Source organism: Lithobates pipiens, unplaced genomic scaffold, assembly GCF_037356315.1.
Source record: "Lithobates pipiens isolate NorthernLeopardFrog02 unplaced genomic scaffold, aLitPip1_a1.2 Scaffold_22, whole genome shotgun sequence".
Classification (NCBI taxonomy): Eukaryota; Metazoa; Chordata; class Amphibia; order Anura; family Ranidae; genus Lithobates; species Lithobates pipiens.
Genome location: NW_027507784.1, coordinates 36,824,133 through 36,885,316, shown reverse-complemented (window position 1 = coordinate 36,885,316; position 61,184 = coordinate 36,824,133). Strand labels below are relative to the sequence as shown.

General features: G+C 46.8%; 2 protein-coding genes across 2 annotated transcripts; both read right to left on the bottom strand.

The window, feature by feature from the left end:
* Positions 1–17,713: 17,713 nt before the first annotated feature.
* On the bottom strand, positions 17,714–47,705 carry TRIM72 (tripartite motif containing 72). Its single transcript, XM_077447337.1, has 8 exons — positions 47,568–47,705; positions 45,517–45,561; positions 41,324–41,721; positions 37,979–38,074; positions 34,094–34,324; positions 30,971–30,993; positions 26,409–26,527; positions 17,714–18,749 (listed from the first exon to the last, which is right to left on the bottom strand). The coding sequence occupies exons 3-8, from the start codon at positions 41,717–41,719 to the stop codon at positions 18,181–18,183; spliced, it is 1,434 nt and encodes a 477-aa protein (XP_077303463.1). The 5' UTR covers positions 41,720–41,721; positions 45,517–45,561; positions 47,568–47,705; the 3' UTR covers positions 17,714–18,180.
* On the bottom strand, positions 19,046–23,893 carry LOC143925172 (uncharacterized). Its single transcript, XM_077449785.1, has 3 exons — positions 23,827–23,893; positions 20,967–21,734; positions 19,046–20,917 (listed from the first exon to the last, which is right to left on the bottom strand). Exons 1-3 carry the CDS (start codon positions 23,891–23,893, stop codon positions 19,851–19,853), a joined length of 1,902 nt encoding a protein of 633 aa, XP_077305911.1. The 3' UTR covers positions 19,046–19,850.
* Positions 47,706–61,184: the final 13,479 nt, after the last annotated feature.

Sequence of the window (61,184 nt, the reverse complement as noted above, 5' to 3'; positions counted from 1 at the left end):
ATTGGGGAGATTTATGAGAAGCCCCCCCCCCCCCCTTCCAAAGTGAGAGAATACCTGGAACTAGTGTTCCGCATTGGGAGATTTCCTCTCTATTCCTGTTCTGGTGACATCCTAAAATGTGAGATTTTCTTTTACGTTCACTTTAATGCCCCATACACACGATGAGATTATCGGACGAATGATCGTCCGTTTTTTATTGCATGCTAATCTCAGATCGAATCTGATGAGTTTACTAAAGTCACGAAAACTCCCGCACGACAGAAAAAAAATTCGGAAGTGATGTCATGTGTTGTAATGCATTTGTATTGCATTTTCGAACGATAGCTGTACTGATTAAACGAAAATCGTACGATCTGGCATCGTACGAAAAATTTTTCCGTGCATGTCCGATAGAATAATATCGGATATACTGTCCTAATCGGCTCTCGAAAGCTCTGTACTAACGATCCGATTATCGTACGATCGATTCGAAAGCAGTATTTTCCGTACGATTTTCGGATCGTGTGTACGGGGCATTAGTAATAATGGTAATCAGAACAAAAATAGAGAAAATCTCCCTAAAAGGGGCACAGGCAGCAATAAAAACCTGACCGGGGATCTAATCCCTTCCCACTCTATACAGAGATGTATAGTTACACTTTAAACAGTGACAGTTGGTGTATATAATAATAATAATAATAATAATAATATTTTGGGGGGCAAACAAACGCCAACCATCCCCCCCCCCCTCCATGCGGGAGACAGAGGGGAATTCAGCGACCCCCCTTCCTAAGTGAAATGGATGGGAAGTGGCGATGGATGGGAAGTGGGTCCGGACTGAGACCCAATTCACCAGGAGTCCTAAGATTCCCTGGTCAATCAGGTTTCAGGAACTGCTTCCTGATTGGCCGAGAGAAGAATCAGAAAGACAATAGCGAATATTAATTCGCTATTGTCACACAACTGGGTAAGCTCAGGGCGTATTGCTCTGCACCCCGAGCCCACCCTTTTTTTAAGCCAATTAGAGTTGCAGGCTCTAATCATGTACTTCCAAAAAAACAAAACCCATTAAAATCCATGCGTCCGGTGCCCCGCATGTAGATTAGGGGGCCGGGCACATGCATAGGGGGGCAATGTCCATGCACCCTGTATGGACAGGCCGCCAGTGACATTAAATGAAAGATTCTGTGCCTGGGTCCCAACTATAAATCATAATGAAAAATATAAAATGCAGCACTATAAGAAGAAAAATAAATGTATGAAAATCCCAGGAGTGCTAAATTAGCAACTACCAGCAGTAAACAAGTGCACAGCAAATGGGCGCCGCCAAAAAATATGTTTTGTTTCGTTCCATTTGAAAATAAAAAATCATATTTCGTAATTCATGTATGAAATTAAATTCGGATTTGTACGAAATATGAGTTTTCATTAGATTTGTAAACTTTTTGTTAAGATAACAACAGTTCGTTATGATGAATTTATCATTATGAGGGGTTCCCACCGTCCCTGTGCTGTGCTGACTTCCTCTGATTGGTGAACAAAACATCAGTCATGTTTCTGTTAATTTGGATCTGAAATTCGTTAAAGAAATTTTGTATTTTGTATGAAATTCGTAAGCATAGAAATTCCCATAGGGTTCCCACCATCCCTGTGCTGAGTTCCCGGGTCTGCACACCCGCTGTGCCCATTATGAGGGGTTCCCACCATCCATGTGCTGAGTTCCCGGGTCTGTACACCCAATGTGTCCATTATGAGGGGTTCCCACCATCCCTGTGCTGAACTCTGAGTCTGTACATCTGCTGTGTCCATTATGAGGGGTTCCCACCATCTCTGTGCTAAGTTCCCGGGTCTGTACACCGGCTATGCCCATTATGAGGGGTTCTCACCATCCCTGTGCTGAGTTCCCAGGTCTGTACACCCAATGTGTCCATTATGAGGGGTTCCCACCATCCCTGTGCTGAATTCTGAGTCTGTACATCTGCTGTGCCCATTATGAGGGGTTCCCACCATCCCTGTGCTAAGTTTCCGGGTCTGTACACCTGCTATGCCCATTATGAGGGGTTCTCACCATCCCTGTGCTGAGTTCCCAGGTCTGTACACCCGCTGTGCCCATTATGAGGGGTTCCCACCATCCCTGTGCTGAGTTCCCGAGTCTGGACACCCGCTGTGCCCATTATGAGGGGTTCCCACCATCCCTGTGCTAAGTTTCAGGGTCTGTACACCTGCTGTGCCCATTATGAGGGGTTCTCACCATCCCTGTGCTGAGTTCCCAGGTCTGTACACCCGCTGTGCCCATTATGAGGGGTTCCCACCATCCCTGTGCTAAGTTCCCGAGTCTGGACACCCGCTGTGCCCATTATGAGGGGTTCTCACCATCCCTGTGCTGAGTTCCCGGGTCTGCACACCCGCTGTGCCCATTATGAGGGGTTCCCACCATCCCTGTGCTGAGTTCCCGGGTCTGCACACCCGCTGTGCCCATTATGAGGGGTTCTCACCATCCCTGTGCTGTGCCGACTTCCTGGGTTTTTAACTTTTAGGTTTGTTAACTTTTCGTTAATTACGAATTTTCTTTATGAATTTGGATCCGAAATTCGTAAACAAAATTTTGCATTTCGTACGGAATTCGCATGCATAAAAATTCGTATTTCAGATTCGTACGAATGTACGAATTTCCGGAAATTCGTACGTATTTTCGTTTCGGACAAAACGAATCGCACATGTCTAAATACTTCTAAAGGAAGTTCCTGGAGCAACACCCCAGGGATAAGGAATATACAGGTGTCTGCTGATTAATGTGAACCAGTAACATAGAAGTCTGCAACAAAGTGTATCAATATAAAACAAATAATGCTGTGATGTGACCAAATAATGCAATCTTTGTACACAAACCAGCCAAAAAAATGATCTGTGAGGATCAATAAGTGACAAATACTGCTACAATATAGCCAAGTAAAAAAAAAGTCTTTGTGAAAAGAAATCAAACAAGGACAGTCTGTGAAAAATGAATCACTGTAGCTGGAAGATCCTCCCTCAGATGTTATATGATCATATTATCGAATACGCTTACCACAGATGGTGGACACACACGCCGTATAGCGGTGGGTCAAACGAGCCTTTGAGTCATCCACTCTAGTGGATCTTAACTGGGAAATGATCATGTTAGTAGAAAGTTGGTGAGTGTTGATTTGCGCTTTTCAGTTTGTTTCTGAACGGCCAATTGTCAACTAGACATGTTGCGGAATCGGAGGAGAAAACGTATTATTTATAATTGGCCTTGGAGTTATTGCTTTGACCCAAGTCCAGTCCAGGAACAGGAGGAGGAGGATTTCTTGGACCAAAAATTGGTTGCTTTATTAATCGTGACCAATTATGTCATATGCCTTTGCTGCGGAAGCTCCAGGAGAATAATCCAGATGATTATTGGAATTATCTCCGGAAGACGGACCCCTGCTTTCACCAACTCTTGGCATTGCTGACCCCCTATAATAAGAAGCAGGACACATGCATGAGGCTTTTATTTTATTTTTTGGTTGAATAATACTGATTTGATTAGGTATATGTTCTATATTTTTGGATGCACTTTTTGGTTAAGTTCTATTGGCAGATAGCATGTCTAATTTTGTTTTCTTTTTTTAATGCACAATAAAAAAAATTGTGTAGAATAAAACTTGGCTATGTGTTTTACTTCAAATGACAGTTTGGGAGTCGGCAGTTACATTTAAAAAAATACAATGTAAAATTAACAAGGGACACCAACATAGTTGTATCTTTGAAATTAAAAACTACGGGATGATGGTGTTGTGGTAACTTGCACAAATAAAAAACAAAACAAAAACATAATAATATTATTCTTGATATCACTAGAAAAAAAAAGCCTTTGAAAATGTGTTTGCAATAATAACTCCATCAGTATGAGCAGCAAAGCAACTTCATTATTATCCCATTAAAGAAGAAGAGAATTGTGCGCTGCATTTCCAGATTTCACAATTTGCAGCGCCACAAATGTTAATTCTCCATTACGAACGCGAGTTTACAAGACCGACCGCTTCCGGCTCGTCCTTGCTTCCGAGCATGCGTGTTTGTACTTTGGACTTTTGTCCGACGGACTTGTGTACACGCGCTCGGAAAAGCTGACAACACACATTTGTCTGCGGAAAATTTTAAAGCCTGCCATCCAATATCTGTCCGCTGGAAAAACCGACAACAATTGTCCGATAGAGCGTACACACGGTCAGATTTTCTGCCAACAGCCTGTCATCACACATTTCCACCCCCCCCCCCCCCCCCCCCCCATCTTGGTCCCTTGGAAAATTGGCTGCTCCATCCAAAATGCCCGGGCCTATGTTCTGTCCCAGTCCATGCATGTCTCTAATTGGATCTGTTTAAATAGAAGTGTCATTGTATAGTGTATGTGCGTATCCTAGGCCTGCTCTTCCTATGACTCTGTAGATTTTGTTGCTTTCACTTTCCCTCTGGCTGGGTGTGACCGGCCGCCTTGCTGCAAAACAATACGTGGAAAGTCCCTCATATCTTCTAGAATAAGCTTCCTCAACTACAGAAGCTCCTGCAATAAAAACTGTCTGCATCGCCCTTAGCTGGTCTAAGGCACTCCTAAAAAAAAAAAAGAAACTATCAGATTCCTCCATCCGCACAAACAAGGTGGGTGAAGTTCAGGCATCGATTGAGAACACATTTCCAACAAGTCCCTCCAAGAGAAGTTAATCAGTCAGAATTTTTCAATCAGTGTGGCCAACTTAAGGCCTCATGCCCACCAGTGCCGGCTGGAACAAGGTCATCCAGTGCCCAGGGAAAAGATGCCAAACAGTGACACCCAGTGCTGGGACAAGGTCATCCAGTGCCCAGGGCAAAGATGCCAAACAGTGCCACCCAGTGCTGGGACAAGGTCATCCAGTGCCCAGGGCAAAGATGCCAAACAGTGCCACCCAGTGCTGGGACAAGGTCATCCAGTGCCCAGGGCAAAGATGCCAAACAGTGCCACCCAGTGCTGGGACAAGGTCATCCAGTGCCCAGGGCAGGGAAAAGATGCCAAACAGTGCCACCCAGTGCTGGGACAAGGTCATCCAGTGCCCAGGGCAGGGCAAACATGCGAAACAGTGCCGCATCTAAACAAATGGAATGGACAAATTAATAATAAATATTAATATTATTTATTATTATTATTGTTATTTATTATTATTAATTTGTTACATTCCATTAGTTGACATTCACATACAGTGAATGTAACAATTACAAATTTTTCCGAAGTTACAAATTATCCGAAATAACGAATGCTGTATCCAAACGAATGGAACGTAATGAAGTAATAATAATAAAACCTTTTTATTATTATTTATTAATAATTTGTTCTGTTCCATTTGTTTAGATGCGGCATTCGTTGATTCTGATAATTCATAACTTTGGATAAATTTGTATTCATTATGTTCACTAAATTTGAAAGGAAATTCCAATACCTAGAATTTAATAGATAGTAATAGTTAAAGCGGGAGTCCGCCGGGACTCCGCGTTTTTTTTTTTTTTTTTAAAGTCAGCAGCTACAAATACTGCAGCTGCTGACTTTTAAAATAGTGACACTTACCTGTCCAGCGCGCCCGCGATGTCGGCACCCGAAGCCGATCTCTAGATCGTCTCTCGGGTGCTGCCGCCGCCATCTTGGATATGGGAATCAGGAAGTGGAGCCTTTCGGCTTCATTTCCCGGTTCCCTACTGCGCATGCGCGAGCCGCGCTGCGCAATGAGGACGGTCCCCGCTGCCTCTGGGATCTGTGTGTTTCCCAGCAGGCAGCGGGGCACTTGCGGAAGGGGGCGGGCACTTGCGGAAAGGGGCGTAATGTACGCCCCTTTCCGCAGAGAGCTAGCCCGGAAGTGGGTGCAGTTACCTGGATTATCCAGGTAACTGCACCCCCCTCCCCCCTGAAAGGTGCCAATCGTGGCGCCGGAGGGGGGGAGGAATCCGATGAGCGGAAGGTTCATTTTAGGGTGGACCTCCGCTTTAAGTGATTATTACTTAGTTATTATTTTAGATTTTCTCATTTCCGAATTCACAAATTTCCAAATTTACAAACTTTTTAATTTATGAATTTTCAAATCTTCAAATTTACCACTATTTACAAATCTTTGAATTTCCAAATTTATGACACGCTGGCAGTGGATTGAGGGGTTCTGCCTCTAAACTCCTCTAAACGCCTATGTGTACATAGACACATTGGCAGGGCTTTCTTTAATATTGATTGGACCCCGGGCAAAACTTTTCTTGGGGCCCCTCCATGCAGTTTTGCTCTCCACCTGCTCCGAGACATACAATAAGACCCCTTTCACTGGGGCGTTTTTCAGGCACTTTAGCGTTAAAAAAGGGGCCTGTGAAGCGCTTGAAAGAAGCCTCATCTGCAGTCCCAATATGAAAGCCCAAGTGCTTTAATAGCCCTTTCACAATGTCAGCACCCAAAAAACGCTCGTAAAGCGCCGCTTAAACTAGCAGCGCTTTACCAGCGTTTTCGAGCGTTATTGGGGCACTTTTAACCCCTGCTAGTGGCCAAATAAAGGGGTAAAAGCGCCCACAAAAGGCTGCTGCCAATAGCGCTTTTCAGGCGCTTTTCAGGCATTTTACATGCGCTTCCCATTGATTTCAATGGGAAGGGGCGCTTTAGGAGCGTTCTATTCACCGCTCCAAAAGCGCTGCAAAGAAGCTGCTTGCAGGACTTTTTTTGACGCCCTGCCAGTGCAGCGCCTCAGTGTGAAAGCACTCGGGCTTTTACATTGGGATTGCAGTTGCGGCTTCTTTCAGGCGCTTTTTTTAACTCTAAAGTGCATGAAAAACGCCCCAGTGTGAAAGGGGTCTAAATAGCAGCTAGACTCAAAATCAGCTTACTGAATCAGATCAGGCAGCTATTGCGATTGGTTGCCAGAGGTTACAGTGTATCATTACCGCTCACTGACTGGTTGCTAGAGGTTACAGCACACATTACGGCTCACTGATTAGTTGCTAGAGTTTACAGCACATGATTTCTGCTTGTTGATTGGTTACTAGAGATTACTGGGGATATGACCTCAGGGGGGCATGATATACATATCAATGCCGCCGGCTGCCCCTATTTACATATGAATTGCACCGCTATTTACATATGAATGCCCGTAATTTGCATGTAAACACAGGGTCTGCAGGTGAGTCACCTTTCCACAACAATAGGGCAGAGCTGGGCATCATTAGTAGCAGCACTTCACACTGAGATATCGGGACACAGCACAGGACGCAGCTCAAGTGACGAGGGAATTTAAACCAGGATAGTTGGCAAGTATGAGGCAGCTGCTTTGGGCCCCACAAAAATGACAGGGCCCAGGGCACCTGCCCCTTTTGCCCTGCACATTGGCTAACATTGGGGGGCGTTTAGTGGCAGAAAGAAGAAAAAAACAGACACAAAAAACATCCAGTCTGCAGAAAGCCTAAAACTATATTCAGCCCTGGTTCACACTGAATGCGGCTTTGAAATTGTGCGACTTCGCTTGAAATCACACTATTTCAAAGCCGCAGGTCAGTGCGACTTCAGGTGCAACTTGGCTGACATCTGTGCGTCTTCATGCAGAGATGTCTATGGCTATGCAAGTCACGCCCCCCCCGGGATCTCCAAAAGTAGTGCGGGAACTCCTTTTTCGAATCAGTGCGGCACCAGAAAGTCAGCGCCAAAAGGGTGCGATTTGTCATGCGATTTGGCCTGTCCAATCGCATGACAAGTCGCACCGGTGTGAAAGAGGACTTTACTTGCTATCAAGGTATGTCCTGATGGTCAAGAAGATTAACCACTTGACCTGTGGGAGGTATTACCCCCTTTCATGACCAGGTAATTTTTTGCTATTCAGCACTGCGCTACTTAAACTGGTAATTGCGCGGTCATGCGACACTGCACACAAATTACATTTATATTATTTTTTTCACACAAATAGAGCTTTTTTTTAATTTTATTTATTTTTATTTATTTTTGGTAATATTTAATCACATCAACAGTTATAGTGAAAAAAAGACAGGGAAAGGACAATGAATGGAGGACCAAACCAAGCTATTCATATGCCATAGAAACTATATTAGAGCAAAAAATGTCTAAATTATTATATATTAGTAAATTAAAAAAATAATAAAATTTCAAAAATGTAAAACAAAACAGCGGTGATTAAATATTTTTTCATTAGAAAAAAATATTTAATCACCACTGGGTTTTTTTTAATTTTTTTATTATTTAACAAAAAAAGCATACTATACATTGTATACTATACACTGTCACTGTACTAATGACACTGGCTGGGAAAGGGTTAGCATCTTGGGGTGACTAAGGGGTTAAATGTGCTTCTTTTTACAACAGCTCCATCTGTACAGAGCACAGTGTTGTTTGACAATAATACTATAGACTGTCACTGTACTAAGGACACTGGCTGGATGACAGGAGTGATCGGGAGGGCAATCAAGGGGTTAACTTTATCCTCAACAAGCGTAACTTTATCCTCAACAAGCGTGTGCACATGTGTGCTGCTTTCCCTTACAGAATGGTCTGGAGTCCCTCCTTGATTTCAGTTCTGAACAGTAACTGATATCAGGGAGAAATCCACCCGCAGCAAACATACAGATCTGTGCTGTGATTGGACACAGCCAATCAGCAGGTATACAGCCAAAATGATTGTCAGTAACCTGCTGAGAAACTCATGCTGTGTCCAAGCACCGCACAGATCAGCAGGGGGCGCACGCGCACCTTTGAACCAGGACAGGATGGACAGAAATATGGCAGATAAAACTGGCAGAGCTGTGTAAATCCCAGGACTGGATTGACAGAAATATGGCAGATAAAACTGGCAGAGCTATGTAAACCCCAGGACTGGATTGACAGAAATATGGCAGATAAAACTGGCAGAGCTATGTAAACCCCAGGACTGGATTGACAGAAATATGGCAGATAAAAGGGGCAGAGCTGTGTAAATCCCAGGACTGGATGGACACAGATAAAACAGGCAGAGCTGTGTAAATCCCAGGACTGGATGGACACAGATAAAACGGGCAGACCTCTGTAAATCCCAGGACTAGATGGATACAGATAAAACAGGCAGAGCTGTGTAAATCCCAGGACTGGATTGACAGTAATATGACAGATAAAAGGGGCAGAGCTGAGTAAATCCCAGGACTGGATGGACAGAAATATGGCAGATAAAAGGGGCAGAGCTGTGTAAATCTCAGGACTGAATGGACAGACATATGTCAGATAAAAGGGGCAGAGCTGTGTAAATCCCAGGACTGGATGGACACAGATAAAACAGGCAGAGCTGTGTAAATCCCAGGACTGGATGGACACAGATAAAACAGGCAGAGCTGTGTAAATCCCAGGACTGGATGGACACAGATAAAACAGGCAGAGCTGTGTAAATCCCAGGACTGGATGGACACAGATAAAACAGGCAGAGCTGTGTAAATCCCAGGACTGGATGGACACAGATAAAACAGGCATAGTTGTGTAGATTCCAGGACTGGATGGACACAGATAAAACAGGCAGAGCTGTGTAAATCTCAGGACTGGATGGACACAGATAAAACAGGCAGAGCTGTGTAAATCCCAGGACTGGATGGACACAGATAAAACAGGCAGAGCTGTGTAAATCCCAGGACTGGATGGACACAGATAAAACAGGCAGAGCTGTGTAGATCTCAGGACTGGATGGACACAAATATGGCTGATAAAATACAATGATAAGATACAATGTATCGGATGTCACGTCTTTCTGCTCTCTGTCGCCATCTCTGGTCGGATGTGTAGCAGCAGCGTAGCCGGGAAGTCACGTGATTTTCTATAATCCGATACGGACGCCTCGCGCGCTTCAAGTTTCTTCCAGCGTCTAACAAGTCTCAGCAACCATTGTGAGAGAGCCAATCCCATTCCGGCATTCCCAGTCACATGACCTCTGTGATAATACCAGACTTTCAGTCTTGCACAGTTGTACCTGCTAAAATGGCCTCCTCTGATTTCACTGCACACTGTGAGCTTTGTAAATGCAGCTGTTGCCTGTACCGGCATTTGCCTTAGGCAGTTTTCCTTTAGATTGACCAAAATCCATGTAATATGGACACCTAAATATAATGATAGATTAGAATATAATTAACACCTAACTAACACCTGCAATGTGCATGCAATCAGACCGGTCCTTCTATTCAGGGCTGGCACAAGGGGTGGGCAGGAGGCGCGGCTGCCCTGGGCTCTGTGGTGTCATTTGAGGTGCAGGGGCACCACAGTGAGATTGGGGGGAGGGTATAGGTGCTGGTATGGGGAAATTTGGGGGGGGGGGGGTTGGCAGGAGAGGTAAGAATTGTTCTAGGAAGGGAAATTTAGGGAGGTGTGATTTGGTGGGAGATGGGGGAAAATGATTTATGCTAGGAGGGGGGATTTGGGGGGTGCTAGAAGTGGTGATGGGGGGGGGGGGTTTGTAGAGTGGGGGGATTGGGGAAAATAATTTGTGCTAGGCGGGGGATTTTGAAAGGTTTACTAAAAGTGGTGATTGGGGGAATCTTTGTAGAGTGGGGGATGGGGGAAAATGATTTGTGCTAGGCGGGGGGATTTGGGGGGTGCTAGAAGTGGTGATTTGGGGGGGCTTATAGAGTGGGGGGTGGGAGAGAATGATTTGTGCTAGGAGGGGGGATTTGGGGGGTGCTAGAAGTGGTGATGGGGGGGCTTATAGAGTGGGGGATGGGAGAGAATGATTTGTGCTAGGAGGGGGGATTTGGGGGGTGCTAGAAGTGGTGATGGGGGGGGGGTTTGGAGTGGAGGATGGGCAAAAATGATTTGTGCTAGGAGGGGAAATATGGAGAGGTGTGCTAGAAGTGGTGATTTGGGGGGGGGGGGGATTATAGAATGGGGGGATGGGGGAAATGATTTGTGCTCGGAGAGGGGATTTGGGGGGGTGTAGAGTGGGGGGTGGGGGAAATTATTTGTGCTCGGAGGGGGGATTTGGGGGGTTTTAGAGTGGGGGATGGGGGAGATGATTTGTGCTAGGAGGGGGGATTTGGGGGGTTGTAGAGTGGGGGGATGGGGGAGATGATTTGTGCTCGGAGGGGGGATTTGGAGGGTTGTAGAGTGGGGGATGCGGGAGATGATTTGTGCTTGGAGGGGGGATTGTGGGGGTTGTAGAGTAGGGGATGGGGGAATGATTTGTGCTAGGAGGAGGGATTTGGGGGGGTTGTAGAGTGGGGGGATGCGGGAGATGATTTGTGCTTGGAGGGGGGATTTGGGGGGTTGTAGAGTGGGGGGATGGGCGAGATGATTTGTGCTTGGAGGGGGGATTTGGGGGGTTGTAGAGTGGGGGGATGGGCGAGATGATTTGTGCTTGGAGGGGGGATTTGGGGGGGTTGCAGAGTGGGGAGTTGGGGGAGATAATTTGTGCTCAGAGGATAGATTGGGGGGGTTTGTGTAGTGGGGAGATGATTTGTGCTTGGAGGGGGGATTTGGGGGGTTGTAGAGTGGGGGGATGGGCGAGATGATTTGTGCTTAGAGGGGGGATTTGGGGGGGTTGTAGAGTGGGGAGTTGGGGGAGATAATTTGTGCTCAGAGGATGGATTGGGGGGTTTGTGTAGTGGGGAGATGGGGGAGAGAATTTGTGCTTGGAGGGGGGATTTGTGTAGTGGGGGGATGGGGGAAATGATTTGTGCTCGGAGGGGGGATTTGGGGGGGTTTGTGTAGTGGGGAGATGATTTGTGCTTGGAGGGGGGATTTGGGGGGGGTTGTAGAGTGGGGGGATGGGGGAGATGATTTGTGCTCGGAGGGGGGATTTGTGTAGTGGGGAGATGGAGATGATTTGTGCTTGGAGGGGGGATTTGGAGGGGTTGTAGAGTGGGGGGATGGGGGAGATTTGTGCTTGGAGGGGGGATTTGGGGGGGTTTGTGTAGTGGGGGGAGGGGGGAGATGATTTTTGCTTGGAGGGGGGATTTGGGGGGGTTGTAGAGTGGGGGGATGGGGGAGCTGATTTGTGCTCGGAGGGGGGATTGGGGGGGTTTGTGTAGTGGGGGAGATGATTTGTGCTTGGATGGGGGATTTGGGGGGGTTGTAGAGTGGGGGGATGGGGGGAATGATTTGTGCTGGGAGGGGGGATTTAGGGACAGTTGTGATAAGAATTATTCCCCTATAACACAGTAGCGCCTGCTGAACATGACCCGTGTCCATGAATGGCGGTGGCGGCACAGTGGGGTGGTTTTGTAGGGGTTAAATCAGGAGGTGTTATGTTGCCTGTCACACTGTGGATCGCTCTTCAGAGGGTCAATGATGGTATAAATTATCCCTCATCACAGAGCTCCAGTCCACAATAAGAGGAATGAAGTGAGGCGGTTTGTGATTGGATGAGGTTTGTGGAGGGATTATATCTGAAGAGAGCCCCATGGAATGCTCTGCCATCCGGTGGCTCCTTGTTATCTCCCGGTGACATCACCCAGCTGTATGAGGCTCCGCCCCTCTCCGCAGAGTCCGCCTGACATGGAGGACGGAGACTCGGTTGTCGAAGATTCGGCTGGTGGCTGTATTGTAGAGGGGGAGGGGGGGATCTGAGACCCGGGAGACCGCCCAGTGATAGGTGAAGGGTTGTCAGGCCCGGAATCTGATTATATTTTGCCTTCTTGGTTCCTCCACATTAATGTGATGTCATCACTGGGCCTCTGTGCTTCTCTATGCAATGCAGGCAGATCATGGCTGGTGGGAGGAGCCGGCAGGGTGATGTACATAGACTCCTGAAAACATCCCAGTACTCCTCTCAGGCTGCGAAGGAAAGGCCTAGATGATACTGGACGTCCTCCAGCCAGGAAATGAGGCGGCTCTATCTGACTTTCTGCAGCTTCTAATGCACATTGTGAGAAGCTCACAGTGTGCGGTTAAATCAGAGGAAGCCATTTCAGTCCAGGAGAGGAGCCGGGACAACTGTTCCAGACTGACAAAGACATAGATACCCCAATCAGTAGAGTATCATCTATGGGGACCGGGAGGGGGGTGGGTACTGTGTTCTCACACACTGCACGCAGGAAGGAGCTGCTGCCGCTCCACCTGTCTTCTAAAATGCCCCCCCCGCTCTTATGTGCCCCCCCACCTCCGTACCGATCACTCCTTTATTCATTTATCATTGAAGCATAGTGAACCATGTTTACTATGCTTCAGTTTGTGAATGAATAGGAACCTATGTACAGAGACTTCTATTCATATGGGTGCAATGTGTGTGCGGTGCATACAGACCCTGGGGGGAGAGGGTTTGGGGACTGCATCCTCACGCACTGAACAGAAGAAGGAGGTGCTGCTGCTCCACCTGTCCTATAAAATGCCCCCCCCCTCTGCTCTTATGTGCCCCCCCATCCCTGTACGGATCACCCCTTTGTTCATTGAAGCATAGTGAGTTGTGTTTACTACGCTTCAGTTGGTGAATAAATAGGAGCCTATGTACAGAGACTTCTATTCATTCATATGTAGTTTGTTTTTTTACACAGTAAGGCCTCATTTACATGGGGGGTATAGTACAGCATACACCCATGGGAGGCAGTATTCACCCGCACAGGGAGGCACAGGGGTTCCATACACCCCCCATGCAGGCAGTCCCATTCATGTCAATCAGGAAGCAGCGGCACACACGCACAGCTGGCATCCATGTGGGGCGGGGCGGGGCGGGAGTCTGGGTGACCACTGTCTGTGTTCGGGGCTGTGCACCCACAACCACACTGATTGGGAGCAGCAACTGTGTCTGTGCTGCCCCTGTGTCCTGAATGACATGAGTGGGACGGCCTGCATGGGGGATGAATGGGACGTCTGTGTATCCCAGTGCCTGCAGATAAGTGTATTTATAGTGAAAACAGGGATCTGATTATCATTTGCACAACTATTGTGGGGCCTAAAAGACCAACCATTGCGGATTGTACTGGGGGTCAGACTGACTTGGGAGGGGTTTATACTGGGGGACAGACTTACCTGGGGGAAGGATTATACTGGGGGACAGATTGACCTGGGGGGATTATACTGGGGGACAGATTGACTGGGGGGGGATTATACTGGGGGACAGATTGACGGGGGGAATTATACTGGGGGACAGATTGACTGGGGGGGATTATACTGGGGGACAGGTTGTCCTGGGGGGATTATACTGGGGGACAGATTGACTGGGGGGAAGAATTATACTGGGGGACAGATTGACTGGGGGGATCATACTGGGGGACAGATTGTCCTGGGGGGAATTATACTAGGGGACAGATTGACTGGGGGAATTATACTGGGGGACAGATTGTCCTGGGGGAATTATACTAGGGAACAGATTGACTGGGGGGGATTATACTGGGGGACAGATTGTCCTGGGGGGATTGTACTGGGGGTCAGACTGACTTGGGAGGGGTTTATACTGGGGGACAGACTTACCTGGGGGAAGGATCATACTGGGGGACAGATTGACCTGGGGGGGATTATACTGGGGGACAGATTGACTGGGGGGGGGATTATACTGGGGGACAGATTGACCTGGGGGGATTATACTGGGGGACAGATTGACCTGGGGGGATTATACTGGGGGACAGATTGTCCTGGGGGGATTGTACTGGAGGTCAGACTGACTTGGGAGGGGTTTATACTGGGGGACAGACTTACCTGGGGGAAGGATCATACTGGGGGACAGATTGACCTGGGGGGGATTATACTGGGGGACAGATTGACTGGGGGGGGGGATTATACTGGGGGACAGATTGACCTGGGGGGATTATACTGGGGGACAGATTGACCTGGGGGGATTATACTGGGGGACAGATTGACCTGGGGGGATTATACTGGGGGACAGATTGACGGGGGGATTATACTGGGGGACAGATTGTCCTGGGGGAATTATACTGGGGGACAGATTGTCCTGGGGGAATTATACTGGGGGACAGATTGTCCTGGGGGAATTATACTAGGGGACAGATTGACTGGGGGGGATTATACTGGGGGACAGATTGTCCTGGGGGGATTGTACTGGGGGTCAGACTGACTTGGGAGGGGTTTATACTGGGGGACAGACTTACCTGGGGGAAGGATCATACTGGGGGACAGATTGACCTGGGGGGGATTATACTGGGGGACAGATTGACTGGGGGGGGATTATACTGGGGGACAGATTGACCTGGGGGGATTATACTGGGGGACAGATTGACCTGGGGGGATTATACTGGGGGACAGATTGACGGGGGGGATTATACTGGGGGACAGATTGACGGGGGGGATTATACTGGGGGACAGATTGTCCTGGGGGAATTATACTAGGGAACAGATTGACTGGGGGGGATTATACTGGGGGACAGATTGTCCTGGGGGGATTGTACTGGGGGTCAGACTGACTTGGGAGGGGTTTATACTGGGGGACAGACTTACCTGGGGGAAGGATCATACTGGGGGACAGATTGACCTGGGGGGGATTATACTGGGGGACAGATTGACTGGGGGGGGGGATTATACTGGGGGACAGATTGACCTGGGGGGATTATACTGGGGGACAGATTGACCTGGGGGGATTATACTGGGGGACAGATTGTCCTGGGGGGATTGTACTGGAGGTCAGACTGACTTGGGAGGGGTTTATACTGGGGGACAGACTTACCTGGGGGAAGGATCATACTGGGGGACAGATTGACCTGGGGGGGATTATACTGGGGGACAGATTGACTGGGGGGGGGGGGATTATACTGGGGGACAGATTGACCTGGGGGGATTATACTGGGGGACAGATTGACCTGGGGGGATTATACTGGGGGACAGATTGACCTGGGGGGATTATACTGGGGGACAGATTGACGGGGGGGATTATACTGGGGGACAGATTGTCCTGGGGGAATTATACTGGGGGACAGATTGTCCTGGGGGAATTATACTGGGGGACAGATTGTCCTGGGGGAATTATACTAGGGGACAGATTGACTGGGGGGGATTATACTGGGGGACAGATTGTCCTGGGGGGATTGTACTGGGGGTCAGACTGACTTGGGAGGGGTTTATACTGGGGGACAGACTTACCTGGGGGAAGGATCATACTGGGGGACAGATTGACCTGGGGGGGATTATACTGGGGGACAGATTGACTGGGGGGGGATTATACTGGGGGACAGATTGACCTGGGGGGATTATACTGGGGGACAGATTGACCTGGGGGGATTATACTGGGGGACAGATTGACGGGGGGGATTATACTGGGGGACAGATTGACGGGGGGGGGATTATACTGGGGGACAGATTGTCCTGGGGGGATTATACTGGGGGACAGATTGACTGGGGGGAAGGATTATACTGGGGGACAGATTAACCGGGGGGATTATACTGGGGGACAGATTGTCCTGGGGGGAATTATACTGGGGGACAGATTGTCCTGGGGGGATTATACTGGGGGACAGATTGACTGGGGGGAAGGATTATACTGGGGGACAGACTGACTTGGAGGGAACACATTGACCTGGGGGGAAGCATTATACTTGGGGGGGGGTACTATACTTGGGGACAGACTGACCTTGGGGGAGGAATTTTACTGGAGGAAAGATTTACCTAAGGTGGGGATTATCCTGGGGGACAGACTGACCTGGGGGGATGGATTATAGTGGGGACAGATTTATCTGGGGGGGAAGGATTATACTGGGGTACACATTTACCTGGGGGAAGGATTATACTGGGGGACAGATTGACCTGGGGGGGTAATTATAGTGGGGGCAGTGGGGGACAGATTGACCTGAGAGAGGGGGCTTATACTGGGACACAAAATTACCAGGGGCGGGGATTTTACTGGGGACAGACTGACCCGTGGGGGGGGGGGGGTTAAACTGGGGGCAGTGGGGGACAGAGAGGCCTGATTATACTGAAGGAGGATTATACTGGGGAGACAGACTCACCTGGGGGGATTATACTGGAGGGCAGACTGACCTAGTGGGAGGGGAAAGGATTATACTGGGAAACAGACTGAGCTGGGGGATTATAATATTATGCTGGAGGACAGGCTGACTGGGGGGGGGGGTTATAAAGGGGGACAGATTGATTTGGGGGAAGGATTATACTGGGTGACAGACCAAACTTGAGGAGGGGGGATTTTACTGGGGGACAGACTGATCTTGGGGGGATTTTACTGGGGGCCAGACTGATCTTGGTGTGGATTATACAGATTGACCTGGAGATGGGGGGGGGGGGTTATACTGGGGGGCAGTCTGACATGAGGGGGGTTACACTGGAGGGGGTTGTTTTATTTAACCATGCCCCTTACGCCCACCCAATATAAAGCAATTAGGCCACACCCATGCTACACGTGCCACACTACTCTTCTACTTGTTGTGTAAAGGTGCCCCCATGTCTTTTACAATCCCAGCAATGTCCCTGGCACAATGAAAACCATGCCCACTCTTCTCTGTGACATACTGTGCACACCACTTTGTTTTTTTTTATTGGGGCAATGGTGCCCAACATATGATCTTGCCATGATTTTATAAAACTGCCCCGAAGCACCAGAGTACCGCCTGTAATGTGTTTGCATCTTCAGAGCAAAATGCACCAAACGAGCAAAGCACCAGTAAAACCACAACTCGGCCATCTGCTGAACCACCCCATCCCCCCCACTACCCACACGTTTATGCCCTTTTGCAGGTTTCCTTATAACAGGAAGTCAGTTTTATGCTCTGCGAGACACCTGAGTGATCTGAGATCTCTTTATATGTGAGAAGTGAAGGAACTCGAAGATCTTATAAACCAATTTATTCAGAAGCCCCTCACAATACATAGGTTGAAATGACACGTCCTTCAAGCTCAACCATCAGTGTTGTAACATGGTGTGGTCCTTCGAGCCGGGACCTCTTCATCTTCTGGTTGTTGGGTGTATTTCCATTCATCGTGTTTAGTAAAAAATGTGGGCTCTACTAATACTGAGTAAAAATAAATGCTCTTCACATTGTGGATATTGTGTAGATATTGGTTTTCGCCTGTGGATCTGGTGCTGGGTTGGAGGAACCCCTGGAACCAGCTAGTCATTGTGCCAAAATGACAGTTGGAGCCCTACATTTTCAGAGCCGTTGATGGCATTGGGCTAAGAGTTGTTAGTTTGGAGGTAGACTGACTGGTTCCTGAATTCTACACGCATTAACCTACTGCTCCTCGGTTTGGGTTCATGAAACATGCAGTTGTGTTGATGGCCAACGTCAGGACTGAATTTATAGCTGGGTACCGGGTGATGCATAGATCTTCAAGGGCTGGGCGTTCTTTCCCTTGTCATGCCAGCAGACATCGAAGAACGGGTGGAGGCGGCCTGAGAATCGCTCATGGAACGTGTACAGGAGCTTGACGTTGTCCTCGTCGTCCGAGTCGAAGAAGGAGATGACCCCATCAGAAAAGCTGAGGTAGATCCCGATCTTTTCCGGGCGACCGTCCACGCGGAGGGTTCGAGGTTCCTTCTGCTCTACATGGGCCTCGTAGGCCTTCCCGTCCTTGCATCCCAGGAGCCAGAAACCATTGGCGGGGGTGGCGTGCAGCTTGCCCTTGCGGTTGGCGGATTCAGAGATGACACCCAGGGCCCACCTTGGCTTGTCCTCCACAATAACCTCCCAGTAATGCTCTCCTTCCGTGAAGCTCTCTTTGGCGACTAGGCAGTTGCTCTTGTCGAAACGCGCTGGGTCATCAGACACCGACTGTTTGTGGTCAGAACATTCGACCGATTTGCCGTCGGAGGAGATGACCAGGTTCTGCTGGGCCGAGTTGGGGTCAAAGGTTAGGTTTTCCAGAGCTGTGAAGAAAATGTGAAAGAAAAGGGTGGCGGTCACATCAATTGTGGAAAACTCAAATCTCACAGGGCCACACCTCCTCATAAATATTTCTCTTATTGGGGGGAGAGATAGGGGGCGGGGATAGACACAGCTTCCCTCCCATACACTCTCAACTATTCCCAAGCAGGGAGAGCATAGGTATTCTGGGTGCAATTTAAGAGATAAGCTCATTTGCATGCTAGCACTTGCCCCCATTTCAAAAACTACATAGTAACTTACAAATGATAGGATGTGTTTAAGGGTGTATTTATAAAAAAAAAAAAAAAAAAAAAGAATCCTGTGAAAGCGCATGTACATTCATTCTGTATGAAATGTGCAAATGGATTGGGCTATTTCCTGTTCTGGAGGAATGCTTTTAATTGATTTAAAACAGAAAATACCATGTTTGGCCACTAGATGGTGCCAAGTATCATAAGCAATTCCTATAATACATAGCACCATCTAGTGGCCAAATGCAATATTTTTTCAGTTTATATCAATGAAAAACATTCATCCAGCGTAGAAAATAACCTAAAAATCTTTTTTTTTGTCACATTTGCACAGAACAAAGGTACACGCAATTTCACAGTGTTTTTTTCATAAATATACCCCTTACTGTTTTTTTTTTTTTTTTTTTTAATCCTCTGTTCTAATAATTTCGAATAACATTTACATAACTGTACATTAAAGTAACTGATACCCATTTTTTGGGGTAAATTGTGCCATTTTTCTACTTCGGATACACTTTCTATATTTGGCCACTACTTTGAAATCAATTTACAATATAATATGACTCAGTAGCGCCCTCCTATGTCTTGTCTTAATGTAGGACTTACAGCAATAAATAAACTAAACATGAATAACCCATTATGAGATTAAAGGGCTAAACCATATTTTGCTGCAATATTCACCTTCAATCAAGAGATTTCCCTGCAGTATTTTGTTCTGCCACTAGATGTCCTAATGGCCAGCATTATTCAACCCACTTCTGGGTCATCCCAGACCCACCCCCAGCTTGTGACTGGACAGTGAAAGGAGAAGCAAGCATGCTGATGAGCTCATCTCTCTGCTCTCTCCTCCTATCAGTATCCTCTTGTCAGCTCATGAACTAAAGCCAACTTCTCCTCGCTCTCCTTCCTCTCGCTCTCCTTCCTCTCGCTCTCCTTCCCCTCGCTCTCCTTCCTCTCGCTCTCCTTCCTCTCGCTCTCCTTCCCCTCGCTCTCCTTCTCCTCGCTCCCCTTCTCCTCGCTCTCCTTCCTCTCGCTCTCCTTCCTCTCGCTCTCCTTCCCCTCGCTTTCCTTCCCCTCGCTCTCCTTCCTCTCGCTCTCCTTCTCCTCGCTCTCCTTCCTCTCGCTCTCCTTCCTCTCGCTCTCCTTTTCCTCGCTCTCCTTCCTCTCGCTCTCCTTTTCCTCGCTCTCCTTCCTCTCGCTCTCCTTCCCCTCGCTCTCCTTCTCCTCGCTCTCCTTCCTCTCGCTCTCCTTCCTCTCGCTCTCCTTCCCCTCGCTTTCCTTCCCCTCGCTTTCCTTCCCCTCGCTCTCCTTCTCCTCGCTCTCCTTCCCCTCGCTTTCCTTCCTCTCGCTCTCCTTCCTCTCGCTCTCCTTCTCCTCGCTCTCCTTCCTCTCGCTCTCCTTCCCCTCGCTCTCCTTCCTCTCGCTCTCCTTCCTCTCGCTCTCCTTCCCCTCGCTCTCCTTCCTCTCGCTCTCCTTCCCCTCGCTCTCCTTCTCCTCGCTCTCCTTCCCCTCGCTCTCTTTCCTCTCGCTCTCCTTCCCCTCGCTCTCCTTCCTCTTGCTCTCTTTCCTCTCGCTCTCCTTCCCCTCGCTCTCCTTCCCCTCGCTCTCCTTCCCCTCGCTCTCCTTCCCCTCGCTCTCCTTCCTCTCGCTCTCCTTCCCCTCGCTCTCCTTCCCCTCGCTCTCCTTCCTCTCGCTCTCCTTCTCCTCGCTTTCCTTCCTCTCGCTCTCCTTCCACTCGCTCTCCTTCCCCTCGCTCTCCTTCCCCTCGCTCTCTTTCCTCTCGCTCTCCTTCCCCTCGCTCTCCTTCCCCTCGCTCTCCTTCCTCTCGCTCTCCTTCTCCTCGCTTTCCTTCCTCTCGCTCTCCTTCCACTCGCTCTCCTTCCCCTCCCTTCCCCTCGCTCTCCTTCCTCTCTTTCCTCTCGCTCTCTTTCCCCTCGCTCTCCTTCCCCTCGCTTTCCTTCCTCTCGCTCTCCTTCCACTCGCTCTCCTTCCCCTCGCTCTCTTTCCTCTCGCTCTCCTTCCCCTCGCTCTCCTTCCCCTCGCTCTCCTTCCCCTCGCTCTCCTTCCCCTCGCTCTCCTTCCCCTCGCTCTCCTTCCTCTCGCTCTCCTTCCCCTCGCTCTCCTTCCCCTCGCTCTCCTTCCCCTCGCTCTCCTTCCCCTCGCTCTCCTTCCCCTCGCTCTCCTTCCCCTCGCTCTCCTTCCTCTCGCTCTCCTTCCCCTCGCTCTCCTTCCCCTCGCTCTCCTTCTCCTCGCTCTCCTTCCCCTCGCTCTCCTTCCCCTCGCTCTCCTTCCACTCGCTCTCCTTCCCCTCGCTCTCTTTCCTCTCGCTCTCCTTCCCCTCGCTCTCCTTCCCCTCGCTCTCCTTCCCCTCGCTCTCCTTCCCCTCGCTCTCCTTCCCCTCGCTCTCCTTCCTCTCGCTCTCCTTCCCCTCGCTCTCCTTCCCCTCGCTCTCCTTCCCCTCGCTCTCCTTCCCCTCGCTCTCCTTCCCCTCGCTCTCCTTCCTCTCGCTCTCCTTCCCCTCGCTCTCCTTCCCCTCGCTCTCTTTCCTCTCGCTCTCCTTCCCCTCGCTCTCCTTCCTCTTGCTCTCTTTCCCCTCGCTCTCCTTCCCCTCGCTCTCCTTCCCTTCGCTCTCCTTCCCCTCGCTCTCCTTCCTCTCGCTCTCCTTCCCCTCGCTCTCCTTCCTCTCGCTCTCCTTCCTCTCGCTCTCCTTCCTTGCTGCGAGAGGCTGGTCTCTGCCTAGAGTTCAACTATAAAGCTTATATAAACCCCAACAGCGAACTTCTCTTATTTGTTTCCTTTCCACCTGCTAAATATACCACTTAACCACTTCCGGGCGTTATACGTCGGTACTTTGAAGAGGAATGTCGTTGTTATGGCAGCAGCCAGCTGCCATAACCGCGGTATCGCCTTCTTCAGTGGGCGGTCCGCTTTCACATAAAAACGGCCTCTGCGGCGGATTCGCCGCAAAAAAAACCCCCACTTTTATCGGCGGTGGGAGAGGTCTTCTCCCTGGCTTGGTATGAGGGGGAGGGGAAGATCCCCCCACCCGTCTCTATATCATTTCAGGGCGGAATCGACATCAAAACTTCACTTCCACCCATAGCTCTTAAAGAGACATTTAAAAAAAAAAAAAAAAAAAAATTCAAATGACATTTTTTTTAAATTGCATTTTAGTGTAAATATGAGATCTCATATCTAAGAGGTCCTATCAGGCTTTTTTTTTTTTTTTTCTATTACAAAGGATGTTTACATTCCTTGTAATAGGAATAAAAGTGACACAATTTTGTTTTTAAAAAGAACAGTGTAAAAATAAAAAAATAAAAGGTAAAATAAATAAGAAAAAAAAATGTAAACGCGCCCCGTCCCGCCGAGCGCGCGCACAGAAGCGAACGCATACGTGAGCAGCGTCCGCATATGTGGTCAAACCACCCATGTGAGGTATCGGCGCGATCGGTAGAGCGAGAGCAATAATTCTAGACCTAGATCTTCTCTGCAACGCAAAACATGCAACCTGTAGAATTTTTTTAAAACGTCGCCTATGGAGATTTTGTAAGGGTAAGCCCTTGTACGCACAGTCGAACATTCCGACGGAAAATGTCCGATCGGACCGCGTTGTCGGATAATCCGACCGTGTGTGGGCTCCATCTGACTTTTTCCATTAGAATGTCCGACCAACAAAGTTTGAGAGCTGGATATAAAATTTTCCGACAACATGATCCGTTTGTAGAGAATTCCGATCGGACAAAGTGCCACGCATGCTCAGATCAAATTACGAGACCAAAGCTATTGGCTACTAGCCGCAATGTAGTCCCGTCATCGAACGAACGTCATCACGATCGGATTTTCCAACAACTTTGTCCGACCGTGTGTATGCAACACCAGTTTCAGACAAAATCCGTCTGAAAAAATCAGACGGATTTTGTGGTCGGAACGTCCGACCGTGTGTACAAGGTCTAAAAGTTTGTCGCCATTCCACGAGCGGGCGCAATTTTGAAGCGTGACATGTTGGGTATCAATTTTCTCGCCGTAACATTATCTTTCACAATATAAAAATAAAATAAAAAAATTGGGCTGACTTTACTGCTTTCTTATTTTTTAATTCAAAGAAGTGTATTTTTTTCCAAAAAAAAGTGTGCTTGTAAGACCGCTGCGCAAATACGGTGTGACAAAAAGTATTGCCACGACCGCCATTTTATTCTCTAGGGCTTTAGAAAATATATATATATATAATGGTTGGGGGTTCTACATAATTTTCTAGCAAAAAAAAAAAAGTTTTTAACTCGTAAACACCAAATCTCAGAAACAGACTTGGTCCTTAAGTGGTTAAAATGTTTTGTTATATCTGTACAAAAAATACCCATAGATCCTTGTAAGTTGATAACTTCCTGTACTCTCTGTCTGCAATGTTATCAGTTACACTGTTCTTGGCTGTCACCCCCTCCCCCATCTTATGGAGATAAGGAAGGTGTCCTGTAGTGCTAACATTATTTAGCTGTTCCATAGATATGGTATAATGCATAAGGGTAGTAGTCACTCTCTAGAACCAGAAGCATGTTCCTGGCAGGGTCAACAGGTAAAAATAAAGTATTACAATTCTGAAAAGAGAAAAAAAGAATTCACCAACCTCATCTAACGAGCGGCAAGCTGCAATATATTACATTTATGTTACACTTTAACTTTTTGCCACCAAGGACGTACAGGGGGCGTGCGTTTAACACTGTGACGTAACACTGTAATGTGAATGCTGTGCTACTGCTGTCACCTGCTGGGCATATGTGGTATTGCAGGCTAACAGCTTGTTGGATTCAATTGCCACCGGGGACATTACCTGCATGGAGTTTGTATGTTTTTCCTGGGCTCATATGGGTTTCTTCTGGATATCCTTCCAAAATCATATCAATAAATTTATAGGTGCGCAGTCTACTGCATTAGGGTGTGCACTCCAAAGCTCAAACACGCATGCGTGTGTGTGCATGTGTGTATATATCTATATATATATATATATATATATATATATATATATATATATATATATATATGGTGTCAGTAGAGCAGAGATTGGTGTCAGTAGAGCAGAGATTGGTGTCAGTAGGGCAGAGGTCGGTGTCAGTATTTTTTAATTTTTATTATTGTATTTTTTAGTATTTTTCAAAAAAAAAAAAACATTTTTTTTTTACAGTTTTTTTGGGAGCCCCATTAGGGGGCGTTGGTGAAATATTAAGGGTCTAAACAGAGGAAATATGTACCGCAGGGGCTTATTAGGGTGGCACACCCTATGCGCATACCTATGAATATAGATTGATTGCCTTTCTCACAAGCATCCTATGTTAGGACATTAGAGTGTAAGCTCCTTTGTGGGACAGTGATTGGTGTAAATGGACATTAGAGTGTAAGCTCCTTTGTGGGACAGTGATTGGTGTAAATGGACATTAGAGTGTAAGCTCCTTTGCGGGACATTGATTGGTATAAATGGACATTAGAGTGTAAGCTCCTTTGCAGGGACATTGATTGGTATAAATGGACATTAGAGTGTAAGCTCCTTTGTGGGACAGTGATTGGTATAAATGGACATTCGTGTGTAAGCTCTTTTGCGGGACAGTGATTGGTGTAAATGGACATTAGAGTGTAAGCTCTTTTGCGGGACAGTGATTGGTGTAAATGGACATTAGAGTGTAAGCTCTTTTGCGGGACAGTGATTGGTGTAAATGGACATTAGAGTGTAAGCTCTTTTGTGGGACAGTGATTGGTGTAAATGGACATTAGAGTGTAAGCTCCTTTGTGGGACAGTGATTGGTGTAAATGGACATTAGAGTGTAAGCTCCTTTGCGGGACATTGATTGGTATAAATGGACATTAGAGTGTAAGCTCCTTTGTGGGACAGTGATTGGTGTAAATGGACATTAGAGTGTAAGCTCCTTTGCGGGACATTGATTGGTATAAATGAACATTAGAGTGTAAGCTCCTTTGTGGGACAGTGATTGGTATAAATGGACATTCGTGTGTAAGCTCTTTTGCGGGACAGTGATTGGTGTAAATGGACATTAGAGTGTAAGCTCTTTTGCGGGACAGTGATTGGTGTAAATGGACATTAGAGTGTAAGCTCCTTTGCGGGACAGTGATTGGTATAAATGGACATTAGAGTGTAAGCTCCTTTGCGGGACATTGATTGGTATAAATGAACATTAGAGTGTAAGCTCCTTTGTGGGACAGTGATTGGTATAAATGGACATTCGTGTGTAAGCTCTTTTGCGGGACAGTGATTGGTGTAAATGGACATTAGAGTGTAAGCTCTTTTGCGGGACAGTGATTGGTGTAAATGGACATTAGAGTGTAAGCTCCTTTGCGGGACAGTGATTGGTATAAATGGACATTAGAGTGTAAGCTCTTTTGTGGGACAGTGATTGGTGTAAATGGCTAAAAACATGCCAGCATTAGATACAAAAAATAAAATAAAAAAAATGGGGGTGTGGCCTGCCTCAGAAGTCAGAAAAGTCAAGGCTACAGCAGCACTCCCTGAGCGCCCCCTGGGCAGAGGAGCTGGAGTTCTGCTATGGTACTGGAAGATGCCCTGGGGTACCAGCAGCCAGGTACCAGTTCATTTTGATACTTTGTAAACCTTGATTTTCTGTAGACATGTGCACTGCTAAAAAAATTTGTTTTCGTTTCATTTGTTTTTTTGGGGCTTTTTTCGGGTCATTCGTTATGATTGCAATTTGAAAATTCAGAAATTCGAAAATAAGAAAGAAAATTTGAAAGAATAACGAACTAATAATAATTAATTATAAAATTATAGGTATTGGAATTTCCTTTCAAATTTTGCTGTTAGCGGACGTAACAAATTATCCAAAATAACCAATGCCACATCTAAAAAAATGGAATAGATAAATAAATAATAATAATAAAAAGTTTTAATTATTACTGTTCTTATTTGTTATTATTAGTTCCATTTGTTTAGATACGGCATTCCTTATTTCGGATAATTAGTAACTTCGTATTCGATATGAAAGGAAATTCCAACACCTAGAATTTAATAGTTAGTAATGGTTAAGTTATTATTCGTTATTATTTCACATTTTCTCATTTTCGGATTTACGAATATTCGGGAAACTTCGTTACACAGGTGTTCGTTAATTCGGATTTTCTGAATTGCCAAATTTGTCGAAAATCGTTAAAAAAAAAAAAAAAAAATGAATTTGGAACGAAACGAATTTTACGTCAAAATTCCCTGGAATGTCTACATTTGGTGAAAAAAAGTCGCACCCCATTGATTGTGTGTGACGGGGGGTCTGCTATTGGACTCATCAATGAGCATGGAATTCCTGAATCAGTAGTGGATTATTATTAGTAGTTGTGTGTAATGTGGGCCAATCAGGTGCGTCCCACTCTCCGAAGCCCCTCCCTGAATCTTACCTGGCATCAGCGCCCGGAACATCTTCCGCCACACCTGGAACTTGAACTCGTCGGAGATGATTGGCAGCTGAATATCCAGACGGCCGGGAAGAGGAGGCTCAGATAGAATCTTACCCAACCTGATAACAGAACTCCGCATTATACTGCTGTCAGAGCGGCGATCCTCCGACTGTGCTGGAACTACAAGTCTCAGCACAACCTACCATGCTAATAACATGTATTATATCACGGGAATGATGTAACAAATTACCTTTTCAATACAAGTCCTGTGTAAAGACAATTAGGGACATCACTGATAAAATTAAAAGGAGATTTTATGTTTATGTTTTATGTTTTGTTTTTTATAGCAAGGGGTTCTTTACAGTTAAAGGGTTGTACAAAAGACAAGGGAACATCAATGATAAGGTGAAAAAGATTTTTACTTTGCTATAGGAAGGGGCTCTTTACAGTTAAAGGGGTGTACAAAAGGCAAATGAACAATGATGGAGTGAAAAGGAGATTTTGTTTTTGCTATAGGGAGGGATTCTCATACCTCCCAACTTTTTTGAGATGGGAATGAAGGACACCTATATGCAAAGGTATGTAGGCATAGGACACGCCCCCTTAACTGATTGCCAACCAGCGCGCGCCGATTTACGTCAGCAGAATGGCACTGGTAGGCAAAAGGGTGTACAGGTACGTCCCCTTTAAGAAGCAATGTTGCGGGCGCGCGTGCCTGCCACGGTCTCCGTGACAGCGGGTCTCGCGGACTCGATGACCGCCAGGTGCCTGCGATCACGGAGAGGTAGACGGGGAGATGCTTTTGTAAAAAAAGCAATTCCCCGTTCTGCTTAGTGACAGGACAGAGATCACGGCTCTCTGTCATTGAGGGAAGTGATCGCTGTCCTGTGAGTAGTAGACCCTCCCCCCCCCCGACAGTTAGAATCACTCCCTAGGACACACTTAACCCCCTCACCGCCCCCTAGTGGTTAACACTGCCAGTGTCATTTATGCAGTAATCAGTGCATTTATTAGCACTGATCACTGTATAAATGACAATGGTCCCAAAATAGTGTCAAAAGTGTCCGATGTGTCCGCCATAATGTCGCAGTCCTGATAAAAATCACAGATCGTCGCCTTTACTAATAAAAAAAAAAAATGAAAAATAAAAACGCCATAAAACTATCCCCTATTTTGTAGACGCTATAAATTTTGTTAAAACCAATCAATAAACGCTTATTGCATTTTTTTTGTTTTTTTTTTTACCAAAAATATGTAGAAGAATACGTATCGGCCTAAACTGAGGAAAAAAACGTTTTTTTTATATATTTTTGGGGGATATTATAGCAAAAAGTAAAAAAATCGTGTTTTTTTCAAAATTGTTGCTCTTTTTTTTGTTTAGAGCGCAAAAAATAAAAAAACGCAGAGGTGATCAAATAGCACCAAAAGAAATCTCTATTTGTGGGGAAAAAAGGACGTCAATTTAGTTTGGGAGCCACGTCACACGACCGCGCAATTGTCAGTTAAAGCGACGCAGTGCAGAATCGCAAAAAGTGGTCTGGTCAGGAAGGGGGTAAAATTTTTCCGGGGGTGAAGTGGTTAAAGGAGAATTATACAAAAAAAATAAAAAAAATAAAGAAGATTAGTTAAAGGTTTAAGTGTTTTGTTTTTTTACCACTGCATTTCCTATATTGGCTTTTGACATTAAGAAATGCAGCTGGATGGAAGATTTATCACTGGAAACACTCTTTGAAAGATAAAAAGTGTATTTTATATACAACTAAATGGATCAGACCAAAAATTTTCAAAAATGAGGGACAAATGAAGAGGAAAGAGGGACATTGTTCCAAATCAGGGACAGTCACCCAAAATCAGGGACAGTTACCTGAAATAAGGGACAATCACCCAAAAATCATGATCAGTTACCCGAAATCAGGGAAGTGACCCAAAATCAGGGACAGTTACCCAAAATTGGGGACAGTTACCCAAAATCAGGGACAGTCACCCAAAATCAGGGACAGTTACCCAAAATCAGGGACAGTCACCCAAAATCAGGGACAGTTACCCGAAATCAGGGAAGTGACCCAAAATCAGGGACAGTTACCCAAAATTGGGGACAGTTACCCAAAATCTGGGACAGTCACCCAAAATCAGGGACAGTTACCCAAAATCGGGGACAGTCACCCAAAATCAGGGACAGTTACCCGAAATCAGGGAAGTGACCCAAAATCAGAGACAGTTACCCAAAATCGGGGACAGTCACCCAAAATCTGGGACAGTTACCTGAAATCAGGGAAGTGACCCAAAATCAGGGACAGTTACCCAAAATCGGGGACAGTCACCCAAAATCAGGGACAGTTACCCGAAATCAGGGAAGTGACCCAAAATCAGGGACAGTCACCCAAAATCAGGGACAGTTACCTGAAATCAGGGACAGTTACCCAAAATCGGGGACAGTCACCTAAAATCAGGGACAGTTACCCGAAATCAGGGAAGTGACCCAAAATCAGGGACAGTTACCCAAAATCAGGGACAGTCACCCAAAATCAGGGACAGTTACCCAAAATCAGGGACAGTCACCCAAAATCAGGGACAGTTACCCGAAATCAGGGAAGTGACCCAAAATCAGGGACAGTTACCCAAAATCAGGGACAGTCACCCAAAATCAGGGACAGTTACCCAAAATCAGGGACAGTCACCCAAAATCAGGGACAGTTACCTGAAATCAGGGAAGTGACCCAAAATCGGGGACAGTCACCTAAAATCAGGGACAGTTACCCAAAATCGGGGACAGTCACCCAAAATCAGGGACAGTTACCCGAAATCAGGGAAGTGACCCAAAATCAGGGACAGTTACCCAAAATCGGGGACAGTCACCCAAAATCAGGGACAGTTACCTGAAATCAGGGACAGTTACCCAAAATCGGGGACAGTCACCTAAAATCAGGGACAGTTACCCGAAATCAGGGAAGTGACCCAAAATCAGGGACAGTTACCCAAAATCAGGGACAGTTACCTGAAATCAGGGACAGTCACCCAAAATCAGGGACAGTTACCCAAAATCAGGGACAGTTACCCGAAATCAGGGAAGTGACCCAAAATTGGGGACAGTTACCCAAAATCAGGGACAGTCACCCAAAATCAGGGACAGTTACCCGAAATCAGGGAAGTGACCCAAAATCAGGGACAGTTTTGGGGTGCCTGGAACGAGGTGCTGACCCCCTTATCTTTTGGACTTTGTACTGCTAACGTCCTAACCTTTTCTTCACTATTTTTTACCCCCTTTGTTATATTTCCAAAATGATTGTACCAATATCGCATTATATATTGTTAACGACATTTTTTTCACGATTACTTCTTTGAATTGTAATCTGCATATATATTTCTCAATAAAAATATTGAAAATAAAATCAGGGACAGTTACTCAAAATCGGGGACAGTCACCCAAAATCAGGGACAGTTACCAAAAATCAGGGACAGTCACCCAAAATCAGGGACAGTTACCCGAAATCCAGGACAGTTACCTGAAATCAGGGACAGTCACCCAAAATCAGGGACAGTTACCCGCAATCAGGGACAGTTACCCAAAATCAGGGACAGTCCCCTAAAATCAGGGACATTTACCCAAAATCGGGGACAGTCACGCAAAATCAGGGACAGTCCCCTAAAATCAGGGACATTTACCCAAAATCGGGGACAGTCACGCAAAATCAGGGACAGTTGGGAGCTATGGATTCTATACAGTTAAAGGGATGTGCAAAAGACAAGTAAACATCAATGATAAAATGAAAAGAAGATTTTCTCTTGCTCTAGGTTAGGGTTTTTTACAGTTTTAGAGGAAGTAAACCCTGATGGGTTTTATGTCCTCTTTTTTTTTTCCCTGCAAACCCTGCATAGTAAAAGCATAATGGGCTAGTATGCATTGCATACTAGCCCATTATGCAGCACTTACCTGCAAACAAAGCCTGCGCTGACCCCGCTGCAGGAAGCATCCATCTTTGCCCCTCCCCCCACAAGGCTTCGAACTCTGGCTGTGTGACTAGCCAAAGCTGTGAGACGTCACTCCCGCGCATGCGCAGCCGGAGCCGCCAGTCACGGCACACGCTCAGGAAGCAACAGCACAGAGGAGCGTTTCGTCACAGTGCATGTGCTGATGACATCATCGGTGCACTACATGGTAAATATCTCCTGAACGGCGCACGTTTAGGAGATATTTCCACTACCTATGGGTAAGCCTTGTTATAAGCTCACCTATAGGTAAAAGATAAAATTGGGCGTATACAACCACTATAAGGGGGTTGTATAAAAGACAAGGGAACATCGATGATGAGGTGAAAAGGAAGTTTCATTTTGCTATAGGAAGGGGTTCTTTACAGTTAAAGGGGTGTACAAAAGACAAGGGAACATCAATGATGAGGGGAAAAGGAGATTTAACATTTACTAAAGGAAAGTGTTCTCTGCAGTAAGAGTGGTTAAAGGGGAAATACACCATCTACATCAGCTATGTTGAGACTTGTAGCCCTACAACAGCGGAAGAGTTGTTGGTTTCACATATAAAATGCGGATTCTTTTCTGTATCTTACCTAGATGTCACCACACAGAATTTCTGCAAACAAAACAAATACAGAAGATCAGAATGAGGAGTATAAATGTCTGATTGTAAATCATCATCAGATTGCGAAATCAGAGACTGAGATATAAATAACCGTCTCCATTAATTCAGGCAGCTGGCGTTATATTTAACCACTTGCCGACCGGCTCACGTCAGCAGAATGGCATGGACGGGCATATTAATGTACCTGTACCTTGCCCTTTAAGACATGGCATTGTGGGGGGGCACTGACCCCTATATGATGGAGGAGGAGGAGGGGGGCATTGACCCCTGTATGATGGAGGAGGAGGGGGGGCATTGATCCCTGTATGATGGAGCAGGAGGAGGAGGGGGGCATTGACCCCTGTATGATGGAGGAGGGGGGCATTGATCCCTGTATGATGGAGGAGGGGGGCACTGACCCCTGTATGATGGAGGAGGGGGGCATTAATCCCTGTATGATGGAGGAGGGGGGCATTGATCCCTGTATGATGGAGGAGGGGGACATTGATCCCTGTATGATGGAGGAGGGGGGCACTGACCCCTGTATGATGGAGGAGGGGGGCATTGATCCCTGTATGATGGAGGAGGAGGAGGGGAGCATTGATCGCTGTATGATGGAGGAGGAGGAGGGGAGCATTGATCCCTGTATGATGGAGGAGGGGGACATTGATCCCTGTATGATGGAGGAGGGGGGCACTGACTCCTGTATGATGGAGGGGTGGCACTGACCCCTGCATGATGGAGGGGTGGCACTGACCCCTGTATGATGGAGGAGGAGGAGGAGGGGGGCATTGATCCCTGTATGATGGAGGAGGGGGGCACTTACCCCTGTATGATGGAGGAGGAGGAGGGGGGCATTGACCTCTGTATGATGGAGGAGGAGGGGGCATTGATCCCTGTATGATGGGCTGGGACTGATAGGCGGCACTGATGGGCACAGATAAGATGGCACTGATGGGCCCTGATAGGTGTTACTGATAGGCGGCACTGATAGGTGACACTGATGGGCAGCACGGTTGATGAGGCACTGATAGGTGACACTGATGGGTGGCACTGATAAGGTGGCACTCATGGGCACACTCCAACAGCATTTAGAACTTGACAGAGCTTCTAAAGGCCCGTACACACGATCAGACTTTTTGACAACAAACATGCGACCGTGTGTACGCTCCATCTTTTTTTTCGGTTTTCATCTCACTTTTGTTGGCTGTGCGAACGGACAAACTTTTTGACAACATAAGTCCGATGGAGCAAAGTCTGATCGTGTGTACACAAAACCATCAGACTTTTGTACAAAGTACAAATACGCATGCTCAGAACCAATGCAAAAGATCAGACGACAATACAGAAGTTGACCAAAGGTGGCGGTAAAGAGCAGAAAAACCCACGTGATTTGGTGAAAGATGCCTGAAAAAGTCCGATCGTGTGTATGCAATACAAGTTCACGGGCGACACCCTTTGGACAGAAATCCACAGGAAAGTTTGTTTGAAGTCTGATCGCGTGTGTATGAGGCTTAACCCTTCCATACTCCATCTAAAGCCTCGTACACGTAATCGGACTTCAAACAAACTTTCCCGTGGATTTCTGTCCAAAGGGCGTCGTCCGTGAACTTGTATTGCATACATACGGCAGGACTTTTTTTTCAGCCAACTTTCACCAAATCGTGTGGGTTTCTCTGCCGTTTACCGCCACCCTTTGGTCAACTTCTGTATTGTCGTCTGATCTTTTGCACTACTACTAATCTGGCTCAAGTTTGAGTTTTCAGCATGGGGGGAACGTTCCTGGCACGGCCGTCTGTATCTTGGAAAACCCGACAGACAATCAGGAATCAGACGAAGAGTTGATGAGTCAGTGTCGATTGTGCGGCACCAGTCGGGGCTGTTTGCCTCTCTGACTTAGGGGTTGGTGGAAGGAACTATGGCTTTCAGTGGAAGGTGTGGGGGGGGGGGGGCACAGTGCTAGAATAGAAGGGAGGTAGGAGACACGGGCCAATGGAGTATAATACCCGTATACAGGGCCATCTTTAATATTGATTGGACCCTGAGCAAAAAATTTCTTGGGGCTCCCCTCCCCCCATGCAATTTCGCTCTCCCCCTTCTCTGAGAGATACAATAAATAGCAGCTAGACTTAAAATCAGTTTACTGTATCAGATCGGGCAGTGATTGCGATTGGTTGCCAGAGGTTACAGCATATAATTAGTACTTACTGACTGGTTGCTAGAGGTTACAGCACACATTACGGCTCACTGATTAGTTGCTAGAGGTTACAGCACACATTACGGCTCACTGATTAGTTGCTAGAGGTTACAGCACATGATTTCTGTTTGTTGATTGGCTGCTAGAGATGACTATACAGTAATACTGCTCACTGGTTGCTATAGCAACAGCACATCATCTCCTTCACTGCTGGGGGGGCATAATATACATATGAATGCCACCTTTTTTACATCTCAATGCCACCGGCCTCAGCTATTTACATATGAATGCCGGCGATATTTACATATGAATGAAGGTTATTTACATGTAAACACAGGGTGTGCAGGTGAATCATCTGTACACAACAATAGGGCAGAGCTGAGCAGCATTAGTACCAGCACTTCACACTGAGATATCGGGACACAGCAATGGACTAAAACTTCAAAGCACAAGGGAATTTAAACTGGGATAGTTGGCAAGTATGAGGTAGCTGCTTTGGGCCCCACAACAATGACAGGGCCCAGGGCAGCTGCCCCTTTTGCCCTGCCTTAAAGACGGCCCTGCCCGTATACATGATGTATATTTACAGTTAGGTGACTGGCACGTGGTGATTTTTTTTAAACTTGTACCTACAGGCAGTGGCAGCCCGTCCATTAGGGGCAGGTGCCCCCCCATGCCCCCCCCCCCATTCATGCATCAAGCCCCCTGATCTACATACAGGGTGCCGGCTGACCACACACATAGAGGAAGTGAGGAGGAATGTCACCAATGGGGGACACAATAAGTGAGAACTCCATCCCCCACTACCTCTAAAACTTAAAAAAAAGTTTTCACTGCAGCTAAACTGCCCCAGTTTTCCATCAGCTCATATAGCTGCAAATAACCCTCCATGACATTGTTTGTTGAATTATTTACCCTCAGGAATTCGGTTTGCTCCTGGCCTTCCACGTCTTTCAGGACTCCCTCCATCTGCCTCAGCTGCTCCACATAATGGGCCATGCTCTTCCTTTCCCCCACAAGGGCGGCGGTAGCGTTCTGCTCTGCCTTGTCCGCCTCCTGGGCCAGAGATGTCTCCATGATGTTCAGGTAAGAGCGCATGATGCTCAGCTGCTGCTTCACATTCTTCTTAAAGCGGCTCACCGTGTCCTGTGATATAGAAAAATGGTCAGATACGAAGAACACAGACCCCGAGGACTCTGGGAGGAGGAAAATTCCGTGGAGCTTGATTGGGCTTAAAAAAAATGCACTCCAGGCAGATATAGAAGGTGCAAAAAAAATGCAGTTCTGTACTCATCAATACACATAGCTACATAATTGGTGAGGCTGAATAAAGACACCAGTCCATCCTGAATGTCTACAATTGCCCCTATCCCTGTACATTGTGTCTCATTAAGATGAGACGTTATTATATTATTATTCATTTAAAGCGGAGCACCACCCTAAAAAAAAAAAAAAAAAAATGTTAATATGTTAATGTTAATGAGTATGTTAATGGGATTTTTTATTTTAGGGTGGACCTCCGCTTTTAACCTCTTTAAGCCCAGGCCTTTTTCTGACATTTGTTGTTTACAAGAAAAAAAAAAAATCTGTATTTATTGCTATCAAATTACTTAGGATCCCCAAACATTATATATTATTTTTAGCAGAGGCCGTAGAGATTAAAATGGCGGTCGTTGCAATACTTCATCACACTGTATTTGCGCAGCCGTCTTTCAAACGCAATAAAAAATAAAAAAAATACACTTTAATGAATTAAATAAATAACAAAACAATAAAGTTAGCCCATTTTTTTTTTTTGCATATTATGAAAGATAATGTTATGCCGATTAAATAGATACCTAACATGTCACGCTTTAAAATTGCGCACGCTCGTGGAATGGCGAAACAAACTTCGGTACTTAAAAACCTCCATAGGCAACATTTTCAACATTTTTACAGGTTACATTAGAGTTACAGAGGAAGTCTCACGCTAGAATTATTTCTCTAGTTTTGACGATCACGGCGATACCTCACATTAGAGTTGCACGATTAATCGTTAAAAAAAAAAACGCGATCTCGATTCACCCGCTCTGACGATCTCTTCCGCTGAGAGTAGGCGATTCTTTCATATAAACAAGCGCAAAGATATTATCTGCTCACTCAGCTGTCAAAAGAAAGCATCCTGGGCAATCTGCCAAGTTTAGAACTTGAAACATTGTAACTAACTCTTACTTCTTAGATCAAAGGGATAGAACTTCTTGTGTAAACAAATAATCTGGGCAGTCTGCCAAGCTTTCAAGTGTAAATGCCGGAAGTTTAACCACTTAAAGCAGGAGTCCGCCGGGACTCCGCGTGTTTTTTTTTTTAATTAAAAGCCAGCAGCTACAAATACTGCAGCTGCTGACTTTTAAAATAGTGACACTTACCCGCCCAGCGCGCCCGCGATGTCGGCACCCGAAGCCGATCTCTCGATCGTCTCTCGGGTGCTGCCGCCGCCATCTTGGGTATGGGAATCAGGAAGTGGAGCCTTTCGGCTTCATTTCCCAGTTCCCTACTGCACATGCGCGAGTCGCGCTGCGCAATGAGGACGTTCCCCGCTGTCTCTGGGATCCGTGTGTTTCCCAGCAGGCAGCGGGGGACTTTCGGAAAGGGGCGTAGATTCTGCGGAAAGGGGCGTGCCTTCTGCAGAATCTAGGCCGGAAGTGGGTGCAGATACCTGTACTGTACAGGTACCTGTACCCCCCTCCCCCCTGAAAGGTGCCAATTGTGGCCCCGGAGGGGGGGAGGGTTCCAATGAGCGGAAGGTCCACTTTAGGGTGGACCTCCGCTTTAAAGTCTAAATCTTTTTCTGACACTTCTTTCTTAAGTTAAAAATCAATATTTTTTGCTAGAAAATTAGTTGGAAACCCCCAAACATTATATATATAATTTTAGCAGAGACCCTAGGGAATAAAATGGCAATTGCTGCAATATTTTATGTCACACTGTATTTGTCCAGAAGTCTTTCAAATGCAGTTTTTTGGGGAAAAAATACACTTCAATAAATAAAAAGAACGAAACAGTAAAGTTAGCGCAATTTTTTTTGTTTTAATGTGAAAGATGATGTTACGCCACGAGAATCGTGAGAGAATCGTGATCTATCTTCTAAGCAAAAAAAACGTGATTCTCATTTTAGCCAGAATCGTGCAGCTCTACCTCACATGTGTGGTTTGAACACCGTTTTCATATTATTATTCATGCATGCGCAACTTTCATACACGTTCACTTCTGTACGCGAGCTCGGAGGGATGAGGCGCTTTCCATTTTTATTTTTCTTACTTATTTTTTTTTTTTTTTTACACTGTCCTTTTCATTTTTTTTTTTTATCACTTTTATTCTTATTACAAAGAATGTACACACCCCTTGTATTAGAAATGGTCCTCTTTATTGAGAGATCTACCTTGTTCCCCCTGAAAATAAGACCTAGCTTGATTGTTGGTGATGGCTGCAATATAAGCCCTACCCCCCAAATAAGCCCTACCCGGTTTCCCCCGAAAATAAGCCCTACCCTGAAAATAAGACCTACAAGGGCTTTAACTAGGGCTTATTTGGGGGGTAGGGCTTATTTTGCAGCCATCACCGACAATCACGCTAGGTCTTATTTTCGTGGAAACAGGGTATGGTCAAAAACACACCAGATCTCACATTTACCTTTAAAAGCAAAATAAATGTAATTTTAGCGTTAAGAAGAAAAAAAAAATGTCAGAGAACCGGAAGTGACGTCGGAGGTCGCTTGGCCTCACTTCACTTCCTGGACTGGGTCGCTTCCAGGTTTACCGACAGGTCCGGTGAACCCTGAAACAAACGGCAAGTGGCGGGAGGATAGAAATTTGTATGAACGACAATTTTGTGCATTATTTAGTGCCTGGATAATAGAATAATAGAATTCAATTCCGTTTAATAGAATTCAAAAACAAAAAACCCCTCAAATGGACTTTTAAGGCAAGAATCAAATAAAAAAAGTATAATAAGATACAAAATACATAATATTAATTATGAAATATCATAAAAACATGGAAAGTACATTAACATATAAGCCACCAGTGAACATACAGTAAATTCTGATACTCTTGAATCCGACGCGTTTCGTTAAGTGGTGGAAGGGGGCACCTCTCCCGCTGCCTATAAAAGTGATCCCGTGGTGAATCCGCCGCTGGGATCACTTTTATCTGAAAGCCAGCCGCTTAAAAAAATGGAAACTGGAATTTAACGTAAAAAACATGATGCATATTTACAGTTAGGTGGCCGGCAACTCTTGATTTTTTTAACTTGTACCTACAGGCAGTGGCGGCCCGTCCATTAGGAGCAGGTGCCCCCCCTGCCCCCCCATCTATTCATGCATCAAGCCCCCTGATCTACATGCAGGGCGCCGGACACTTGGATTCCAAGGGGGGGGGGGGGTGTTTTGTTTTTGAAGCACGTGATTAGAGCCAAAAGGGAACTATGGCCCCTCCTCCCAGTTTAAAGAGCCGAGCCCCGCCCCCCGCCCCCAATCAGAAGCCCAGCGTGTATTCAAAGAAGCCTATTAGGCTTCAAAAAAGGGTGGGTTCCTGGCGCAGGGCACTGCACCCAAAGCCCACCCAGTTGTGTGACAATAGCAAGGTAAGCCTATAATGTTGCTGGGTCTATGGAGGTACAGTATATGACAATATATGACAGTATATAACAGTATATGTCATATTATCAAGCCATGGCTGTCCACCTTCCTAGAAGACCCTTTTAGTGATGATCTGATGAGTTTTAGGGTTTCCTCTGATCGCTGGTCATGTTGAAGAGACGTACCTGCACCTCAGCCACCTGTCTGTCCAAAACGGCCACTGTCTTCTCCTTCCGAAGAAGAGCTTCCTGCAGGAGGACCTGCTGCTGGGGGAGTTCCCTCTGCAAGAAACACATATACTGCTAATAAAATATGCACAAGTATCACACCAGACAATCCTTTATTGTGGTCACACTGGAAATGACAACGTAGCTGTGTAGGGGTAGAAAATGAAATCTTTCTTCCAATGATGCCACCTGCCCAACACTCTTACAAACAAGGAGCTCCCATTGTATACATACACTATATTACCAAAAGTATTGGGACATCTGACCTTACACACACACATGAACTTTAATGGCGTCTTAGTCCGTAGGGTTCAATATTGAGTTGGCCCACCCTTTGCAGCTATAACAGCTTCAACTCTTCTGGGAAGGTTGTCCACAAGGTTTAGGAGTTTGTCTATGGGAATGTTTGACCATTCTTCCAGAAGAGCATTTGTGAGATCAGGCACTGATGTTGGATGAGAAGGCCTGGCTTGCAGTCTCCGCTCTAATTCATCCTAAAGGTGTTCTATTGGGTTGAGGTCAGGACTCTATGCAGGCCAGTCAAGTTCCTCCTCCCCAGACTCGCTCTTCCATGTCTTTATGGGCCTTGCTTGCCTTCTTATCCAACATCAGTGCCTGACCTTCCAAATGCTCTTCTGGAAGAATGGTCAAACCCTAGATACCCATACCCAATTCCCATAGACACACTCCTAAACCTTGTGGACGGCCTTCCCAGAAGAGTTGAAGCTGTTATAGCTGCAAAGGCTGGGCCAACTCAATATTGAACTCTACAGACTAAGATGTGTAAAGGAAGGCATCCCAATACTTTTGGCAATATAGTGTATAGCACAGGGTATAGAGTGTAGCAGTTCAGTGTGTGCACTATACAGGCGGTCCCTGGGTTACGAACAAGATAGGGACTGTAGGTTTCTTGTTCTTACATAAAATTTGTTTGTAAGTTGGAACAGTACATTTCACAAGTGTAACTCCAGCCTGTGCAGTGATGTGGGATGTTCCGGGTGCTTCTGCGCATGCAGTCGTGCTATTTGGGGCTCTTGTGACCATGCAGTATTGCAGTGTGGGATGTGTCCGGCGCTGCAAGATGGTTACTCGGCGGGATCCGGGACCAGTGTGGAGCGCAAGCCGCTGGCAGTGACGTCACACCACCTTCGTTCGTAAGTAGGAGTCGTTCGTTACTTGGATGTTTGTAACTCGGGGACTGTCTGTATATATATATATATATATATGTATATTTTACCCTTTATGTTTTACTCTTATTGTCTTTTTAATGTCACTTTGAAAAAAAACTGTTAACAATATAATGTAATGTCTGATTGGTAATGATTGGGGTAATCAGTATAGGCTCGATTCACCCAGGGTTTGGTAAACCAGAATTTAGAGACAAATCCCACTGCGTTCTATGGGGGAGGGCGACTTGTGTATAGCTCCCAACTGTCCCTGATTTCGAGGGACTGTCCCTGATTCAGAACAAAGTCCCTCTGTCTCTCATTCCTCCTCATTTTTCCCTCATTTTGGTCTGATCTATATAGTTGTATATAAAATACACTTTTTATCTTTCAAAAAGTGTTTCCCAGTGCTAAACCTTTCATCCAAATTCTAAATTGCTGCAATTGTACATTTCAAAAGCCAATATAAAGGAATAGAAGTGGTAATAAAGCACTTGTGGGTTTAGCCAACCCTTTTTTTTTTCCATATAATTTTAATTTTAATTTTAATTTTAACTTTAAGGGGGCGTGACAGGTTGTGTGTCCTTTACCTGCATACTTTTGCTAATAGGTCCCCCTTGTACCCACCTGAAAAAGTTGGGAGATATGACTTGTGTTGTGAAATTATGTAAATTTTAGGGCTAATAGGCTACTGTCAATAAAACTCATGGAGAGCTGGGCTGGTCCAATGCAAAAAATAAATAAAAAAAGCAGGTAGAGGGTATTTCTTTACATACCACTTTTAGGCACCACAGATGATGCAGCAGTGTAAAATTGTTAAGCATCAAGAGGCTCAGCCCATATGTACTAGAGACAAATGGCACAGACCGGGGGGGGGGGTTTACTAAAAGAATTAGGATACTACAGAGGATTCAGCAGTGTAAAATTGCCCAAAAGCAGGAGAGTTTCTAATGAGCAAGACTAGGCCCAAATTTACTAGAGACAAAGAGCAAAGGATGTGGCTTTACAAAGATTGAGTGCAGAGGACACAGCAGTTTAAAATTGGTCAGTAGCAGTACAGTGTTAATCTGAGAAAATAGGCCAAAATGTAATAGAGACTACCGGCAGGTATTTAATTACAGGAAATAGGAGACTGCAGATGATATGGTAGTGCAATATTGGCCAGCAGCATGACAATTTTTAATGAGCAAGGCTGGGTCCAAATTAACTAGAGACAAAAAACATAGGCTGGGATTTTACTACAAGAAATAAGATACTGTGGAGAATACAGCAGTGTAACACTGGTAAGCAGCATGACAATTATAATCAGGGATAGTAGGCCTTACTGTGTATACACCTAACTTTTATTTTTTTCTATGGGGATAGGGGGTGTGGGGAATGTGAATGATATAATATGAGGTGGTTTAGGTGTACACTGTTTTTTTTTTTTTATAAATCAATGCAGAGGAGTTATATGAATTGGATGGACAGAAACTCAGATCCTTTTGCAGGTAACAAAGCTCTCATTTATATACACATGGGCCATAACATTATGACTACTGACAGGTTAAGGAAATATCTCATTACAATGGCATCTGAAAATTGGTGGGGTATATTAGGCAGCAAGTGAACATGTTGTCCACGAAGTTGATGTGGTGAAAGCAGCTAAATTGGTCACCGCAGTTTGTTGTGTATGGTACTGTGAAGCCCATGGTGACCCGTGTTCACAGCTAAATGCTTCTACAATGGTCACATGAACATCAAAACTGGACTACGGAGCAATGGAAGAAGGTGGCCTGGTCTGATGAATCATGCTTTCCTTTAGATCATGTGGATGGCCGGGTGTGTGTGCATCACTTACCTGGGGAAGAGATGGCACCAGGGTGCAGTATGGGAAGAAGGCAAATCGGCGGCAGCAATGTGTGATGATTTGGGCAATGTTCTTGGGTCCTGCCATTCATGAGAATGTTACTTTGGTATCCATGCCTCAATGGGTCAGGGCTGTTTTAGCAAAAGGGGGCCATACTCGAGATTAGGTGGGTGGTCGTAATGTTATGGCTGATTGCTGTATTTTATCTGTGTATTCAGTTATTTACCTGGAGTTCATCTTTATTTCACTGTGGTTCTAAATAACCTGTGGTAAGTTTCTGAGTATTACCTTCATCTTGGTGTGGGCCTCAGCAGCTGTGATGATGTTGTGGCCCCTGTGTTTGCCCAGCGAGGCGCACACCCCGCAGATCAGCTCCTTGTCCTGCTCGCAGAAGACGCTGAGCGGGTCCAGGTGCTCCAGGCAGTGGCCCTGAGGGACTTGCTTGAAGCTTTGGACCAGATTCTCCAGCTGACGGTTGATGCGAAGAGTCTTGGGATGGGTCGGGGCCTGGCAGGTGGGACATAGAATGGAACCATCCTGATCCTGGCCCTTGGGGGACTCAGTCAAGCAGGCCTGGCAGAAGGTATGCCCGCATTCCGGGGTGATGGGGGAGTGGAAGAGCTCCAGGCAGAGCTGGCAGGTGAGGTCATTCTGCATGCCCTGCACAAGCTGAGGGTTCGCCATTGCTGGAGAGAAGACATTGGAAACACATCAAACATGCATCCAACATGCAGGTGACTGTTCTTGTGAAGGCAAATGTGTAGAAAACTGTTGAAAGGTATCAAAAGCATTTTTTTGCATAGATTAGGATCTTTAACCCCCTGTCGTTTTTTATTTTTTTTATTTGCTGATTGTGTCCCCCTGGGGAGATTTCCCTTCACTACCTGACCCAGAGACACAACAGGAAGTGAGAAATTCTCTCCAAAGGGGGCAGAAATCAACCCACTGGAAGATTTTTTCTGTTTTTGTTGCATTGACAACTTTAAAATTTGTTGTTTTTTTTTATCGTTTTTTGAATGATGAAGGCCATCTGGACAAACATAGCTCTCCAGCGAGGACACAGACAGCATCATTATTATAATTATTTTATTATCATACTATTATCTTATTATTATTGTATTACTAAATATTGTCTATATATGAAATGTATTAATAATCATATTAATAATAATAATAATAATAATTATTATTAATATTGCCATTACAGTATCTCACAAAATTGAGTACACCCCTCACATTTTTATAAATATTTTATTCTATCTTTTCATTTGACAACACTGAAGAAATGACACTTGTCTACAATGTAAAGTAGTGAGTGTACAGCTTGTATAACAGTGTCAATTTTCTGTCCCCTCAAAATAAGTCAACACACAGCCATTAATGTCTAAACCGCTGGCATTAAAATTGAGTACACCCCTATTTTATTTTTTTATTAATAATTATAATATATAATAAATATAATACATTTATAACAATAATTATTATTAAAATATGACATACTTACTAATTACTGTTATATGGGTTGTAAAAACACCTTCATGTATGGTATAAATGACTTCAAACTGGAAGAAGAATTAATGCCGATGTTGTGACATATATAGTCCGGCCATCGAAAAGTGTCCGCTCTGAACTGCGCAGGCGCAGCGCTTGCGCGGTACGGAGCAGAAGGAGATTCGGAAAATATCCGAAGATGAACGGCGCCTGCGCCGTGAATCCAGGTGCAAGCCCCACCATCCAAGTGGACATAGGGCTGCACATAGTTAGAGGGCCCCTCGCCACACTTCAGGGCATGGCCTCGCTTCACTCTGCTCTTTTTATCCTAACTCTATGTCCACTTGGATGGTGGGGCTAGAACCTGGACTCACGGCGCAGGCCCCGTTCAACTTCGGGTATTTTCGGAACCTGCTCGTCCTGTGTACTGCGCATGCGCAGTACACAGCAGACACTATCCGACGGGGGACACTATCCGACAGGACACCGGTAAGGAAATTGTTTCACCTTCTCAATGCCGGCTCTCATTTGTAAAGTAATTCTGAGAATCAGTGTTGGGTTTCCCCCAGTAGACCAGCACCAAAAGATTACAATATCAGGGGATTATGGGAAAGAATGACAAAGTATATATATATATATATATATATATATATATATATATACACACACACACACACACACACAGTATATATATGCTCTGGCAGATTTACATTCCTGCACGGCTATGTTTTCTCAAAGAAGATACCTTTCCCCTATGACAGTTGTTACCATAACAGATGTCCCCATTGGAAAATGTCATCCTTATTGCTTGAATTGCATGTTTGCCAATAAAAAATGTCAGCTGAGCCACATAGATTAGTCCTAGTGGTGGGATTGAGGCATCTACTCCATGGGGAAAAAAACTGAATTAAGCAATCCCTGTTTAAGGTGGGAGTTGCTAGTAATTTCCTAGTGTGGAGGGTTCTGGGGGGCTCAATGCCTCCTGACCTGAGTGGTGCTACCTGGTCAGGCTGAGGTTTAGGAAAGCAGAGGGCCCGCAGTGTCAAGTGCCCCATAACAGTGGTAACCCAGGGGGCACTGAAGTAGCACTATGGGTTTGGGACTCCAGAGTGTTTAATAGCACTTGTCATGACAGCAAACACTTTTTTCCTGCCCCTCACCTAGACCCTTTGGCCAAGACAAATATTGTAAGGAAGCCTCAAGGCCTAGCCATGTCTTCACATGTTTGTCATTACACTTATTTTTGTTTCTTTTTTTCACTTCACAGGATGATAGAGTGTGAGTCTACAGACCTACCCTTAAGTCTAGGGGGAGGATGCGTGGCCCTTAGGGTTCCTTCCCCCCCTGCCTTGGTGAGGATCACCTTACTTTGAGAGAACTTCAACATAACTTGGTGGTTGGCTTCAGTAACAAGTGTCAGCTGAGCCACATTGATTAGTCTTATTAGTGGGGCTGAGGGATCTACCCTGTGGCAAAGAAACTGAATTAAGCACTCCCTGGTTAAGGTGGAGGTCGCATGTAATTCCCTGGTGTGGAGAATTCCTGAGGGGGAAACTGCCTCCTGACTTGAGTGATACTACCTGCTCAGGGAAGCAGAGGGCCTGCAGTGTCAAAGGCCCCCTGAACCAACCCAGGGGGTGCCGGAGTAGCACTATGGGTTTGGGACCCCACAGTGTGAAATCGCCCTTGCCATGACAGCAAATGCTTTTTTTTTTCTGCCCCTCACCTCATGGGCTAGACCCTTTGGCCAAGACAAATTTTGTTAGGAGACCGCAAGGCCTAGCCATTGTGTCATACACTGACACTTTATTTTTCTTCACATGTATGTCACTGCACTTATTTTTGTTTCTTTCTTCACTCCACAGGGTGTCAGGCCTACCCTAAAGTCTAAAGGGAGGATGTGTTACCCTTAGATTCCTTCCTCCCCAGCCTTGGCAAGGATCCTTTTTCTTCTGGAGAGCTTCCACAAGACTTGGTGGTTGGCTTCAGCCAGCCATGAGGACAGGGGGTCCACCAGGCCTTTCAGCTACTTGGACCATAGTGCCTAGCCCCTGTCAATAGCTTTTCACCCCGGGTGGTCGGGAAAGGTCTTTCCTCTTTGGGAGGGGGTCATATGACACACCCATGAACTTTTTTGGTTCATCGAGGGGCTTGGAAAGAAAAAAAGTGGTGGGAGTACAGGGAGACCTACCCATCGAGGACCAGGTTGTCTCAGAAATGATCTGCTGTTTACATTCCGTACTGTGTTTTAATAAATGGCCCTGAATTCTGCAGACTGTTGCTCCAGGATCAGCCAGCTCTGCAGAGCATTCAGCCATAACTCTAGAGATATGAAGACGTCCCTGGCTATACACGAGAAGAATTTTGGGAGGGATCTGAACTCTATAAATAGGATATCAGTAAAAGCCAGGGACATGCCAGAGAGGGTAATGTCAGAGGAGAGGAGCAAGTTATGACTCTTTAAACTTGGAAACCAATCCACAACTCATCTGCTTTTATACTCATTATATATATGATTTTTATGTTAAGTGTGGCATGCTAAGTAATGTGTCAGTGTAACATTTCTATGTAGATAGGTAGGTTTAGATCACAAGCCCTCCTCTGACAATAGCTTCATCTGCTTTTCTCTCCAGAAAGACAAGGCCATCTTTGTTCTGGCATCGCCTGGGGTCATCGTCTACTTCCTCAACTAAGATGCCAGTTCTGTGCTTACAAATGTCTGGCACTGATAAGTCTCTGCGGCAGCCTCTCACCTTGTGAATTGCTATAAAGTTACAATGTTGCAGTCTGATTCCTGGGGGAGAGGAGACTGAGGAAATGCTTCCTCCTGCCTGCAGCAGACTGATGACATCACATCAGCCTAGGCAAAGTCACTGACAAGGATTGTGTTTGTTGGACAGTAGGCTGGTTGTCTACTTCCTAATGGTTCAGAGTGAGGAAATCAGACAGTCATCCACATGTGGTGTGAAGAATATAATTGAACAACATACCTGCAAATTATTTGATGGCGTCCACAGAGTCACAGAGCTAACAATCTGTGAAGAGAAGAAGATTAGGGATATCAGAGTTGACATAAAATAGACTTGGGGGGGCGGGGGGGGGGGCGAATATGAAAATTGTGTGCTGACAGCTTGTAGGGATGAGAAGCACACTGGTTTGGGAGCAACATATTTGAAACAATAGACAGACAATGAGCAGGTGAGACAGACATTGACCTGGAGACAGAGAGAGACTGACCAGGAGAGAGAGAGAGACTGACCAGGAGAGAGAGAGAGAGAGACTGACCAGAAGAGATAGAGGGGAGAGACTGACCAGGAGAGAGAGAGGAGAGACTGACCAGGAGAGATAGAGGGGAGAGACTGACCAGGAGAGAGAGGGGAGAGACTGACCAGGAGAGAGAGAGAGAGACTGACCAGGAGAGAGAGAGGGGAGAGACTGACCAGGAGAGAGAGAGAGAGACTGACCAGGAGAGATAGAGGGGGAGACTGACCAGGAGAGATAGAGGGGAGAGACTGACCAGGAGAGATAGAGGGGGGAGACTGACCAGGAGAGAGAGGGGAGAGACTGACCAGGAGAGAGAGAGAGACTGACCAGGAGAGAGAGAGACTGACCAGGAGAGAGAGAGAGAGAGAGAGAGACTGACCAGGAGAGATAGAGGGGAGAGACTGACCAGGAGAGAGAGAGACTGACCAGGAGAGAGAGGGGAGAGACTGACCAGGAGAGAGAGAGAGAGACTGACCAGGAGAGAGAGAGAGAGAGAGAGACTGACCAGGAGAGATAGAGGGGAGAGACTGACCAGGAGAGAGAGAGACTGACCAGGAGAGAGAGGGGAGAGACTGACCAGGAGAGAGAGAGAGAGAGAGAGAGAGAGACTGACCAGGAGAGATAGAGGGGAGAGACTGACCAGGAGAGAGAGGGGAGAGACTGACCAGGAGAGAGAGGGGAGAGACTGACCAGGAGAGAGAGAGAGAGAGAGAGAGAGACTGACCAGGAGAGATAGAGGGGAGAGACTGACCAGGAGAGAGAGAGAGAGAGAGAGAGACTGACCAGGAGAGAGAGAGAGAGAGAGAGACTGACCAGGAGAGAGAGAGAGAGAGAGAGACTGACCAGGAGAGAGAGAGAGAGAGAGAGAGACTGACCAGGAGAGATAGAGGGGAGAGACTGACCAGGAGAGAGAGAGACTGACCAGGAGAGAGAGGGGAGAGACTGACCAGGAGAGAGAGAGAGAGACTGACCAGGAGAGAGAGAGAGAGAGAGAGACTGACCAGGAGAGATAGAGGGGAGAGACTGACCAGGAGAGAGAGAGACTGACCAGGAGAGAGAGAGAGACTGACCAGGAGAGAGAGGGGAGAGACTGACCAGGAGAGATAGAGGGGAGAGACTGACCAGGAGAGAGAGAGAGACTGACCGGGAGAGAGAGAGACTGACCAGGAGAGAGAGAAAGAGAGACTGACCAGGAGAGAGAGAGAGAGACTGACCAGGAGAGAGAGAGAGAGACTGACCAGGAGAGATAGAGGGGAGAGACTGACCGGGAGAGAGAGAGAGACTGACCCGGAGAGAGAGGGGAGAGACTGACCCGGAGAGAGAGAGAGACTGACCCGGAGAGAGAGGGGAGAGACTGACCCGGAGAGAGAGGGGAGAGACTGACCCGGAGAGAGAGAGACTGACCAGGAGAGAGAGAGACTGACCGGGAGAGAGAGAGACTGACCGGGAGAGAGAGAGAGAGACTGACCCGGAGAGAGAGAGAGACTGACCCGGAGAGAGAGAGAGACTGACCCGGAGAGAGAGAGACTGACCGGGAGAGAGAGAGACTGACCGGGAGAGAGAGAGAGAGACTGACCCGGAGAGAGAGAGAGACTGACCCGGAGAGAGAGAAAGAGAGACTGACCAGGGGAGATAAAGCGAGGGACTGACCAGGAGAGAGAGAGAGACAGATCAGAAAAGAGAGACAGACACTGGTTGGAATAGACATAAGCCAAGTGGACAGGCACTAACCAGGAGTGGGAAAAAGATAAAATGACCAGGAGAAAGAGAGACTTACAGTGACCAGAAGGGACTCCCTCCAAGTGGACAGGCACTGAGTAGTAGACCCTGAGTAGCAGTGTTGAGGTCACTCACCAGTTGAGGTGTAGCTATGGCTCCCAGTGCCCAGTAATAAGAATGCCCAGCCCCCTCCACCCACACCCAGTTATTTCTGACTGTCCGGGAACAGCTGAGGGTTGTGGAACGCAGGGACAGATAGAGGCAGCTGTCACATCACACACACTCACCATGTCCCTCCATCTCACCAGCTGACCCTCTGTCTAAATCAATGGCCAAAACTAACATGACAATTTTCATTCCATTGAATGATAAGTTTTGTGTTCTTTCTGTAGCAAAGTCCCGGTCCCCTCGAGGCCTAATGGTGACCTCCAGAGTTACGGACAGCTGACATCCTTCCGTGTAGTGTGGGTTGCAAGGCATGGTGGGTGTAATGCAAGATGAACAGGTGGGCGCCAGACACTTTTAGAATGCAAAAAGAGATTTATTGTCCCTTAAACAGAATGGTAGGATAGAGGGTTAGGGCCAGGACACCCTTAAGTAGAAGCAAGGTTAATTGGCAGAGTCCGAGACTTCTATAGGTAGACAGATATACAGCTGAAGTCCCCCGGCAGGATACCACTTCTGTATAGGTAGGACCGCTGTGTCCTATGGCAACAAGCTTATAGTAGTTACTAACAGCAATTGAAGTCAACTATTTGCAACACGAACGATTCTTAGTTTACCCCACCATGACTCATTGTGGCTGCAGTCCAAAAAATGAATTAAAATTATTAAAAATTATTAATTGTCCACAAATTCTTCAGGAATTCTTCCTGAAGAATTTGTGGACAATTAATAATTTTTATTCATTTTTTTTCTTCCTGAAGAATTTGTGGACAATTAATAATTTTTAATAATTTTTATTCATTTTTTGGACTGCACTGCATAGGTTATTGCCAATCTGGCTTTACACAAACTATTTTTGGGGTTTATATGAATTTTTTATGAATTTTTTGAGAACTGCTTATCATATACAAAAAATATTTTCCTTTTTATTATTTTTTATTAATTATTTATAATTTTTTCACATATTTTTACATTTTTTCATTATTATACATTTATCTATCAACTAATTTAATTTGAGGGCACCGTGCACTGTGTTTTACTGTATGTTTATTGCAAATTTAGTTTCAACTAATCCTACTGTGGTTACCTTTTAACATACTTACCAATATAGTGGTTCACTATCATATATTATTTATCACTTTTGCACGTTATGCATATTACTGTACGTGATGCACCATAGTAGTAATTCCTGATGTTCATGCATGTGTCAAGATTTGTGTACGCATAGCTACTATTTGTGGTACCCTAGTGGTTGACTACAGGTACGGGTGCACATTATTTGTGGTAGTGGTATTTTTTATAGTAGTAGAGGTCAGCTTAAGGGTTTGTTTTGTACACCCCCCTTTTTCCTCCTTTGTAACTTATATATACACTCCTTCGGGTAGGATTCGATACCTACCTGACAACCACTGAGGTTTTGTGAAGGCCAGTGGCGTGCGTGTACTCTTATTATATGTACACACTCCATTGGAGCCAATTAACAGTGGCGCCGGACCCCGTATAAAAATAAAAACATTTTTTGATACTGGTCGCATCCCCTTGGGGCTGCGATTTTTAGGGGTGGCGACACTGGTTGGGTGTCCTTCCATCTACGCCTGAATCTCATTATTAGTGATGGCCGAACGGTTCGCCCGGCGGTCGTTTCGCGGCGAATTTCCGACTTTCGCCGTCCGCGGGTTCGAACGCCTTTTTCCGTCGTTCGCCCCGGCGGACTTACGTGTTTAATGTATACAAGAACTTTAACCTTTCGTGACACGTTTATCATGTGTTACAGGACAACCAATTGAGACATGACAGCTCATGGACACTTGGACATTCCCCCTAACCTATAAATACACCCGATCCGGTGGCCATTTTACATTCTTTCTTCTGTCACTGTAGGGAAAGGATCCTGTGTGGAGTAGGGACAGAGAAAACGCTAGCTATTTGGTACACAAAAGTTCTTTTCAGGACTGGTATAGGTGTTAGGTCAGCAGCCTGAGTTTCTTTTGTCAGTTTAGATAAAGGGACAGAGCGCTGTATGCTGCTATTTTAGGGACAGCTCAGCCAGATTAGTCTTTCTTCATCATCATCATCATCATCATCATTAGCTGTTACTATCAGGTCCACAAAAGAGCTGTTCCAGCTAATCGTTCCAGCCTACTCTTTTTTGCCAATTTGTATAGGGACAGGCAGGAAGCAGTGTGTCAGGCAGTGAGGATAATTTTAAAGACTTGCTGTTACTATTAGTTCCACAAAGGTTCTTTTCAGGACTGGTATCAGTGGTACGGTAATAGGCTTGTACACGTATAATATTCTTTCTTCCAAATATAGAAAGAATATTATACTTGACTGCTGCCCTTCTGCTGCAGTCTGCTAATCATTCACAACTCACTTGTTCCACAAAGCTCTTTATCAGGACTGGTAACTTGGTCTGTCTAGGGTGCTACGGTACATAGGCTTGGGTGCGGTACAGTCTGCTGTTCTGTAAGGACCGCTATCGGTCCACAATACATAGGGTTGCCGTGCACTACTGCTGACCGCTGCCCTATACTGCAGCAGTCCTTCATTGGTATAGGGACTGACGTACAGTCTGCTAATCACTAACACACAACCTGCTTGGTCCACAAAAGTTCTTATAAGGACTGGTAACTTGGTATAGGGTGCTACGGTACATAGGCCTGAGTGCGTTACAGTCTGCTGTTCTGTAAGGACCGCTATCGGTCCACAATACATAGGGTTGCCGTGCACTACTGCTGACCGCTGCCCTATACTGCAGCAGTCCTTCAGCGGTATAGGGACTGACGCACAGTCTGCTAAACACTAACACACAACCTGCTTGGTCCACAAAAGTTTTTATAAGGACTGGTAACTTGGTATAGGGTGCTACGGTACATAGGCCTGAGTGCAGTACAGTCTGCTGTTCTGTAAGGACCGCTATCGGTCCACAATACATAGGGTTGCCGTGCACTACTGCTGACCGCTGCCCTATACTGCAGCAGTCCTTCATTGGTATAGGGACTGACGTACAGTCTGCTAATCACTAACACACAACCTGCTTGGTCCACAAAAGTTCTTATAAGGACTGGTAACTTGGTATAGGGTGCTACGGTACATAGGCCTGAGTGCGTTACAGTCTGCTGTTCTGTAAGGACCGCTATCGGTCCACAATACATAGGGTTGACGTGCACCACTGCTGACCGCTGCCCTATACTGCAGCAGTCCTTCAGCGGTATAGGGACTGACGTACAGTCTGCTAAACACTAATACACAACCTGCTTGGTCCACAAAAGTTCTTATAAGGACTGGTAACTTGGTATAGGGTGCTACGGTACATAGGCTTGAGTGCGGTACAGTCTGCTGTTCTGTAAGGACCGCTATCGGTCCACAATAGATAGGGTTGACGTGCACCACTGCTGACCGCTGCCCTATACTGCAGCAGTCCTTCAGCGGTATAGGGACTGACGCACAGTCTGCTAAACACTAACACACAACCTGCTTGGTCCACAAAAGTTTTTATAAGGACTGGTAACTTGGTATAGGGTGCTACGGTACATAGGCCTGAGTGCGTTACAGTCTGCTGTTCTGTAAGGACCGCTATCGGTCCACAATACATAGGGTTGCCGTGCACTACTGCTGACCGCTGCCCTATACTGCAGCAGTCCTTCATTGGTATAGGGACTGACGTACAGTCTGCTAATCACTAACACACAACCTGCTTGGTCCACAAAAGTTCTTATAAGGACTGGTAACTTGGTATAGGGTGCTACGGTACATAGGCCTGAGTGCGTTACAGTCTGCTGTTCTGTAAGGACCGCTATCGGTCCACAATACATAGGGTTGCCGTGCACTACTGCTGACCGCTGCCCTATACTGCAGCAGTCCTTCAGCGGTATAGGGACTGACGCACAGTCTGCTAAACACTAACACACAACCTGCTTGGTCCACAAAAGTTCTTATAAGGACTGGTAACTTGGTATAGGGTGCTACGGTACATAGGCCTGAGTGCAGTACAGTCTGCTGTTCTGTAAGGACCGCTATCGGTCCACAATACATAGGGTTGCCGTGCACTACTGCTGACCGCTGCCCTATACTGCAGCAGTCCTTCATTGGTATAGGGACTGACGTACAGTCTGCTAATCACTAACACACAACCTGCTTGTTCCACAAAAGTTCTTATAAGGACTGGTAACTTGGTATAGGGTGCTACGGTACATAGGCTTGAGTGCGGTACAGTCTGCTGTTCTGTAAGGACCGCTATCGGTCCACAATAGATAGGGTTGACGTGCACCACTGCTGACCGCTGCCCTATACTGCAGCAGTCCTTCAGCGGTATAGGGACTGACGTACAGTCTGCTAAACACTAATACACAACCTGCTTGGTCCACAAAAGTTCTTATAAGGACTGGTAACTTGGTATAGGGTGCTACGGTACATAGGCTTGAGTGCGGTACAGTCTGCTGTTCTGTAAGGACCGCTATCGGTCCACAATAGATAGGGTTGACGTGCACCACTGCTGACCGCTGCCCTATACTGCAGCAGTCCTTCAGCGGTATAGGGACTGACGTACAGTCTGCTAAACACTAATACACAACCTGCTTGGTCCACAAAAGTTCTTATAAGGACTGGTAACTTGGTATAGGGTGCTACGGTACATAGGCTTGAGTGCGGTACAGTCTGCTGTTCTGTAAGGACCGCTATAGGTCCACAATAGATAGGGTTGACGTGCACCACTGCTGACCGCTCACCTATACTGCAGCAGTCCTTCAGCGGTATAGGGACTAAGAGTTTTGTCACAGGGTCATTTAAAAAATGACATGCAGAGGAAGAGGCAGGCCCTTCCGCAGGGGTGGTAGGGGTAGGGCAGGAGCAACAGGCTTGAGCCAAAGTGGGAAGTTGCAGAAGGTGCGTTCAATTACTTTAAAGGATGCACCAGACTTGGTTGAGTGGCTCGCTCAGCCTTACTCTTCTGCACCCTCCTCATCCTCTCGATCTGCACCCTCTTCTTCACTCTCTGCTATGTGCACCCCCAAAGACACTACCACCAACAACACGACCACCACCACCACCACCACATACCTTCCGCTTGAGTCACTGGAATTATTTTCCGATCCATATCAAGAGGACATTTCTGATGCGCAGCCACTCTTGGTATTGGATCAGGAAGAGGAGGTAGCAACAAGCGCTACTCAGCAGTCTGACGCCAGTACCCAGATCAGCCCAAGGAGGAGGTTGGTCCCCGGTGTTGCTGCCTACTCTACTTATAGCGGTGGGGAAGGTGACGTTGATGATGACGTGTCTAGTGATGTCACGTGGGTGCCCACAAGAGAGGAAGAGGAGGGGAGTTCAGAGGGAGATATGGACCAGCAGATAGGGAGGAGAAGCAGCAATGACTTACATTGCACAGCAGGGACAAAGCAGACTGCAAATGTATCAGGAGCGAGTCATCGACCATGTACGGTCACATCTGGCGCTCCCAGGACACCGGCACATGGCTCCGCAGTGTGGGCTTTTTTTAACGTGTCCGCTGCTGACAATAGCGTTGCCATCTGCAATCTTTGCAGTCAACGCGTTAGTCGCGGTAAGCCCAATACTCACCTAGGGACGACCGCCTTAAGAAGGCACATGAGCAGCCATCACCGAGCCCAGTGGGAGCAACGGAACACACAAAGCCACACTGCAGGCTCTCACCGTCCAGCCTCGTCTTCTACTTCTCCTTCTCCTCTCTCCTCACAATTGTCCTCCACTCCACCTTCCATCACGCCAAGCTCACATTTTTCTGCAAAAAGGCAGGCTTCCGTGGGCCTAATGTTTGAGCGTAAAAAAATGATGACGCCGGATAACCCTCTTGCCCAACGGTTGGCGGCTGGCTTGTCAGAACTCATAGCCCGCCAACTACTGCCATATAAACTGGTGGACTCGGAGGCCTTTCGCAAATTTGTGGCCATTGGAACACCACAATGGAAGGTCCCAGGAAGGAAGTATTTCTCAGAGAAGGGCATCCCAGAGCTATATGGCCATGTTCAGCGGCAAGTGAATGTATCTCTGGCACACAGTGTCGGTGCCAAGATACATCTGACCACAGACACGTGGTCTAGCAAACACGGGCAGGGAAGGTATATCAGTTTTACTGCCCACTGGGTGAACCTTCTGACGGCCGTCAAGCATGTAACCCGTGGCACCCGTGTAGATTTGGTTTTACCGCCACGGATTGCATGCAGGCCTGACTCTTCTTCTCCTCCTCCTACTCCATCCTCCTCCCTCTCCTCCTCAGCTGCCTCCTCCTTTTCCGCTGCTAGCGTCTCTTCCACTGCACCGCCCAAGCTCCCCAGAACCTATTCCACATGCCAGGTGAGACGTTGCCATGCCGTGCTGCGTCTGTTGTGCCTGGAAGCAAAGAGCCACACTGGCCCGGCACTCCTTTCAGCTTTGCGTTCACAGGCAGATGAGTGGCTAACACCGCTCAATTTGACAGTTGGTAAAGTGGTGTGTGACAACGGTGCCAATCTGCTTAGCGCATTGAAACAGGGCAAAATCACGCACGTGCCGTGCATGGCACACGTCTTAAACTTGGTCGTGCAGCGATTCCTTGTCAAATACCCTGGGGTCCAGGACATCTTGCGGCAGGCAAGGAAAATCTCGGCCCATTTCAGAAGATCTTACACGGCCATGGCTCGCCTTGCTGACATTCAGCGGCGACACCATCTGCCGGTCAGACGTCTTATTTGCGATTGCCCGACGCGATGGAACTCAACCTTCTATATGCTTGATAGGCTGCTCCAGCAGAAACGTGCAGTTAACGTCTACCTGTATGAACTCTGCGAAAGAAACGGTTCTGGGGAGCTGGGTTTTTTTTCACCGCGCCAGTGGCTGCTCATGCGCGACACATGCAGACTTCTGCGGCCATTTGAGGAGATCACCAAACTGGTCAGTCGCAGCCATGGCGCCATCAGTGACATGGTACCTTATGCCTTCTTTCTGGAGCGTGCATTGCGTCGTGTCATTGATCAGGCTGTGGAGGAGCAGGAGCGGGAAGATGAGGAAGTCGCAATGCTGGATGAATTCCCAGGGGGGGCTACTCTATCTGAGACAAGTCAACAACAGGAGTCTGATGAGGAGTCAGAGGAGGATGGTGCCGGGGCGGATGAGCAGGAGCAAGAAGAGCATGCTTTAAACCTTTCTGGGATCCCTGTTGTGCGAGGATGGGGAGAGGAGAATGAAGAGGACGACATTATCCTGGATGATGAGCAGGAGCCAGGCCACCACACCGCTTCCACTTTAGTGCAAATGGGGGCCTTCATGCTCCAGTGTTTTAATAGGGACCCCCGTATAAAAAGCATGAGGGTCAAGGACCAGTACTGGGTGGCAACGTACTTAGACCCCCGGTACAAACACAAAATGGCGGAAATGTTACCGCCGTCGCAGAGGGCTGTCAGAATGCAGCACTTCCAGGCCTTGCTTCGAGAAATGCTGCATTCTGCTTTTGCGTGCGCTGGCAGAGGAGCAATTCCCACTCCCAGAGAAGGATTTGCGGGTACCAATCCAACAGCGCCTGCAAGAAGAGGCCGGTTTGAAGATGTGTTGGTGACTTCGGATATGAGGTCATTCTTTCAGCCGACCCATCGACAGGTGTCATCCGGATCCAGCATCAGGGAACGCCTAGACCGTCAGGTGTCCGACTACATTGGGTTAACGGCCGATGTGGACGCTCTGAGGAGTGATGAACCCCTAGACTACTGGGTGGGCAGGCTTGACCTCTGGCCAGAGCTTGCCCAATTTGCAATCGAACTGTTGGCTTGCCCCTCATCCAGTGTCCTGTCCGAAAGGACGTTCAGCGCAGCAGGGGGGATTGTGACCGATAAGCGTACTCGCCTAGCTCACCACAGTGTTAACTACCTCACATTTCTAAAAATGAATGAGGCATGGATCTCGGAGGAATTCAACACATGTGATCAGTAGACCATGTATATGTCTATAAACAATTTTTGGAATCAAGCACACAGACCTTCTTAATTCATTTGGCTCACTTCCCTGACCCAAAAAAGCACACCGTACTATATGCCCCTACCCTCCTCTTTGAAGAGGTTGAGCGGTGTCATATTTCTACTGGGGCTGCTTATTATGAGGGGTTCCCACCATCCCTGTGCTGTGCTGACTTCCTCCTGGGTGTTCTTATTATGAGGGGCTCCCACCATCCCTGTGCTGTGCTGACTTCCTCCTGGGGGTTCTTATTATGAGGGGATCACACCATCCCTGTGCTGTGCTGACTTCCTCCTGGGGCTGCTTACGGTGCTGCTGTCAGCGCTGTATGTCACGGAGCTGCTGTCAGCGCTGTATGTCACGGAGCTGCTGTCAGCGCTGTATGTCACGGAGCTGCTGTCAGCGCTGTATGTCACGGAGCTGCTGTCAGCGCTGTATGTCACGGAGCTGCTGTCAGCGCTGTATGTCACGGAGCTGCTGTCAGCGCTGTATGTCACGGAGCTGCTGTCAGCGCTGTATGTCACGGAGCTGCTGTCAGCGCTGTATGTCACGGAGCTGCTGTCAGCGCTGTATGTCACGGAGCTGCTGTCAGCGCTGTATGTCACGGTGCTGCTGTCAGCGCTGTATGTCACGGAGCTGCTGTCAGCGCTGTATGTCACGGAGCTGCTGTCAGTGCTGTATGTCACGGAGCTGCTGTCAGCGCTGTATGTCACGGAGCTGCTGTCAGCGCTGTATGTCACGGAGCTGCTGTCAGCGCTGTATGTCACGGTGCTGCTGTCAGCGCTGTATGTCACGGAGCTGCTGTCAGCGCTGTATGTCACGGAGCTGCTGTCAGCGCTGTATGTCACGGAGCTGCTGTCAGCGCTGTATGTCACGGAGCTGCTGTCAGCGCTGTATGTCACGGAGCTGCTGTCAGCGCTGTATGTCACGGAGCTGCTGTCAGCGCTGTATGTCACGGAGCTGCTGTCAGCGCTGTATGTCACGGAGCTGCTGTCAGCGCTGTATGTCACGGAGCTGCTGTCAGCGCTGTATGTCACGGAGCTGCTGTCAGCGCTGTATGTCACGGAGCTGCTGTCAGCGCTGTATGTCACGGTGCTGCTGTCAGCGCTGTATGTCACGGAGCTGCTGTCAGCGCTGTATGTCACGGAGCTGCTGTCAGTGCTGTATGTCACGGAGCTGCTGTCAGCGCTGTATGTCACGGAGCTGCTGTCAGCGCTGTATGTCACGGAGCTGCTGTCAGCGCTGTATGTCACGGTGCTGCTGTCAGCGCTGTATGTCACGGAGCTGCTGTCAGCGCTGTATGTCACGGAGCTGCTGTCAGCGCTGTATGTCACGGAGCTGCTGTCAGCGCTGTATGTCACGGAGCTGCTGTCAGCGCTGTATGTCACGGAGCTGCTGTCAGCGCTGTATGTCACGGTGCTGATGTCAGTGCTCTGTATTACGGTGCTGCTGTCAGTGCTCTGTATCTCCTGCACCCTCTTGTTTGCCTACCCTGGTCCCTGACCTTCCCTCTCCTCCATTGCCTTCATTAGCTCCATAGTCCTGAATTGTCAGAACAATTTCCCAAATAAAAAAAAAATGCTTGTAGTTATCGATCCCAAATTCACCTCATACATGTATTATGCTATTGTCCAGGTGGTGGGACTACGTGCTACCCCCTAATAATTACCCCGTGGCCGCAAATTCGACCTAAAGGTTTGCGAAATTCGCCTCCCATTGAAGTCAATGGAGCCCGCGGCGAACGGTCGTTTTCGCGAACGTTTGTGTCCGTTCGCGTTTCGCGTTCGCGAAACGTCCCGTCGGAAGTTCGTCCATCACTACTCATTATAGCCTCCGCAGCGCGGCCTGGGATCTGTAAGATCTGAGTATTTTTTTCCCTCAAATTTTATGATTGTTTCTTCAATATTCAATAGTTTTGTGCCAATGAAACAAAATGGAAAGAATGTTAAGATACACTATAAAAAGAAAACTAGAAAAACATGTCAACATAAAATGCATGTTTCTGTTACCAAATATAAATGTCAAAAACATCTAGACAGTTTGTATTTGGAGTGACAATAATAAAACCAATGGATTATGACTATGAAGACACATAATACTTTCTCGTCTCTAGGATTTCTCCAGAGCCTCTCCCATCCTCTGGAACTCGCTACCTACACCTGTCCAGCTATCACCTACTCTTGCTACCTTCAGGCGATCCCTGAAAACTCATCTCTCCAGGGAAGCCCATCATGTCTCCAACTAATCTCCTACCACTTCCATCAGCTCATTCCTCACAGTTACAGCCTTTTCTACCACCTGCCCCACCCTATTAGATTGTAAGCTCTTCTGAGCAGGGCCCTCTTAATCCTCTTGTATTTTATTGTATTATAACTGTATTGTCTCCCTTTTATATTGTAAAGCGCTGTGTAAACTGTTGGCGCTATATAAATCCTGTATAATAATACTTACACACAAAGTGTATCCAAAGCCCAAACTTTACTATTTTCATTTTGGACGGCATATGGAAAGGATAAAAGTTGTTTTGCCATCTGTGCCCCATTGGGGAGATGATTTTTTTCTTCCTGTCCTGTAGACACAACAGGTGGTCACTGGAACAGGTGTCCCCATTCAACCACCGGTTTACTAGCCTCTTTGTCTTTGCAGCCTTTAGACCTGCTGTGGTCAATGTCCTAAAGTTACCAGAATATTTTTGGAAGAAACCATTTTTGGGTGTCTGAAAATACAAAGACCTTCACACACCTAGAACAATTGATGTGGGCATAGAGCAAGATATATTGTTATGCCCTTTGAACATTCTCAGCTGTGATTGACAAAATTCCACTAGACGTCCCTGTTGGGAGTTATCCAGGAACAACAGAGGCCACCATTTGGGCAGTGCTATTAGCAAACCTGGCATTCCAACCCAGAGTTGCGAGGCAACTGTACCCTGCCAGTCAGCAGGTTCTGTAGGTCTAGGGTACATAAGGAGTCAGTCAGTCAGACAGGGGGTCTTTGGTCTGCTTGGAAAAGCATTCTCTTCGTGGGAGCCAACAAGTATTGGGATGTAATCTAGAATCAGAAGGCGCTTGGGTTCTGCTCCTGGTTTGGGTTGAACCCGTGTTTGGCTAAACCCAGAAGGCAGCTGTTGGTGTTGGGCCATTGAGCTGTGGGAGGGAGATTTTCCAGCCCCCAATTTCACATACACAAAGGGGCAGGGATGCTCATAACATCGTTGACCTAATATGTCCATATTTGTAAAAACCAAATTAAATAAAAACCACACCAATTTAGATGGCCATATGGTCAGTGGCATTGACCTAATATGGCCATGTGACTATATTAGGTCAAACATGTCCTAAGCATCCCATCCTGTTTGCATTTGAGAGGCTGGGGGTGGAGAACCCCCTGGCCCCAGCTCATTGGCCCAACAGAGTTCAGCCTAACATGCATTCAAACTGAACCCAAGCATAACCTTAATTAAGAACTACCTTTTGTGGGCTTCCTCTTAATGGGGAAGTGTGAGAACGTCTCCCATTATTGGGGGCAAGGTTGATTGTGTTCCTCCTTTGGAGATGCATCAGGACATTTAATAACCCACTGCCAGGGTGTAGGTTCTCACTTCTCTTTATGCCTCTCTAAATCTGCTATTAAGGGTAGACAAAAGATATATCTATAGAAAAGGCTAGTGGTCATGTATAACTGAAACTTACAAAAGGTACCACATCCCAGTTTAGAAACTTGAATGAAGAAGGGGGAAATAGATGAAGGGGACTGGAGGGTAACCAACCCCGGGTTGGTTACCCTCCAGTCCCCTTCATCTATTTCCCCCTTCTTCATTCAAGCTGCTATTAAGGGTGTTTGTAACACATTCAAGCGTTGTGCCACCATCACCTTGTATGGCTGTATACCCTGCTCCAAAGGAGGACTACTGTTGGCCATGAGCTTGAACCTGGGAAAAAGGAACAAGACATAAGCCAGCAGGCAAAGTTTCCTAGAGAGAGGTCTTGAGTTCTTGTCAGGCCAGGTTGGGTTGTTACAGGGTGTCTTTAGAGGATTGAGACCTACAGATGTCCACCCAGTAAGCGTGAGGACCCTAGTGGGCCTAAAACTAAAGAACCAATGGAGCCTTGTGGATCACCCTGACTAGTGGAGAAGGAGTTAATGGACTTACACTGACGCATACTGCTCTCATGTAGATTTCTCATATTTCCATCCTGGGGACGGAATCATTTAGTGGACTGTTAAATAGTGACCGCTAATATCAACCACAGCAATGTGTGCATGGGCAAATCCTGAGTTCCTTCTCGGCTTCTAAGAATATCGTATTGTTGAGGATTACAGTGCTGTATAGTAAACACAGAGACTCGGAGCTGTGTATACAAGCAACCGACCCTGTGTCTTAAAGAGGAAGTAAATCCTGATGGGTTTACTTCCTCTTTGATTCCCTGCAAAAGTAAAGCATAATGGACTACTGTGCATCGCATAGTAGTCCATTATGTGTCACTTACCTGACACAGGAGCCAGCGATGTCACCGCTGTCCCCTGTAGTTCCGAGCGTCCATCTTCTTGGTGGGTTTCGCTGCTCCGGCGCTGTGATTTGCTGGAACCACGATGACGTCACTCCCACGCATGCGCACGGGAGCCGACACTCGCGGCATATCGCCGCGACCTGCCCAGTGCGCCTGCGCGCCGCGCGGTGGTTGTCTTCGGGTAAATATCTCCTAAACCGTATAGGTTTAGGAGATATTTCTTGGACCTACAGGTAATCCTTAATCTAGGCTTACCTGTAGGTCAAAGTGGTTTATAAGGGTTTACAACCACTTTAAAGAGACCCTGTCAAAGAGTTACAAAAATTGCAGGTAAAAGCACAGAAAAATCAAGCATTTGAAATGTTTACTTGTAGTGTTTTTTCTTTTCTATAAATTATTTTTTACTCCCTTGCAATGTGCCTCTGAACTTTCTAGAAAATGTGACTAGTCCAGAAGAGTCAATATCCAAACACAACCCCCTGCCTCCTTGCACATCATGGCCCTTTACTCTTTTGGGGTTGTCTAATAACTGTCTATGCTGACCCAGCTCTTTTGCCCCTCTCCTAACCTACCTACACAACCTTTACTGTAGCTGTGGGAGAGGAGCAAAGGGGACACTAAAAGCAGGGCTGGACAAGGGTTGGGCATGAGGGGTGGCTGCCTTGGGCACTGTGGTATCATGCCAGGTGGGGGGCGTTTCATGCAGAGTGCCTACCTACAAGCTGGCAGGAGTACTAGAGGGGGGGGATCTTTGCTGACACATGATGCTCATACATTTTGTGGAGAGGGCGCCGATTGGCATCTTTTCCCTGGGCGCTAGATGACCTTGTCCTGACACTGCTATAAAGTGTCACTTGAGTGACAGCTCTGAGTCTGCTGACATCACCTCTAAGATGGTGCCACCCAGCACCAGTTTTGGGGCTTTTGGATGTCTACACAAGAGAGAATTATAGAGGTACATAACATAAGGTAAATGCACTTATATTCTTATGCCCTGTACACACGGTTGGATTTTCCGATGGAAAATGTGCAATTGGATC

Bases quoted from the DNA above. Each gene is read 5' to 3' on its own strand.
- LOC143925172 (XM_077449785.1), bottom strand. From the start codon at position 23,893: ATGATTTTGGAAGGATATCCAGAAGAAACCCATATGAGCCCAGGAAAA. The intron at 21,735-23,826 runs GTAATGTCCCCG...GTTGAACTCTAG, and splicing joins AACATACAAACTCCATGCAG to GCAGAGACCAGCCTCTCGCA. The intron at 20,918-20,966 runs GCGAGAGGAAGG...GAAAGAGAGCGA, and splicing joins GGAGAGCGAGTGGAAGGAGA to GAGGAAAGAGAGGAAGGAGA.
- TRIM72 (XM_077447337.1), bottom strand. From the start codon at position 41,719: ATGGCGAACCCTCAGCTTGTGCAGGGCATGCAGAATGACCTCACCTGC. The intron at 38,075-41,323 runs GTAATACTCAGA...TGTTTCTTGCAG, and splicing joins AGGCCCACACCAAGATGAAG to AGGGAACTCCCCCAGCAGCA. The intron at 18,750-26,408 runs GTAAGATTCAGG...TTTTCTTCACAG, and splicing joins GTTCCGGGCGCTGATGCCAG to CTCTGGAAAACCTAACCTTT.